This window comes from Myotis daubentonii, chromosome 1 (genome assembly GCF_963259705.1).
Source record: "Myotis daubentonii chromosome 1, mMyoDau2.1, whole genome shotgun sequence".
In the NCBI taxonomy this organism is placed as follows: domain Eukaryota; kingdom Metazoa; phylum Chordata; class Mammalia; order Chiroptera; family Vespertilionidae; genus Myotis; species Myotis daubentonii.
Window position 1 is genome coordinate 188,161,781 of NC_081840.1, and position 60,948 is coordinate 188,222,728.

The 60,948-nt window shown below is 39.0% G+C and overlaps 1 protein-coding gene, 1 long non-coding RNA gene and 1 pseudogene across 2 annotated transcripts; 2 read left to right on the forward strand and 1 right to left on the reverse strand.

The window, feature by feature from the left end:
* Positions 1-19,307: 19,307 nt before the first annotated feature.
* Positions 19,308-56,959, forward strand: GC (GC vitamin D binding protein). The gene is made up of 13 exons (XM_059669082.1): positions 19,308-19,448; positions 31,404-31,473; positions 32,006-32,138; positions 34,300-34,511; positions 35,678-35,810; positions 36,122-36,216; positions 40,447-40,576; positions 41,748-41,950; positions 42,742-42,871; positions 43,326-43,423; positions 45,801-45,933; positions 53,332-53,386; positions 56,815-56,959. The coding sequence occupies exons 1-12, from the start codon at positions 19,400-19,402 to the stop codon at positions 53,365-53,367; spliced, it is 1,422 nt and encodes a 473-aa protein (XP_059525065.1). The 5' UTR covers positions 19,308-19,399; the 3' UTR covers positions 53,368-53,386; positions 56,815-56,959.
* Positions 19,455-25,713, forward strand: LOC132218208 (uncharacterized). Its single transcript, XR_009449104.1, has 2 exons — positions 19,455-25,171; positions 25,391-25,713. It is a non-coding gene; the product is annotated as an uncharacterized LOC132218208 (long non-coding RNA).
* A 542-nt stretch (positions 56,960-57,501) lies between the features above and the next one.
* On the reverse strand, positions 57,502-59,225 carry LOC132227300 (D-3-phosphoglycerate dehydrogenase-like; annotated as a pseudogene).
* Positions 59,226-60,948: the final 1,723 nt, after the last annotated feature.

The window sequence follows — 60,948 nt, forward strand, 5'->3', positions numbered from 1 at the left end:
ATAAAATATTTTTAAAAAACAAATAAATCAATAATACATCACTCAGAATACTGAGTGATGAAGAAGACAGGGAGTGGATGCAAGTGAGCTGCACACATTACATCTGAGAAAGACCCACGACTGAAGAAGAGATCTACTGTGTGCAATTGCCATGGCAAAAGAAGGCAGCCTGATTGGAGTCCACCAAACTTTAAAAAGAATTGAATTGAAGGTCTCAGCTTTCCCACTGACAACGCTATGGTTCTGCTCAGTTCACTTAACTTCCGAGACTTAGATTCCTCACTCATAACATATATGAAAGATAAAAGTACTTGAGAACCTACTAGTGCCAGAAACTTTATATTTTATATATTTTTTCTCATTCAATTTAATTTTCCCAGCAGAACTGTGAAGTAGTCATTATTTCTTCTACTATGAAACTGTGCAAAAGGGAAGATCAAGGTAAAATTATTTAACCCAGATTTCTGCATTTGTAATTTGCAGAAATAAGATTCAAACCTTCACATTATCACCTTCCAAGCCAACAGTCAGCAATCCACAATCCAGAGGCCAAATCTGGCCAGCTGCCTGTTTTTCTACAGCCCACAAATGAGGGATAGTTGAAAAAAATCTTAAGAATAATATATCATGACTCAGGGAAGATATGAAATTCAAATTTTAGTGTCCTTGAACACTATTTAATTGAAATGCACTCATGTTTATTCATTTACTTATTTTCCTATGGCTGTGTCCTTGCTATAAATCAGAATTGAGTAGTTATCACAGAGACCTTATGGCACAATAAAGCCCAAAACATTTAATATCATCTGTTCCTTTACAGGAAAAGTTTACAGATGGTGTTGATGTAGTTATCAAATGTGATAATATAAAAAAAAGCATTGCAATATGTAGAGCACAATACAAATTTGAAAGATTCATATTCTGAGGAATAATCAGAGAATCATAACCAACAAAACCAACCAATAATAACAAAAGGAAGTAACATTTAAAAAGCAAAGAATAGGAAAGGAACCAAGATGGGGGCATAGGTAAACACCTGAACTTACTGCCTCGCACAACCTCATTAAAACTACAACTATAAGACAAAATGGATATCATCCAGAATGATGGGAAGGCTGATTGAGTGGAAGTTCTACAAGTAGAGGGAAAGAGAAAAGCGCGTCTAGACTGGTAGGAGGTGCAGAGGTGCGGAAGAGCGGAGGTACGGTGGCACGTGAAACGGGCTGGCAACTGGGTACGCTGTGGTCTTTTTCAATCAGAGGGAGATACAAACTCCCGACTGCTCTGAACTCCAGTTCCGGGTGAGACTCTGGGGACCCAGACTCATACGGGGAGAAACTGGACTGTCTGCCACCGGGCCGGAACACGAGGGCAGCTTTCTCGCAGAGGTGCTCACAGTGTTCATTGTTCCTGCATGGGACCACGGGACACAGAGACCCAGGGACCTTCCCAGGGCAGACCCTACGGGCAACCGTTGCTGTTTGCACTGCCCCATGATTCCCTGAGTCTCTGCCCCACCCAATTTACAACCCCATCCAAACTGTGAAGCAGAGGCTTTTGCATAGGTATGGCCTGGCCTTTTGCAATCTAAGACCTAACAAACTGCAGCTAGGTCAAAGAACCCCAGAGCTTCCAAAAGAAGGCCTAAGGCTCATCAGCAGCCTGCTATGCCTCACAGCTGCACCTCATCTGGGAACCTCCAAACCCCACACAAAGAGGAGGAATCTGCAGACCTCTCTGTAGCTCCTGCTGGGTGGCCTCAGGCAGTGGCTGACTTTGAACCTCCTTGAAGATCCAAGAGTCAGTGTACCCAGGGGTCAAAGTGAGACCACACCAGATTACAACTCTTCAGATCCAAAAGAGACACACTCAGGGGGCAGACTCAGTGAGCACCAAAGCCCCACTGAAGCAAGTCCTGCCCCATAATGGTGTTTCTAATACAGCAGTTCTCCCATTGTAGACACAACTGGTCCTCACAGCCAATTGGTCTCGAGGTCAGTTCCTCCCAGTGATACCAACAGCAATCAAGGCTTAACTACAACATGACTGTGCACATAGCCCACAAAGGGGTGCACCAAGGGCGTCCACCTCAGGTGACAGGGGGGGCTGAGCCACTGGGCCCTATAGGACACCTAGCACACAAAGCCACTCATCAACACAGGAAAGCAGCCAAACTGTAGAGCCAAAAATCATGTCACAAATGACAGAAATGGAGGAAAGCAAACTACTGGATATAGAGTTCAAAACCACACTTATGAGGTTAGTCAAGAATCTTCTAGAAACCCCCATTCTGACAATGGACTCTGTACCAAACCCTGACCCTTTGAAGTGTATATCTCTGCCTTGCTTCAGGACAAATTGTGTTAGTAAAAAGCAGGGGGTCCTGGGGACGAGGAGAACCTAAGGCCTTAGACTTAAGACCTTAGAACTTAGCTCCGTTAGCTAAGCTCCTCTGACCCCCAAATGCCTTTCAATATTATATTTCGTCTCTGGACTACTCTTATTTAACATCTATGCACAGCCTTCTCCAGATTCCTGAACCCTTCTTGATGCTGGGACAAGAAGCCCGGCATGGTATTCCTCTTTAGTATTTTAATAACTGAATGTTCAATGAAATGACTGTTGGCCACCTTCCTTCTATTACCTTATCTTAATAGTCACTTAAAGACACTTGAAAAAAATTGTAAACTGCTATTTATTATTAGACATTTGCAACATTTCCTATTAGTCTGAAAACAACAATGTACTGTAGCAATTAACAGGATAGAAAATGAATTAGTTTTATGCTAATTTAATCAGATAACTTTTCATAATATTGACAACTCAATATCACCTTTCTACTTAACTATCCTTGTCTCAAGTTTTTAATTTTCTTTTTGAGAACTTCCCTTCTGCCATTCTGACATTTCTCATCTAGGTAAAAAGTTAATCTTCAGAAGAGGTAGGGATATCTTAAAATCTAACTCTTTGAACTCAAACTATTATGTCCTAAATGACCCTGTTTCAATTTTTTCAAAGATTTTAACTTTTTTTTCACATGCCTTAGCTTCCTGACTCACCTTCCAGGTTATATAAGGTTATTCTGAGGACAAATAATATGTTTTTTTAAAATTATTTGGATATGTTAAGTACCCTATACCTCCCATCTTCACAATAAAAATATGTTTTCAGAATCAAATGACCCATTTTTGAGATCTGAATAATATCTTATCCCAATAGTTTTCTCTCATTTTAATTTTATTAAAATCTCCATACTTATAAACTTATAACCTGTCATCTTGAAAATCTGAGGAGAAGTGCCTTTTTGGTTGAAATCAAATAATTTTTAAGAAACACCTCGTTTTGGTTATCTCTACATGAATAAAAATAAACTCATGATAAAAGGCAGCTGGGTTGCTGGCTTGTTGGTGAATTAACTCATGTTTCACATCAAATTGCAAGCTATATTTGCAACTACACTTCCTGAAAATGGATTTCTTTTACATAACATATAATGCATACTTAATAACCATGATAATCCTCTTTTCAGCAGTCTATAAGGAAAGCCCATTTGCTTAATTTCATCCTAATTGCAAGCACTGGAGAGGCACATCTCCAGCATATGTAAATTAAGTACTTGGTAGATTCACAAATCTCAACATTTAAAAATACATACTTTATTGGATTATTATACTCAGTTTCACTATGAAAAGCATAGTGATCATTCTACGATGATGCTTCTCTATTAAATAATGTTGTAGAACTAAAACTAATACAATATTATATGTCAATTATATATTAATAAGACTGGGGGGAAAAGAGAGAAAGAGAAAAGGTAACAAACAATTAATGAACAATGAGATGTTGACTTAAGTTGTGTTTTAATTTTTAATGGGAGACACAAAGCCATTGGGATAAACACCGCTGAAGTGAGACTGAATCTATAAGAAAGGACAAATGTAAATTCTGTGAAAATTCTGCATAGAGAGAGATAGAATCCAAGTAAGGAGATTAGCCTTTACAAAGTCAATTAAATGACAGCAAGTGATATTCTGCACGATGTCGAGCTTGCTGAGTGGTAGCTATTATACAGTAAAGATGGTAGCTGTTTGATCAGAGAGGATTTTAATTTTGGTTGCAATTATCCAAAATCTGAACTCAAACTGGTTTAAATAAGAGTAATGTATTAGCACATATAGCTAAAAAGAGTTATTAGCAGGCTTATGCATGTTTTGTTTTTATCTGAGGATTCCAATTCAATTTTCTTCACTCTGTTCATCACCAAATATAAGCGTCATGGTAACAAAGGCTGAAATACTTCCTTATCTGTCACCCACAAACCCTCCCAGGGAGAGCTCATTAAGGTCGTACATACCTTTTCCTGAAACAATCCCTAAGGCAGATTATGTTAAACTGTGGCAAAGGCGGGTTAATTATGCTCATAGGCCGTTTCCAGATAAGGTTTATCAGACATGAGACCAATCCTAAGCCTAATAGTTGTTGTGCAATAAATGAGGGGTGAAACAGAAGCCTTAAGAAAATGAAAACTGTCTGCTATACAAGGTGTTTTGAACTATCAAGATGGAATCAACTAATGATTTCTCAAAATAGTGGTGTATCATTGAACTTCTGGCTTTTCCTTCCCATTTTTCCCTTTTGGACAATTTGGGAGGAAAAAATAAATCTGTTGTCAATTTATTGGGACAACTAGAAGCTGATAAGGCGGGAAAACAGCAATTTTGTCTAGCAGGAGTTATCACAGCGAAATAGGTTGATGGCTGGAGGAAGCATCATCAATAGTATTATTAAGAACCAGAGTTAATATTTCCTACTTGAAATTTTCCCAGAAGAGCTCACAGAAAAGTAACATAGTGCAGATAGTAAGTAAATTCTTGGTGTATGTGTGTTTCCTTCATAAACTTAATAATTGGATTCCCTGGGTCCTTAATTCAGTTATTGTTTTAAGCAGAGTGTATTAACTTACTGTAACAGTTACTATTTCAAGAGTCTATAAGAAACAGAACATAAATGATTAAGATAGAAGTTGAAGAGGTCACAATCTCTACACTGCACACAGAGTAAACATTCTAATTAAGCTGGTATTGTTCAGTGGTTATGTTATTGGCCCATGCACCAAAGGTCACAGGTTCAAATTGCCAGTCAAGAGCACATACCTGGGATGAAGATCCCCATCCCCAGTGGGGACATGTGTGGGAGGCAGCCAATTGATCTCTCTCTCTCTCTCTCTCTCTCTCTCTCTCTTCTCTCTCTCTCTCTCTCTCTCTCTCTCTCTCTCTCTCTCTCTCTCTCTCTCCCTTCCCCCCTCCTTCCTTTTCACTCTCTAAAAATCAATAAAAAAAAAAAAACAACCCTTGGGTGAGGATTAACCAAAAAAAATAGTCTCATTTAACTCTTCACATAGTACTTATGGTATGTTCTGCTACTGTTTTGTTCTACCCAATTTTAATGAGTCCTCTCAAAAGTCCCTGAGGCTTTAGTTTAATATTGAAAGAGGTTTTTCATTAACTGTTCCCTGATATAGCCAATCATCTTATTATTCTATCTTTTATAAATTTTTCAAATTATGAGGTCTCCTGAATACTTTCAAACAGTAACATTTCCACTTATGTCTATTATCAGACACTATTTATTCTTCTTCCTTCATATTTACTCTACATAAATACAAATTTCCTGTTTCCATCATAGCTGAGTGTTTATCAACTCAGCTCAACGTATTAGACTCACCTGGGTAATTTTAATGGGAAGTGAGTGGAGGTGGAAAGGGGAAGTCTTGGAAGAGACCCAAACCCAGTGAATTTAGAATGAAGTACCTGTGACAAATGGTGCTTGAGAGCTAATTCTTTAGCTTGAAAACATCTACATGGTGGGTTTATTTGGTTGGCTACATAAGAGTGTGTGATTTCTTTCTATGTTTGCCAACTCTTCAGCAGATGGCCTATGATGGCATCACATTCTGGTTTAATGCTTATTTAATAATAAAATGGTTTTCCTTCTCTTCTACTTCCGTGGAGAGATTTTCTGGGCTTTTTATACCCTCTTCTCTGGCATCTTCTTTCCTCTTGATACCAAGAATACAGATGATGCCAACTTGGATTATGAAGGAAGGCCACACACAGCAGAGTAACAAGATAGAAGGAACTTGGACCCTGACACTGTGGAGCCACAGGCCATCTACAGAAATTTCATGTGAGACGAGTAAAAATCCTATATAGTTTAAGCTACTGCTAGTTGGAATTTTCTGTCAATTGTTGCTGAACCTAATATTAACCAGATGGGAAGATAAAATGAAGCCATAGTGTGTGCAAAGGTTCTGAGGCAGTGTTTCCAGAAACAAAAGACTAGTTTGGCAAAAACTTAGTAACAAGGTAAGAAATACAAGAGGATGACTATGCACAGATGATATACACTGGGGATATATACTGAGTCCAGACTACCATGGTAACAGAAAAGTAATGAGAAGTTCATGAAAAATAAGGAAATGAACAGAATCCAATGTACTTTCTAGAAATTGGCTCTGGTTGTCTTGTGGGAAATGAAGAGAAGGCAGACAGTAGAGTACAGGAAGCCAGTAGGAGGCTGCAGCAGTAATCAAAGAAAGAAATGACTTGGCCCAGATGTAGGTGGTAGCAAAGAATATAAAGGGGGAATGAATGAATGAGAGTTTCTCTCAGAGCCCTTTCTCATCTAGAAGGTTGGGATATTAATACACTCTTCCTCATAACACTTCTGTTAGGATTAAATGGGATAATAATGCACGTAAAGTGATTAGATGCATCCCTGGCACAGAGAAAGACCTCAATGAAGTTTATCTATTACCATCACTATATAATCATCACTTGGAAGTAGAAATGTCAGGACTCAGTGATAAATTTTTAAAAAATATCTGATCTACTATGTGCTGGTCACTGTGATCAGAGGCTGTGCCAATCTGATTAATTAGCCAGAGTCTAGTGGAATAATGCCCATTAGTTTCAGAGTATATATCCAACTTTTTAATGACATTTTTATTACATTTATCCTTTTCAACTATAACAGCTATGAAATTTATTGCAGCTCTCAGAGATAAAGGGATGTTTTGTTTATTTCTCTAAATCTAATTAAATCTATTCTGAACCTCCACACTCTTGACCAGTGAGAATGTCTCTCTCGTAGCTTGGAGGGACCTTCTGTAAAGCTATATAATTACTTCAAGGTCTTATTTGTTCCAAAACATTCAGCAAGGACCTTTCATCATCCCACATCATCCCTCTAGTCACTAAACAGCAGGGAACACTGCTTTTTCACTGGAGAGTTGGGCCTCTCGGGCACCATGGTCCTTGTCAGTGAGGGGACTCCGGCCCCTGGTAAGCAGCTTTTGACTCCATCTGAGGTTCTGCTACCTCCCTGGGGTGCTGCCTGGAAACAGATCTCTGAATCCCACACATCAGGTGTCCCTTATAATCTGAGAGCCTTTCTCAGTTTTTGAGGGGAAAATATCTACTGACAATCCTTTCTAGTTCCTCTGTTATAAGCACTACAATCTATTTCCTCCCCCTTATCTTCCTACTGTTCAAAAGTGTTACTATTCTGTTTTACTTATATTTAGTTTGGATGTAAAAGGAGCAACCAATTCCTAAGTGTCCAAGGACTCGGAGCAATACTGTGGGGGCAGGAAGTGGGCGTTTATGACCATTCAGTGTGTGACAAATAGCTTCATCTATAAACTTATAGGCTGGGTAAACAGAGTTATGGTTCTAGCAAGTGTTGGGCTCTTTCACTCCCAGGAGGTCATTTATGTGTGGTTTTCAGGAAGAAAGGGGGAAACATGTACCATAGTTTTCAGGCTTATATCTTGCACTCTATCATGGGAATATTTCCATGCTTGCTCCATTTTCCAATATATCATCAAACAAATGAGATTCATCTATCAATGTCCCAGGTAAGAAAAAGAGAAGTTGTAACAGAAGTCATTCCTAACAACGTGCATATAAAACATGAAGAATGGTCACTTCTCATGGAGAAGCACTGACCTGGCTGTCTCCACAAAGCTTGATAATACAATCTTCTTATTTGTAGTCTTTCATCCTAAAGTGAGGGGAGGGGCATAGGAGTGTCCACTCATGTTCAAGTCATTGAAACAATTCAAACCATGAGCTCTTACAACAGAGCCCTGAGAACCCAATGGGAGTGGTATTAGTTGATTATTTAATGCTATGTTGAATGGGAAATTTTAAAAAAACACAACCTTCTTACAAATGCCTCTAACAGATAGCTCTTAGAGTTCTGAACCTTTTAAGAAAGACAGTCTGTGCTTTATGAAAACAGTAAGTAGAAGGGAGGATCTCTGATGTTTGGCCAAGCATTCTTCTAAAACATACATCCATTTTCAAACCCACAAACCAGTCAACTCAGAGCCTTACTGGTTCTATCAGGCCCTTCTCTGCCTCACCTCCTGCTCACTCAGACTCCAACAGGGTTTGGCCTCAGCCCCGGAAGTTCACAGATGCAGCTATCACAAACATAAATGGTGTAATCCTCCTAAATGGGCATAAAACACAGAGCTCTTTACTTTCCCGGGGAGCAGGAGAGCAGCTCAGGCCTTCAGCTCAATTCTGTAAACATAAATGTCTACTGACAGGAAAATGGGTAAATAGAATATGGCATGTCTATGTAATTGTTTCATAGTTATGAAAATGAATGGAGAGGGGTTACTAGTCTTGACCTAAGTAAATCTCAGAATCCTTGTATTTTTTTTGTTTTGGGTTAATCCTCTCCTGAGGTTATTTTTTCCATTGCTTTTCAGAGACAGTAGAGGGGAGGGAAGGAAGGAGTCAGAGAGGGAGGGGGTGGCAGAGAGAGAATGAATGTGAGAGACACACATGGACTGGTTGCCTCTCCACAAGCCCCACCGGAGGTGGGGAACAAACCTGCAATCCAGGTACAGGCCCTTGACCAGGAATCAAACCCCAGAACCTTTGGTCCACGGGCCAACTCTGTAACCATCTAGCCACACTGGCCAGGGCAGAATCCTTGTTTTTGAGGGAAGAAAAGGCATGTCACAAAAAGCAACCTAAGGTATTGACGGCATTTAAGAATACAAGCATTCACAACAGTAATTCTTGTTTAATGAATCATTCATTTAGGATAAAGTATGAAAATATTCTTTGGATGAACAAAAGTGATGCTAGTTGCCTCAGAGGTGGGAGAATGTGATCAGAGAAAAGTGCTTCACATATTTTATGTGACAACTACATGGATTTTAATTAGGTGATTTTCTGTATCTCTCAACGTGTTTGAAATAACTCATAATAAAGGAAAATTAATCACAATTTAGACTTCTTTTTCCTGGAGATGAGAATAAGGGTTGGGAGGGGAGATATTAGCGCTATGTTCCTTCTTCATACTGTACCGTGTCGCTCCTTGTTATTAAATCCACTTCACTAACAAACCCCAAATGTTCAGGGCATAACTGAAGTTCAATTTTACACGTGCAGAGCAGCTGGCTTCCTTGTGGTGGCTCCACTTTCCATTTGGCTCCATATGAACCCAAGTTTATACAACCACCATGATGAGCAAACAGAGCAGGAATAAGTAATCGCACAAGGGATCTCCCGTGCTTCCCAGCCTGGCCACAGGCGTCACCCTGCCATCCCTCACTTCAAGTCTTAGCCTGCATTACCCTCCCTCAAAGCAGCAGAGCCTGAGTCAAGTGCACGGCTATGTCATTATTTTGTAAAGTAATCCTAGAAACAGGAGGAGGGAGGGAGGAAGGGAGGGAAAGACAATTCTGGGGGTTGTTAGCAGGCGGACGGTCTCTGTGAGGCTCAGTCATGCTGGGTAGCAGCTCAGAGGCTAGATAAAATGTATTGCAGACTTGCCCATCTGAGTGTTCAAAAAAAGAAGTGTATGTCCACCTACCTCCATCCTCATCAGCCAAGAACTTCCCCGTAGTAACTCTCACCCTTCCTGCTGGGTGTACGCGTCAGAATGGCTAAGCTGGTCCTTGCCGATGTTCTACACTGGTGCACAAAAAAGCACCAGGGCAACAAGCAAGAGATAAGCAGGGGTAAGGTGCTGTCTAGTTACACCTCTCAGTAGCGGGTCGCCACTGTGGTAGCTGGAATAGAAAGCTGGGCTGAGACTGGGGAGCAGAGCACAGGAGTCATTCAATGCAGTTGCCTGCACTGCTCAGATCCACCTGAGCTCAGCATCACATCCAGCATGTCCAGGAGACACGTTCTAGTCGCTGCCACAGCTCCTCCCGAGGCTATCACTGGTATTTGTCATTTCTCTCCACCACACATTTAGACTTCCCTAATCCTTGGGCAACGGTTCAGTAGCACCAGAGTTCTTGCCTAGGGAGATCATTAGACCTTCATGAGAAATCAAAGCCCTCCGTTACTCCATTGTGGTTTAACCTGTCTACAGATGACCAGGCACAGAAGCACCTAGATATTCTCCTGGACACCAGATATACCGCTCTTGTCCCTATCGTGTAACATCTCTATCTTAGGTGATCAGGATCAATCATTCCCACCCAGACAGGAACTTCATATAGTATCTGGTGATTCAGCAGCATTAAGAGTTAAAAGAATAAGGTAGTAGAGGGTGTTTGGCCATCCGAATCCTTACCTCTGGTAGAAGTACTTCCCTGATAGGGCCCAAGACCTCTATTGCAGCAGAGCCAAGAACTGGGAAGCACAGATTCTAAGAGGTTACTTGGGATACTGGTGAGCGGAGCGAATCCTCCCTTTGGTTCTCATTCCCGTGTGATCTAGTTATTGAGGACAGAACACCATATTTCACCCTCTACAAACCACTGTTTCAGTGTATGTACTGCACCCTGGAGGACAACCCCAAACCAGTTGCTGCTGGTATGCTGGCTTCTTGTCAAAGACATCACTTGCTTTTGATCCCATGCAGACCCAGCCAACTATCAAATCACTAATAAATGGGTCAGAGATCTGTTCCCAAGAGCATTATATACCACCTCCAAGATCCAAAGAGGAATCCCCAGTGCAGATTCTCTCTTTTATAGGCTTCTAAGCGTTTTACACATATATGACAGGACCCTGAATCTTCCTAGAGTTTCCCTCATGCGCTGCTTCTCCTGTATCCTACTGACACATCAGAGAACATCCTAATGCCCATTCAACATGTCCAACTAGCCTGATGTTGGTAACTGAGTGAAGCATGATAGTATACAATGTCGAGAAGCTCAGAGTCTTCAGACCACAATGCTACAAAGAACAGGATAGTTAACAACCCTGGGACAAGACAGCGACTGTGCAATGACTACAGGAGATAAGGCTCTCTAAACGGCATGGGCTGAAAAACTGAACCACTCATTTTCAAGGTTTCTAAAGCTGTTCAAAACTAGCCAACTCCACAATTATCATTGCCACAATATCACTCAGTGCTGCTGTTAGTGTATACACCAGCAATTTTCCACCTTTTTCACCTCATGGCACACATAAACGAGTTACTAAAATTCTGCAGCACACCAAAAAATATATTCGTTTGCCAGTTTGACAAAAAACACGCACACATTGGTATAATTTTGATTCATTAATGCTGGATGGCTATTGTTGTGTTGGCTGTTGGGATTTTTTTATTGACAATCTAAAGGAAAAGAGGTCAGTGCCCCTGACTTCGTAGTCAGGTATTGCATGTTTTAAAAATTCTTAAGCACACCAGTGTGCAGCAGCACACCGATTGAAAATTGATGGTATAAGCCAATGGCTTATTATCTCCTGTACCTCTTCTCAGCCCATCATCAAATTCTTAATTACTCTGCGGCTACTGCATGCCAAAAATTATACCAGCCTACCTCCAGCAGTGGTGTCTGATCACTGTGTGGCCAGTGAGTCACCACTTCCAAAATCCCAGCATGAGTTCTGCCATAGCAACTGTTCCAGCCTGGGTTTCCCTACAAGCAGAGACCAACAGAGCTTGCATGCATGTGTTTTATTGTGGGATGTGCTCACCCACTAAAGTGATTCCCTCAGAGGAACCACTTAGAACCTCAAAATTCTCTGTCTGGGGATGGAAAAGAGTAGTATTTACCTACCAACTCTCACCCCATTGTCCAGGCTTATCTCAGGGGGCTATAACTCTCTCGCCCCTCCAGCTTCATCCAGAAGGACAGGTGTCCCAAGCAGGTGTGGCAGAGAAGTGCTGAAGTAGAAAGGGAGAGACCCACAATGCAGCCTAAATGGGGTGCTGTGAGGTTACCCCTATTCACACCAAGTTTCTACAGCAGAGGGTTTGGGGAGGGAGGGGCACTGAAAGGATGACGTAGGGCACCAGCAGTGTCCAGTGCAGGTCACGTTCCTGAAAGGAAAGGAAGTCTGAAGAGCCCGGTAAACACTAGCTGGAGGTACCACCCACCCCGTTAAATACATAACAGGATCAATCTGTACACTCCAGGAGGCCAAGGACAGGGCGTGTTTAATCATAGCAAGTGCTGAGCAAATATCTGAGTAAAAAACAAATTGAAACATGAGTAAAAGAAGAGATTAATAAGTGAGCAATGCTGCTCACAGTTGAATTCTGAATGGAATAAAATTAAAAAGTATGTATCTTACCTACTAAGTAGGTAGGTATAGGACCCCTCACTATCAAGTAACAGTGAACTGAAACATTTCATCCTGCTTTATGAAGCACACATTTTCCAGGCTGTCAATCTCCATGAAGTCTCAATAGCAGACGGACATTAGGGACCAAGAAAGGCTCAAATATAGGTTCAACCAGCCTATATTTACAGAAGACATAGAAAATTTAAATAATGACTCCGGGATTGTTCTTTAGCGCAGGTTAACCTGGAATGTATTTGAAATAAAATAAAGGAGTTGGCAATAGTGCTCTAATTTTTTCATCCCTCTTAAGACAAAAAGCTTGCATATCCAACATGGCCAGTTATGCTGAAACTATAGCCATAAAGTGTGTTTTTTTATGAGAAAAGTGCTAAATTGGCTTAACTCTAAGCCAATGACCCCAAGATCAATATTGCCAACTTCTAATTTTATGTCTTTTTCAAGTATGCAACCCTTTTTTACTATCAAAAAATGTATCAAAATCTCCCATTCTTGATAGCTATTCTTAATTCAGTTCTTTTTAATGAACTTGCATTTTAATAGCCAGAAGAGTGCTAAATATAATTGCAAATAGTCATATGGAAAATATGTCTCATTTACAGTCATTGCTTACTTGGTGATAGCAGAGCACTTGTCTTAAAATTCTTGATTTTAAAATTTACTAGTAGACTATTAGAAAAAGCCAAAACTCAGTTTTCTCACCTACAAGAAAGGGAATATCACATTCTTAACATGCGCTTATAAAGATTAAATGAGGAATTTTATGTAAAGCATCCAGCTTAGTACATAGCAAATATTGCCTCTCACACCTAGTTAATGTTTTTTAGCCTCATTGCATGGATCCATTGCCTACTTGTATGACATTGAACCCCCCCCCCCTCAAAAAATAGTTGTATTAATTAATCTACACAGTCCAAGTTGCTAAGCAAAGAACGTTTAGATCACAACAGCCATAGTGTAGGAACAGAGCCATTACTAATGTGACTATGCAGTATTGGACATTTTTTTGGCTAGTTCATTGAGAATTATTGTTAAATGCCAACTGTTTGCATTGGAATTTGACAACCTTGGAGTAAATTTAAGAATGACCCAAATCATGGAGTCTATAGTTAAAGAAAAATTATATTTGAAAGTAATCTTCACCACTTCTCTGATTATACAATAAATCAGGAATCTTCTTAGTAGGAATTCTAAATTCCTTATTTGTAAACTTTATAATGCATATGTGAGAACAACAATAACCCATCTTTTGGGTAATCTGAGAAAAATTAATGTACATTCTTCAGCATTGTACACATCTTAGGTAATATATCATGGAGGTAATATGTGTTGAAAGAGAAAAAAAGGTGATAACAAGGAAAAATGGCAATTCTTTTCTTTTCCTTATTGTTAGCCAACCCCTCCTCCACTACTACCACCAAAAAAAGAGCTACACCATCTAATGTTTATACACTTTTCATGTGGAGATTCCTGTTCTACCTGCTGCTAAATCCATGTGTGTATTTATTTACCTTTTTTTTCTGCCCATTACTGTTCTACTTTTTACTTTTGTGATTTAGAACTATTTTTATGGACTAGAAAAGAAAAAATAATACAGCAGAATCACAAATCTAATTCTCTTTGGTAGTCAGTGACTTTTTTAATAAAAGAAGTGCAAAACTTAAAAAAAAACAAATTGCATTGGGGTGGACTGCTCATTATGAAACAATTTTCCTTGGGTAAATAGTGGCTCAATTATCCTTAAAATTAAAAATTATATAATTGTATCTGAATAAATATGCCCTACACAATTTAGAAGTACATGGGCTTAGCAGGTTTCTACCAGTGAACCTGGCATAAATCATCCGCACAAAGACCCACTAAAAACGTTCACATCAGAAAGCAATTATAACTACTTAACGTATAACTACTTAAGATATAACTACTTAACATCTATTAAAACATTATTATTATTATATCTCATTAGAATTATACTCTATGAGGGCAAATGTTTTTGTCTGCGTTTTCATTACTTTGTCCCAAAACTTAGAACAGTGTCTAAATCAATAAAAATATTTGAATGAATAAATACTGTTATCAATGCTAGTCTAATTACTGTAATTGGCACTATAACAGAAAATAAGATATGAACAATGTGTTACTATACTTATGCCACATGGCTACAGATTTGATAAAGTTATAAAATAAAATGCCTACCTTTTAAAAGCCATTTTATTTCTTCTTCTGACTTGTTATATCAGTCAAATTTGTAGAATCAAAAATTTAACACATTACACATGAATTTGCCATGATTGAGAAAAAAAAACCACCACAGTTTATTCTAAAAAAAAAAAAAAAAAAAAGTAGTTACATTATGTATGTGTATTTTGAATTGAATGTTTGTGTTTGACTAGATGCTTTAAATAAATTTTCCATTTGAACTGTTATTAAACTCATTGTCATTGTATTCATCGGAGTTAATTAGTAAAGCTTGCATACACATATTTACCTATAACCAAAGTCGATGCTTTTTATTGTCATAAAAACTTCTTTTCGCCCTACCTGGTTTGGCTCAGTGGATAGAGCATTGGCCTGCAGACTGAACAGTCCCAGGTTCGATTCCAGTCAAGGGCACATGCCTGGGTTGCTGGCTCAGTCCCCAGAAGGGGGCATGCAGGAGGTAGCCAGTCAATTATTCTCTCTCATCATCAATGTTTCTATATCTTTCTCTCCCTCTCCCTTTCTCTCTGAAATTCATAAAATATATATATTTTAAAAAACTTTTTTTCTAAGAGCTATAAATTTACACCAAATTTTCTTTGTGGAAATGCAATAGAGTCCCAGATATTCAAATATTCAAAGTAAAACAAATTATATATATATATACACACACACACACACACACACACACACACACACATACATTGCCAGTATTTGTATTGCACTGTATTCTCTTATATTTAACTGGACTCCTTTTTCAGAGTGCAACTTTGTATAGCATTCACATGGAAGTAACTTGAATACAACAAAAAAGGAATATGTAAAGTTATCTATTACCATTAATTATGCATTAACCTCCTGTTTAAAATCTCCACATTTGAAGTGAAAATCATAAGTGAACTTTCTAATAAGCATAGATTCCATTTTTTTAAAGAAAGTAGGGCAGAAAAAGAATGAGAATAAAAGTTTCTTTATTACCAGAAAACAACTTTTCTAGTTATTTTTTCCCCCAATCAAATTTGAGTTTAGGTATAACATAAAACTGCATCCATCAGATCCCTTTCTTAGTCACATATTTGTGACTGAACTGGGTAACAATTTGACTGTTCTCCAATCAATTCAGTCAAAAGGATGTCTGAATAATACTAATTAAACTGGAATATCAAGAATGAGAATAACAATGTGAAAACCACTTGTTATGTTATAGGGAATTAAAAAAATTAAAACATATAAAACTGTCAAGTTTTCACATTGCTTGTCCAGTGTATTACTAAATATGAAAAAAAACAAAAATTACCAAAGATGAAAAGAAATAAAAATGTCGCCCATAATTCAGATAAAAATAAGTCAATAAAAATCAACTCTGAGATAACCCAAACATAGTATACAGTTGACAAAGACTACAAAGAAGCTTTTATGTAAAGAGATCTAAAGAATATGTTTGAAAATTTCAAAGCAATCATAGTCTTAATGAATAAACCAAATCTCAGCTGCAATATAGAACTATGAAAAATATCAAGTAGAAATTCTAAATCTGAAAAATACCGAATTCATTGAATGATATTAGAAGAAGAATCAACTCAGATTAATGAATAGGAATTATCCAAACTGAATAACAGAGAGGACAAGGGCTAAAGAAACTGAATAGAATCTCAGAGACATGTGGGGTAATATCAAATAGTCTAATAAACTACTGGGAGCATGTGTGATTAAAGTCCCAAAGAGAAGCATGAGAATGACACGGAAAAGTCCTTCAAAAATAACAGCTGAACATTTTACAACATTGGAGAAAAACACAGACATAATAGATACAAGTTTAATGAATACTTATCGAGACAGATATAAAATGAACTCTATATACAGAGAATAACTATTGAAAACCAAAGGTAAAGTGATGATCTTGGATAAAATCAGAGAAAAAAGACTCACCACATACAGGGCAGCAATACTATAATGCAAGAATTTCTAAGCAGCTTTGGTAGGAAGAGAAAAATGTGATAGGAAAAGAACCAAAGATGGGCTTTGTTTCATGATTTTGCCTAGAACTTGCCTTGTTTCGGAGGGAAACACCCTAAATTTCTTCTGCAGCCAGTGGCAAGAAAGATAAAGAAGAGGAAGACCACTTCAAATCAGTTCTTCATGTGCTAAACAATGCCTACAAAATCCCACAGCTTAAATATTTAATAGTTCTTTAAAAATCTATTTCTGTAAGAAATTTCTGAGTTGCTGCAAGTACGGCTTGTAACATAGTGTCAGAATATTGGACTTGGTCTTTTTAATTTGTTTTTCCCCTTTCATTAATTTACTAGAGTAGTCATTGCAACATGAGACTTTTCACTTAGGTCAATTATAATGTTGATTTCTTGTATTGATACTAAAACTTTCCCCCAGTTTTAGTATCAATACAAGAAATCAACATTTGAAAAACTAAGGAGAATTACATAAATAGGACTGAGAAAAGGTTCATCCATTTAGCTACTAGCATGTGAGTGCCAATTTTCAGTTAGAAAAAGATAAATTCAGCCAAAAGAATGCACTTGTCAGCTAGTGTAGAGATTTCTCAAGAGTACACCTAAATGAGATGTTGCAATTCTTGCTACATGCAACTTATCATTAAACCAAAGTGGTAGATGTTGTTGCAAAAGCAGAGATAAAGTCATAATTTTTTAAAAGTAAAAAAACAGGCTGGACTTAAACTTTTTAGCAAAATCATAGGGAACAGATAGCTGTATATCTGAATGAATTAATCATCAGAAGATGACTGACATTTTAACTGCTAAATAAAAACCTACGAAGTACATATATTGTATTATCTTAAATAAAAATAAAAACTATAAGGTATTAACAGTTATTCTCTGAGTTCTGGATTTCTTAATTATTTTTAAACTCTGACACTTGTTCAGAGTTTGTTTCCAAATACTTTATAGTAAAACTAAAACATTTTTAAATTAATTTGCACAATAAACCAGGAGTTTAGCAAAGGAAAAAGTTTATATTTGTAGGCAGGAAGACGATCCTAACAACAAAACTATTTGCCCATTATTTCCTCTCGCAAGATCTCCTTTACGTTACAGGCTGCCATTGACCTTACAGGATACCTTTGCTTTGCTTAGCTACCAACTAAATGAGCTCTATTTTCTGAACCTAACACCCAAGTATCTTCAATGTAGATGGAGGATCTCACTAAAACTGTAACTGCTTTGTGCAGTGTATTGAGATTTGGATGGCCTCTGCCTACATAGTTAATCCTTGGCCACTAAATTGTTCATGGATTTCTAAGTCACTTATCTGTGATATTTCTAAGTTTCATTAGTTCCAATGATCTTCTCAGATATCAATTTGGAAGGTCAGTGAAGACAGTGATAATAACTAGAATAAAGACTACTGATGACATCAATGCATGTTATCATGTGTTCGATGTTATGGTAAATCTGCACATGGATTGTCTAAAACTCACAATAATCTTGTGACCAAAAAATACTGAGTTATCACCACTGGGTCTGTGAGAAAAATGAGGCTTAGAAAGAGAAAATAATTTCCCAAGGTTACACAGCCAATAAGGGCTGGGTGAGGATTTGACTCTAGAGCCTGTCTATTCCAACCCTACCTGACCCTGTTTCCAGAAAAGAGGGCCCCTGCAAGGAGCAGGAGCTGACCTGATTCTGGTGAAGGATGGTGAATGATTGGAATACACCTGCGCTCTCTGGGCAAGTCACAGAATCTATCTGGGGCTTTGTTCCCTCGTCTGTAAAATGAAGATATTGAGTCCCATGTTTACACGGCCACTGTGAGATCTCTGGTTACAGTACCCTACAATATATCAGTTGTATAGTGTTAGTAGAAAGAACTTTAACTTAGCCGTACAAGTCCAAAATTCACCATTAACTTTTGTGAGTTGGGGCAAGTCATTTAACCTCTCCAGTTATTTGCCTCACTTCAGGGGTTTTTTGTTGTTGTTTTTTTAAGATGTTGGTAGCTTCAAAAAAGTGTGATATTGCACATAAAGTACTATCCCAACATCTTAAGTAAATTTTATAGAATTGAAATTATGGATTTGAGTAATTATGATAAATTGGCTTCTCACTCTTTTTTCTTATTATCTAAAACACCTAATGTGAAATATTTTGAGGTAATACTTATTTGTAGTAGGTTTAAACGGGGGGGGGGGGGGGACGGGCAGGAGGGAGGAATGGAGAGACGGAGAGATAGAGAGAAATAACCTCCAAGGTTCCATTCACACAGGAAAAGGGTAGAGATGTCCAAGAGAGGCACGCAACTCTATAAAGAAGGGGAAATGTACCCACTAACGCACTAGAAATTTTTAGTAAAAAGCAGCAGTGGAAAGTAAGCTACGTATACACTGACTCTTCTGCAGTTTGACCAAGTGAATGATTAAAAACGCTGTCATGTGTCACATTTTCCCCAGGGTGTCTATTTACCTTGATATTGATATTACTTTATCTCTGCGGGCCAAGGATGCCCTGGCTTCTGTAGAGAGATTAATGATTGATTAGATTAGCTCATAGTCGGGAAGCTTACTAAAAGGGAACTGGTTACTCTTAGCTGCCATTTTTTTCTGGGTTACCTGCAGGAAACAGGGTGCCGCAGGACTTGCCAGCCGGGAAATGAAGAGGATCCTGTTTCTCCTGCTCACCGTGCATGCTCTGGAAAGAGGTGAGACTTCCCGTGCTGGGACCATTTACAAGAACTCTTACCAGTCTAACTGTCTGTCGCCACTTTAAAAAAGTATACAAAGGTGAAAAACAGAGTAATTGGCGAGGATGTTAGGAAGAGAAGAATCAAAGCATGGTTAATCTGAACTGAAATGGGGCCTAGAGCTTTCAACTGGAATAGCCAAGACATCAAGATAATCTCATGAAAGGAAGAAAAAGTATATAATTTGTCAATTATCCTTCCCTGCTCTTCTGATAACCAAGACCTGCGGAGAATGTTTTGAAGTTGGAATATTTTTTTAAAATGTATTTGAGAGAGAGAGACATCAGTGTGTTGTTCCACTTATTTATGTATTCATTGGTTGATTCTTGTATGTGCCCTGACCTGAGACTGAACATGAAACCTTGGTGTATCAGGACGATGCTCTAACCAACTGAGCTACCCTGCCAGGGCAAAATTAGAATTGTTTTAGTTAATAGGAGAAATGCAAATGGAGGCTTTTATCCATTCATGAGCACTTTTTTCAGATTTTAAATATTTATTGCCACTGAGAGCATAATATACCATATCAATGAGGTCAACTGAGATTTGAGTCTCTTAAAGGAACCCCATAGATATATTTGAAAATACATTGTAGTTTCTAAAATATCCCACATAAAACAATTTAATGGCCATGAAACATGATTATCAAAAGATAATTGAGCTATATTTTATTAAGATTATTCTTCAAATAGTATCTTCATCTTTTAGCAATGTTTAAAAATCTTTTTAAATGATACAGGTTGAAATTATCTGAAGTATACAACTTCATAAAATTTTCAGCTTGGGAAATTTCCATAATCAGTTTCAATTTACTTTTCTGGATGATGCTTAAATACCTGTAAGGGATCTGCATTCATCCAGCCTTGAGGAATTAGTTTTCACTTAGTACTGTCAGTCTCACCGAAGTGATACATTAATATTCATATTAGTAATGTATTTAACCTGTGGAATAAAATGTGTATAGTCTAGGAATTATTGGTATTAAATGTGACATGAATAATCTTACTCCTGACTTATTCTATTTACATTAACTTTTCCTTGATCTTACTTTTGTTGTACAAATTTTGTCTCATTCACCAACAGATTTTTAAGTAAGCTGTGGGTCTTTATGTAAGACTACAAAGTCTGAGATGTACTGGGGTATAAATAAGTAACATAAATTGTGTCCCCTAAGAGACCTCTGAATAGGCCAACACCCAAGAAACCCTGAAAGTTTATTCCTTTGCCCCAGGGTTTCCCTGGAGTAGATCTGAACCTGAAAATGCCTACTGCAGCAGTGTTGATCAGGAGGTTCAAAACACCAGAAGGTTCAGTAATGGCTAGGACTTGGCCTGGAATTATATGTGGATGTTATAAGGTGGGACATGAGTCTCCGTGTCGGACTGCTGACTCAGTAAGTGTACATTGCCTTCGCCTAAAAGAGTTATAGTGTCCTTTGAAGAATAACAGAAAATTCTGCAGCCTCTATTTCGACATCCTTCAACATCCTCTGACTCTGATGAAATAGATGCTAAAGTCAGCTTGCTTGAAGGTCTAAACTTCACGTCAGGCAGGTGCCATAGGTTTGACGATATTCCCTGAGACATACATAATACATTTGCAAGTAACCAATGTTTAATATTTGGCTATAGGGGTCCTGACCCTTCAGTCCTCTATTCCAGGGGTGGGGAACGGCTAGCCCGCCGGCCATATAAGGCCCATGAAATCATTTGGTCTGGCCCTGCCAAGGCATTAGGGGTGAATTAATTAAATGTTTGTCCAAATACAGCAGGCTAATTTTTACGTTGATAATTTTGTATGGCCCCCAAATAACCTTTTAAATATACAAATGGCCATTGGCTGAAAAAAGGTTCCCCAACCCCAAATACTAAGTCAGCAATGTACCTGGAAGCTAGAAGTGTGCCCTTGGGGAAAAATTGCAAAGTATATGAATTAAAAGAGTTGAGAGAACTTTGGATGGTGGAGAATTGTTAGAGCTGCAGTTTTCTCTGCCTGTTACAGTTCTAGATAGCTAACCGACCACCCACAGCATTTGTCTAGACCACCTTTTCTAAAAGTATTTCACTCAAGACTCGTCTTGGAAAAAAGTCTCTATGGTCAAACACATTTCAGAAACAAGCTATACATTAGTCCCTCTTGGTTGGTTCACAATCACTGTGTTTGTTTTCCTAAAGGTTCTGAGAAGTCCTGTAAGAAAGAAACCTTACTTAACCCAGAGTTTCCCAAACGTATTGGCTTTTCCCTAAATTGCCTATATCCTATGGGAGCATTTTTGGATATTTCAGGTCTGTAATGGATACTGCTGTGGCTCAGCATGAACATCAGCTCCAGTTAGGCCAGTCGTCTCCTACCCAACAGCACTGGGGATACAGTCCACAAACCCTTCTGTGCTTCCGGGGAGACGCACAGAATCTGGATGGAGTCATAAGAAAACACCCAATATACCTACCCCTTTAAAAACAAAACAACAGTGTTTGCCAGTTGCCTCCACCTGGGTTCTTTCCCTGGGACTGAGATGAATGTAGTGCTAATCTACAATGTACCTTCCCCTCTTCCCAAAATACAAGCAAAGGCTGCTGACTCAGCTATATAATTAAAAGGAGATAATGCTAACTGGAAGTAAGTTACTGCAGTTCCTAAGAGCTGTAGGCAAGAACAGGATATTTACTATGAATATTTTCATTTTTGCGTCAAGCACTTCATTCTTAGCATATGTATTTTTACTAACCATGATACCAAATAGCAAGAAAGTCGTGGGTAAGCTGTATTGCCCCTTCTTCCGTTTGCCTCTTAAAGCAGCCCTAGGCAGTGTGGGCTTTCCCAATCCCCCAAGCCACCACTGAATCACCTCGTTTCTCTTTTCTACAAGTTGCCTGCCCCTTTAACAGTAACCACTTGAAAATTAAAGTTGCCCTTAGTTTGGTTCAGGAACACAGCTGTACAGAATGCCGGACAGAAATAATTTAGGATAAGTAGATATCCTCTCTGTTTTCCCAAATACCTTTATAAATTTTCTGCCAAACCTACATAATGGTTATTAAGGAGTTGATGTAGAATGCGAGAACTATGTGACAAAAAGGACACAGCTGTTTAAAGAGCTAAAAGTGAGTTTCAAGCAGAAGGAACGCAGGTGCAAAAATCCTGAGCTAGGAACCAGCATGTCCAGAGTAAAAGCATAAAAGAGGCTTTAGCCAAGAGCGAACAGGAAAACAGCTGAAGCCAGAGAAATAGGTAACTTCACCATCAAAGGCAACGTTAACCTCCCCAGAAATCAATAGCAATGTCACACTTCACTGTTGTGAGGTGCAATGCGAGGTTTCCACTCACCATCATGTGTGTGGATTAGGGACAGGTGAGCATACTCTTTAAAAGGCCATAAGGTTAATCTATAGGGGAAGGAGATTTTAAAACTCCTTAAAAAGAATTGATTACCCTCTCCCCCAGAATCTACGGTCACCTAACTTCGTTATTCTGCCCACTGCTGTCCAATTCTCTCGCCAATTTCCCCCCAGTTCACTCTGCTCTAGCCACACTGGCCCCCACACTCTCCCCCTCTCTATGTACTTCAGGGCTTTGCACTAGCTCCTCCCTCCCCTTAGAGCACTGATCCCCAGTATCCACATGGCTATCCTCACTCCCTTCAGGTGTCTGCTCCAAGTTCATGTATAAAGATGGCTTCCTTGAGTAACCTATCTCACATAGCACCTACCACTCCGTTTTCTTCTGTCCTTGTACCATGCTTTATTTATTTTTTAGCACTCATCATCTGACCCTATCACCAGCTGTTCATGTGTTTATTGTAACAAATTAAAATGTAGAATATAAAATGTAGAATTTGGGCAGAACCAGAATTTTATCAGTTGGGTTCACAAGGCAATGTTATCACTGCTGCCCTTATTTGAGATACCTCAAAATCTTTCACTAAAAACCAAGAGAAATAACCAGTCACTAACACCAACGTAGAGGGAATTTAGTGAAATTCATGCTGCCTACTAGGAATCATCCAGCTGGTCCAAAAACCCGTTCATCGCTATCCCATAAAACTGGCTCTGTCTCCTAACTTCCCTTTCTTCCTGACACCACATTATCAGAATCATTTATGGTCAGTCCTGTACAGCCTTCTTGGATTTTTAAATTCATTTTTATTAGCCCTATTCAACCTTTCCACACTGTGTAAATTTCAGCCTTGAAGTGGCTCAGACTTGTACAAAGCATTCGACCATAGAAACCTCCTCAGCATCCTTTTTGTCTCCTCCTTTACCTCCGGCATATGCCTGGCTCTCCAGGCCTGTGAGCACACCACTCAAACCTGTGTTTCCACTGACGTTTCCATACGCTGTCCTTATCCAGGCCCTCGTTCCCCTTTTCTGGGCGATCGTAATGGCTTCCTACTCTAACCCTTACCTCCCATCCCTTGCCCAACCAATTCATATTATTAAAATACAATAAAAACTTGGCATAATGTGATAAATGGAGTCCATAAATGAACTGATTATATTTTTACAAGTCAGGATACTATTTTGGTGAGATTACCGGGATCAGGCTGTCTAATACAAATCCATCCCAAGTCTAGACCCTTTTTTACTAGAACCATGGAAACAGCACTGGGCATTTTCCTTTCTTCTCTTGGATCCTCGATCCTAAGGGCCTTTAAGTTTGCCATTCTTGCATGGATAGTGCCTGATAATGAGTCTTCAATTTCTCACTGGATTTTGGAAAATTGTATTTAATTAAGGAAAAAAAGTTTATTGGTACTTCAGCATAATAATTACATACTATAGAATTGTTTGGGCCTTGTAAAACGTTTATAGAAATAATTTTATTAATAATAGAAAAGGATGATTACTAACATTTTAAAAGGAAGTTTCTCTTTATAAAATAATGCCATTTATGGTAACCCGTTGGACTTAAAAATGCATTTAAATGGTTCAAGGTATCTTCTTGATAAAAAATATGTATGATAATGGAGACAGACAGTGATAAATATATATAATATAGCCTTGACACTGGGTTAACTGAATAAATAGAAATTATACAGTTTTAATAGCCATTGTAATGTATGGATGGATAGGAAAAGAAAAACCATCTGTGTCCAACATTTTCTAAATTATTTTAGTCAAGGGATAGAGTGCAGGCCCTGGCTGAGTAGCTCAACTGGTTAGAGCATTGTCCTGATACACTAAGATTGCAGGTTCTATCCCCAGTCAGGGCACACACAAGAATTAACCAATGAATACATAAATATGTGGAACAACAAATCAACATTTCTCTCTGTATCTCTTGTTGTTTCACTTTCTATGTCTGTCTCTCCCCTCCTTCCTCTTTCTCTCCCCTTTCTGCCCTCTCTCTAAAATAAATCAATACTTTTAAAATTTTTTTTTAAAAAAAGAGTCCATAACTAGCCAATGAAGCAGAATTATCAGTACTTCCTGTTTATATCAACTCAAATGTATATAATATGGAAATATGACTTTGCCATTCCTTATTGAATAATACTTTCTTCAGATTTCATAATGCTTAGTGAATTGGCTTTTTGAAAATTCATGTGTGTCCAGAATAATGCCAAGCACACAAGATTTAAAAATATGATTGTTGCACTAAGTGAATTTCTGTAGAAAATAAGATAATTTTGCTTAAAGGAAATTTTAGTATTGGCCTGTTTTTTAAGGTCTATTTCAGCCGTGGGCAAACTACGGCCCAAGGGCCGGATCCGGCCCGTTTGAAATGAATAAAACTAAAAAAAATAAAAAAAAAGACCATACCCTTTTATGTAATGATGTTTACTTTGAATTTATATTAGTTCACACAAACACTCCATCCATGCTTTTGTTCCGGCCCTCCGGTCCAGTTTAAGAACCCACTGTGGCCCTCGAGTCAAAAAGTTTGCCCACCCCTGGAAGTGCCTAGTGAGTATTACTATATGTCCCTGTCTACACAAAAACCAAAGCACTAGACAGGCTTTCAGCCATCCTGCTCACCTTTCTATTTGTAAGGTTTAACAATCCTTACAACCTTGTCTTTAAAAGGGGAATATTCCCCTGGCCAGTGTGGCTCAGTTGGCTGGGCATCATTCTGTGCACTGAAGGTTCCTGGCTCAATTCCCAGTCAGGGCACATGCTTGGGTTGTGGGCGAGATCCCTCATAGGGGACATGCAGGAGGCAGCAGATTGAGATTTCACTCTCGCATCAATGTTTCTCTCTCTCTCTCTCTCTCTCTCTCTCTCTCTCTCTCTCTCTCTCCCCCCCCATCCTCTCTCTCTGCAAAAATCAATAACAAATCTTTAAAAACATAAATAAATAAAGGGAATATGAAGAGGAAGAATGACTTTTCCAGGACTTGTAATTACAAATTAAGACCTCAGAAGGGCAGGAATAATAAAGAATCTTTCAATACCATAAACAGAATACTGAATTCTAATAGTAATTCTCAAACCCACAGACAAAATACACTCCAAAAAGTTAATGTTGCTTATTTGTATGTTAACACAATTTTCCATATAAACAATTTATACACAGAGCTGAAGTTCTTAAATTGACACAAAAAAATGTGTAGTAAATATTGGAAGTGAACTGTGATTAACTACGAATCTCATAGGATTTTCGTGATTGAGATAATATGTAAAATATTTGGAACATTGCCTGACTAATTGTTGGTACTCAAATGTGAACCATTATCCTGATATTATTTATTCTTCTATTGCTTTAAAAACTAAGCCCTGCACCCCTGCAATGCATTCTAAGTTTCCCAGGTCAGGATGCAGGGGACATCAGCCTCACCCATCCCAAATCTACTCCCTTATTGTCATCCACAAATGCGTTTGCAGGGGTGAAAAAGTGCCCAACTTATGAAGGGAATGGGGGGTGGAATGAGATGCATGGAAAAACAATGCCTCCTTAGGAGTTTGGCGAATATATCATCTACACAGGCTACCACCCATGATGAACCCAAAGACATTGGTTTGAGTGGCTATCAAGCCACTATTGCAGCTGGGCAACTAACCCATTTATTCTATAGATTCTACTGTCTTAAAATTTTCAAGATCTGTAAAAAAAGGCCCCATTTGTTCCACTGATGGAATACTGAGAGATACATTTAATTTCCTCTAGAGTAGTTAATCGGCAGATGTCATATAGACCTCTAGATTTAGTATTAAAAGAATTGAATTCCTTCCCATGGATTAAAACTCAGAAAAGTGCACACCTGCCTGCAAACATCAATATCAATATGAAAAACCAGAGTAATGTTACACATAAAGATAAAACCAACAGAAGAAAAGCCCGACATGGAAATAAATGTTAACTTGATTGCTAGTTCTTCATTGAAGAAAACGTTTCTAGTGATACATTCATAATTTTCTCTAGCTCCAATATTCAGGTCAGCTTCCTAAACCAGGCCAGCAATGTTGAAGTTCTCAAATAAAATCATCACTCTGAAATCACCAATATCTAGTCCAACTGCTTAATAAGCACTGCAAACCGGAACCTTATTGATAAAATTTAAAAAGCAAAAGCAAATACACTGCCCTTTGCTGACATAGCCGAGCCTGTCAGCGTAGAACAGAAATAAAAATGCCACAGAAATGAAATTGCAAAAATATAAAATGCCCAGCAGGGCTCTGAAACCCCATGATTCTTCTGAACAAAATTGGAAAACAGCAACACAAGACAATTCCCAGCTTTCTGTATCAGCATGTATTCAATTCAGTGTTATTTAGGGTCCACCGATCGCTCCTGGTATACAAACAGCTTTTCTAGGGGATCAAGTTGCTTTCAGAGAAAGATTATAACAGCAATAGTTAAAGCATCCAAAATACCTTTTTAAAGTGGAGTTTGTACCAAGACAGTATCTTATTGTCTTTCCCCAATAGATTAGCAGTTCCGTGAGGGCAGAGATGTGTCTATTTTGCTCTTCATTTGTACATTTAATACTGTACCCTATGTCTGGCACAGAGTACATCTTTTAGGCATGTCTGTTGCATGCATTCATGAATATTGTCAGCTGTGTTGGAAGAGGTGAGTTGCATGGAGCACGACAGATTTTCTGAAAGTAAGTCTAACTTCTTTTCAAAATTCCAGAATGAGACATGGCTTACCAGAATGTTGCACAATGCAGGTAGAAATGAGACACGTTATTGCAAAAACCAAAAATTCTTTTAATGAAATGTGTAAACATTTAATGCCGAAAGGTCACTGTGTGAAAAAGATTTCACCAGTGTCACTGAGATTATGCCAATATTTACTGGAGCCACGTCAAAGTCCAGATTGCCCGCTTTAAAACCACGTGGCACATTAAAGAATACAGGATGCCATTTACAATTCGTTCAAGATAGAATTTAATTATATGAATCAACGTCTGCTCAACTGGAATGAAAAACAATTTTATTAAGCAGTACTCCATGGAATAGAAATCAATTTGTAATAATCACACTGCAAATTAACTTCAGTATTTGTTGTTTTTTGGAAGATGAGAAAATGATTAGCATATTTGCCTGCTAATCTTATAAACAGTATATGTTCTCTTCGAATAAATAAAATTTTTAAATCAGAGATATATTTCCAGTCTTCCACCTGGAAGACACATGGTGCAACAGCTCCTTCTGCAGGTAGGTTTTGTAAGAGCAGTGTTACCTTTTTACATATTTCATTCTGCATTTTCTCAATGCCTCCTTTTTGCGCTTCCTCCTTGCTTCTGTCATGCCCAAAGCTGAATGTTCCCATAAAAATGGCTTCAAAACCATTTTAAATCTTATATAGTCAATCTAGTTTTCCGTTTCCCTCTTAATAATTTTGTATTCTAGCGAAAGCACTACATAAAACCTGTGGATTCCATGTACTTTGGTGCAAACACAAGTAGTTGATTTCATTAAAGCTATTTAACAAGGGATAGATAATCTATAGTGGTCATTTACACTACATTCACATATACTCACACATTCCTGTAACACACTGAATAAAAACTAATTTTTTGCTGAAGTGAGAAATCCAACTCTGACAGGTTAGAAACAAATTCTTTTTGAAAAGGTTTATCAGAGGCTCCATTTGCATACAGGCTCCCACTGTGAATGTTATTGAGTAGCCATGATGAAAAGTATTAAAAATAATCTCTGCAATTTTACAGGGAGATTTTATTAACAAAGTTAGCGCCTCTGCATTAAACAGAGAAAGAGCTATTTTTTGTAAGCATAGCTTTGGGGTAAAAAGGTTCCATATAATTTCTTACTACTTCTAAAAGGGATTATTTTGTAATAATCCCTTGATTTTAGTCATCAAGAGAATACGATCTTGTACTAAAATCAGGAATCTGTCATATAGATGGTTATTTAAGCTCCATTTGAATATTTCCAGTAACAAACCACACTCACTTCTCCAAGAGGCTGTTCGCCATTTCAGCTAGCATTTAGCCGTGGCTACAGTCAAGGTCTGCCACTGAACCAAAGTCTCCTGCCAGCCCCTTCTCCCAGCTCTACCTTCAGAGCAGCCTAAAACCACTCTGCAGGCATCAGGAGGTGACAGCTCTTCGTTCCAGGAGGACAGCTGTGCCTTCAATTCTCCCCTGTATAGCCTGCTCTCCAGTCCCACAGAATACCATCAATGATTAATGGACATTTTCTGCCTTATTTTGACCTTTTGAAACTGTGACAATATCCAACTTTGTAAACCAGTCAATAAATTCCGGGAAGTGTGCTAGATTTAAAGGTTCTCAGATACAAGTGGCTTTCTGTAGTCCACTGACTATTAGTTGTTAACAATCCTACTGTGTTTGTCCTAGTTTCCAAAATAAGAGGTTTTGAACATGTGGGTTCTTCTGTGTTATTTTTATGGAATTTTAGTTGGTCCCTTATCACAAAGTGCTGCTTAAGGATGTCTTTGTCCTTAGTTCTGACTCTTCTCATCTCATTACTATACTTTGAGTCATTCACCTGAAAGATACAAGGTGCAACAGATTCCTCTATGGGTAGTTTGCATCAGTAAATCTAACAAATCCTACAGAGAATCATTTTTAGGAGGAGAAGGAGAGACCTTCTCTAGCCTGTATCGAATCACCTTCATTCTAAACCATAAAACAAAAAATTCTACCCTCACAGACTATAACTGTTAGAGAGGTGAGGACATCTGGGTGATAAAGGCATGACAGCAATTGCCATCACCTGAGATGGATTTCCTATTATTTAAAGTCAGGAAGATAAGTCACTACAAGTTAAAACCACTTATCTCAGAACAGAATCTGAGTCATTTAAATCTGAGTCACTTTTAATTTTTTTTTTAAAGAAAAAGCACCATAGAGTGTTGGAAAATGTCCTACACTTATTTGCATAATGACATAGGGAAGAACACTGACTACCTCCCATGCCCCCCCCCACACACACACACACTGCATATGGAATAGGTGTGTTGAACAAGTGAGTCTCACAAATAGTAGAAAACTCATCTCCTCGTAACCTGAGCAATCTAGCTCTTCCCAGTCTCTTGAGTGGGCTAAAGAGTAAGTTCCATGATTTTTCTGTTCACTCTCAAATAAAATGTCTTCTGGTCCCTTTGAACCTAGAAATAACTACCTCATAACAGTTGTGGGCATATCTGTTTGTGTTTAATAGCCAAAAATGTGCAAATTTACTTAAAGGTGAAGCTATTCCACAAGATCAGGGCCCGGTCAGTCCCATTGCCTGTGGTGCCAAAGAGGGACAGGTACACTTTCCTCCCACTCTCTAGGCTGCTTTTGGTTCCTCAAACACAGGGAAGGAAGAAGCCAGCAGAAGAGGTAAGAGCAGGTAACACTAGCTCACTGGGCAGCTTAGTGAGCTAGTGTTGTTTCCTCTGGTTATGGGAGACGTTCAATGTCAACATTTTCTTTGTGGCTTCTTTGGAGATCTTTCTCATCATCCTTGGAGATCTCTCACATCCAGCTAACACCTCAAAACTTACCTTCGGACCTCTGATTTCAAACTGCCTGCCTCTGCACAGAGGAATCCCACAGTTGGTGGCCCACTGTCCTCTAGTCAGTCCTTTGGGGGAGGGAGGGGAAGAGAGGGGCAACACAACTCCAGGCAAACTCGCTGTCCTGTTGGATCCATATCGGGTCCACAAGCCTAAGCAAAGCTTCCCACTCACAACCCTCTCCTTGGTTGCTCCAGGCCACTGAATCAGCCCCAACCCTTTAGCTTTCTCTAGTCTGAATCAGACACCTGTCCATTGTACCCCATGCTCCAAGGGTCACCTATCAAGGTCTCTGATTATTTTTCTCGAAGCCCCTTTTACTACACTTGAAATGAAGAGAAGCACACCCCTCCACTCCACCAACCCCACCACACTGACAAGTTTATCCAAAAAAACATTTTACCTAATTTTCATCTTTTGCCCCAGCAGAATTCCTAGGTTTCTGTTATAGAGTCTGGAGATGGGTAATAGAGCAGTTCTCACACACTCCTTTTTAAGGTCCTGCATCAGAGGGGTAGCTCTTCACTTAGGAATGTAGACACTCTCTGCATTTATTTATTTATTTATTTTTTGTCCTCTTTCCCCCTCCCCCCTTTTGAGAGCTTAGGTGAAACAAAGATAAAGAAGAGAGGAACAAAATGTCCCATTTTAGCATTATTATAAAGATGGGACCTAAGAGAATGATTGACACCACAATAGGCTCTGATAATCATTTGACTTATTTACTTTCAGTATTAGATCACTTTTCTCTGCTGTCCATTAATATTTATAGCATGCCATAAAATTCTGATCTATTTTTATAAAACAGCTAGAAAGGCACCAAAAAATGGAATTGCATATAGAAAAATGCTAGTTTCACCACAGATAAGTCACATAAAGGATCCCATTATACATACGCATTTAATGAAACATTAATTAAAAGGGAATAGAAACAAAACATTTTTTGTTTTTGTTTTGTTTGTTTTTTTTGATTCCTAGGCCGAGAATATGAGAAGGATAAAGTCTGCAAGGAATTAACCAATTTTGGAAAAGATGACTTCACATCTTTGTAAGTATGAAGCACTCACTCACCCTCTAGGTTACTTGACCTTGAATGAAACTGCATGTAAGGTTAATTTCAACTCAGCATGAAGGGCTGAACTGATTTCTGATAGACAGGATAGAGCCCAGGGTCAAAGGAGGCAGAGAAGGCAGGCAAATGGAGGACATCCAAAGACTCCGGTTGAACTACCATTGCTGTGGTCTAAAAATTTATTAAGCAATAGTTTTCTGAGGTAAATTAAAACGCAAACAGTACGTGCTAGGCCTGGCAAACAAAGGCAACAGGGTACGGAGCAGCTTCATTGAGAGAAGAGCGAACATGAGACTGTTTTGATAGAACTCTCAAGTTCAACTCCCGCCACTTTACAAGATCAGTTTACCTAGAACAAAACTGAAAGGCAACCTTGTACTCTTTCCATTCATCAAGAAAATACATGCACCATTCCTTTAAAAAAAAAAAAACTGAAAGGAATATTTTAATATGTGCAAATGTGGGAAACATTAATTCGAATTAAGTATGGGTTTACTTTTCCCCTCAGGTCAATGGTCCTCTACAGCAGAAAATTTCCCAGTGGAACTTTTGAACAGATCAGTCATCTGGTGAAGGAAGTTGTCGCCCTGACAGAAGCCTGCTGTGCTGACGGGGCTGACCCTGACTGCTATGACAACAGGGTAGGTTGGCGCGGCCTGGCGGGGTCTGTGCGGCCCACAGAGGGAAGCCAAGGCAGGTCTTTATGCCATATCTTAGGGAAATCCTAGACAGCGACTCCACCTACTCCAGTTTTGGAGGCAATACGAAGCCTGTTCCTCTAGAGCTCAGATTCATTCTAGCAAAACAAATCAACTCTGCCCATTAGTCCTACAGGTTCAAATGAGAAAACTGGGGCATATACTGATTCAGGAAATAGTTCTAATAGATTTTGTGTGTTCTAATAGATTTTGTGTATCCTAAAATCTACACATACCTTTACCATGCCAAGCCTGGTACTGACTGACCCCGAGCAATTTAGTGTTGGCCTCAAATTAATTTGGTGTTCAAAAGTTGCCCTGTATACATAAACCACCAGGTTTGGGAATTTCTCCCCTGAAGTATACATGCAGAAATTATAATGCTGAAATGACAGGGTTCAAAATACAGACTGAACAAAAGTGAACCTATATGTGTTTCTAGCAATTTACTAATGTAGTCATCAGGCCCAACGCAGACAGCATTTAAATGTATCTTGATAAAGGCCTCTACAGGCAAATGTCTCCCTGTGTAAGCCTGCAGCAATTACCGGGCGGAAACAATGTTCCAAAGATAATTGGACTAGAGTCTACACAATGATTATTCTTATCATTAATTGCCTTATCTGGCCCTTATCTACTTTCTAAGAATTTCATAATCATTTTCTCCGATCACTAAGTCTATAAACAACCGAAATTTCAACCTGACCTTCTGAACCACCTGAAAACAGGCAAGCATCAAACTACTGACCATGATTAGAACAAAAAAACATTTTTATTTGTTAATTTGAGAGAAGCTGCTGAATTATAAAGACATCATAAGAGAGCAGAGATGGCACTGACATTTTTGCACACCACCTTCCTCTTTCTCCTGCTTATTCAAAGTATTTTTTAAAAAACGTGTTGATGCTTTTTCTTTTTAAAAGTCTTATTTGAAAGGAGGTAATAAAAAGAAACGATGGGAAAGTTGACAAGCAAAGAAATGGAATGGAAGAAGATATTCACTAGAGAGAGAGAGAGAGAGAGAGAGAGAGAGAGAGAGAGAGAGAGAGAGAGAGAGAGAAGAATTATAAAAAAGAGTTCTTAAGTTCTGAGAGTCTGATGGAAGTTAGATGTGGGAGAGGATGAGAGATGTTCACTTCTACATAAGTGATTCATCATGTTGCTTGCCTTCATTGATAGGAAACATCTTTAGGTATTTTCCCTTGAAAAGATGACTAACATGTAAAATAAGTATAGGGATTTGAAAGTACTTTTCCCCAAGTAAATCCAAAAATAATTTTTTTCATGATAACTATATCTGCTCTACATTTTCATTTCAAATTCTTTCCAAAAAGATCATTTTTGTGGCTATAATTGCTTCGGTGGTCCTCTCATCATGGGCTTAGTCTGCACACCTGTTATCAGTGTATATGTGTTGAAGCAGTGGATTAAGTTGTACCAGTGATTTTTCAACCCATGATACACATGAGAATAAGCTTTGGGAGAAAACAGATCCTAAGGTCTCATCTTTGACCTACTGTTTCAGAATTTATGTGATAGGAAGCTCAGGAATTTAATTTTTATATATTTTATGAGAGATTTTGATGCAAAAATAGGCTCAAGAACCACTGGCTAAGAGAATGCAAACCAATGTAGAAGACTAAAGCACTTAACAAGAGTCTGCTCAGGTAATAAAGCAGGGAGAGTAGGGCAGGAGGGTCCTGATTCTTGACGGGGTATTTGCAGCAGAAATCAGGTGGGACGTCATGTGAGATCTTTTGGAAATGACCTCCCTTATCCTCAGTGATGCTAATTTCCTTGTGGAGAAACACTGGCCTAGAGGATAAAGCTTTTAATGACTGCAATCAAACACAGCCCATTTATTAATGATGGTTCTGTTTTCTCCTGCTTTGAGGAAAGTCATTTATTAACATAAATAAGACCCTGTACTTGCCCGTAACTATGATTATGCAAATTGCCACATTGCCAAATCATCTCATGGAGCCTTTGGCATGGGCAGTTTGTTATTAATAAGAATTTTAAACTAAAGATGTTATACTGAATGTAGGACTATAAGTTTGGAAACATGTATTTATGAGTTTTCTGGTTTCTCCTCTCTTTCTAGACGTCAGCATTGTCTGCTAAGTCCTGTGATAGTGACTCCCCATTCCCAGTGCACCCAGGAACTGCTGAGTGCTGTACCCAAGAGGGCCTGGAAAGGAAACTCTGTATGGCTGCCCTGAAGCACCAGCCACAGGAATTTCCTACCTACATAGAGCCAAGTAATGATGAAATCTGTGAGGCGTTCAGGAAAGATCCCAAGGAATTTGCTAACCAGTAAGTTGCTTTCATCAGAAGTAAAACTTTAAGGCATAAAATGTCAGAACTATAGTTAACCTAACCCCCTACCATATACAAACACCTCTTCTACAGCAACCTGGATAAATTCCAATAACAAGAACTTGACTTTCATCCAAGACAGCTCATTGCTGTCACTGTTGACTACTGTCAATGTCTTTCGTAGACAGAGAGAAAAACCACCATTCCCCAGCTCCCACCCAATTCGTCCTATCTAGTACTTGAAGCAGAATTACTTGGGTCCCCTGTCTTCATGACGGATTTTCAAATATTTGCCAGTAGCTATAGTGTTTCCCCTTAAACTAATGATCGCTATATACTCCTTCTGATAAAATTTTATTGCTATGCAAATTTTTAATACTTAATTTCCACTAAAGCATAAGAAATAAACAACTTTATTCCTTACATTCCAAGAAGCAGTTGTGAATAGGATGCACGTTGCACTACATAACGGAACATATTACTCAGACCCTCTCATTGCTTAACATCACTAAGGAGCCAGATTCTATGGAGATTCTTTAAAATTGTCTTGGAAGATCATAAAAATGAACACAAATGGTGAAAATTAATTATAATGAAAAAAATATATTTACTAAAAAATAATCAAAAGCAATGGCATTCAAATGGGATTTAAAGGCATGAAATTCAGGTCACAGTTTTATAAAAATTGGCTGGCTTGCCCATTCCTGTAAATTTTCAAAGTCTCTTTCAGGACCATAGGGTCTTATGCTCCTAAAAGTTAAAGAGATTTCAATAAATAAGTAAGCCTACACATAGCAATTTTCTGGGAGAGTAAACAGAGATAGATCATGAAAGGTAAAATTGCATTTAATTAATTCAACTAACAATAAACATCTACCATTGGCCATGCACCTGTAGATACTAAGTGAATAAAGGGACAAATGGACCCTCCTCTCAAGCAATCTACATGGAAATCTAGACAATAATATTTTGATTTAATGAAAATATTGATTGAAAGTGATTGGTATTATAACCCTTTCTGTACATCCTTAATGCTTTTTAGATATTAAAACTATAACTTAACATGTATTTTCTCTCCATGAAAATACGTATGACAAAGTAGATTTTGTTTCCCACAAATGGTTTGACCAATGCTCTTTCCCCTTCTCCCCCCCTCCCCACAGATTTATGTATGAATATTCCATTAATTATGGACAAGCTCCTCTGCCACTATTAGTCAGTTATACCAAGAGTTATCTCTCTATGGTAGGGTCCTGCTGTACCTCATCAAGCCCCACCATATGCTTTTTGAAAGAGGTAGGTACCATTTATTACATAGTTATGCTCTTTCTCATTTCTTCTATTAATGATATTCCTTTTTAAGATGGTAGAAATTCAGATTCTGGGATCACAAAAGTCCCTTAAGAGGCCTCTTTTGCATTTTGTTCATTAGAAAATAAGACATACCATCACTTCTGGAAAAGAAATATCAATAAGTTTCTTTGGTCAGAATTCAGTTTTGTGGTCATCAAAAAAAGTCATGATATTCAGAGTCTCTTTTTTCATTCCTGCACATTACTGTGAATGGATCTTAACTGCCTAAAGGGATTCTCTCATTTCTTTTCTAGAGACTCCAGATTAAACATTTATCGCTTCTCACCATTATGTCAAATAGAATCTGTTCACAATATGCTGCTTATGAGAAGGAGAAATCAAGGCTCAGGTAAGGATTAAGCATCAGTATGTGTAGCTGTTTGATTCTGCACTATCTATCCACAATATTAGGGTTCCCTAAGAAAGTGTTTGTGTTAGAAGATATTGATTATAGTCTTATGCTCCAATAGTTCTCAAATGTATACCCAGTTCTTTTTTGTCTACACAGAATATGAACAATAAGAAACAAGGCTATGTTGTAAAACATGAGATTTGCTCTTAATCAACATTTTCCATATACTCATTAGGGAAAACCAGGTGACCATTAGAAATTATTTCCTCCATGTTCATATTAGCATTACAAATCTACATATATAAAACTCTAAGCAACCGAACAACGGGTCGACCGGTCGACTGGTCACTATGGTGTGCACTGACCACCAGGGGGCAGATGCTTAATGCAGGAGCTGCCTCCTGGTGGTCAATGCACTCCCAGAGTCAACCTCCTGGGGCTGGCCAACCTCCAGCGGTCCCTCCCCTCTGCCAGCCAGCCCTGATCGGCCCCAATCAGGACCTAGTGAGATAGCCTCAATCAGCCCTGATTGCAGGCCTGGCTGAGGGACCCCACCTGTGCACCAATTTGTGCACTAGGCATCTAGAAGAAATATAAATTACAAATATAAAGGCAAAAATAAAATCACCTGTTATTTGCTTTGTCCATTTTTGTCTTGGGAGGAAACTTCTTGGATTCTTATTTGTTATATGAAGCTTTGTGCTGTATAATATGTATCTCTTAAGTTTTGTGAATGTATGCCTATTTCTTAGCTACTCTATTTGTAACTCTCCTTTGATTTTTGTATGGCTGCTATTAACTCCATATTTTAATTTTGTCACTTTCTATATTTTGTCACTTTCTACATCTTTCATATCTCCTCAGACATCTAGATTTGCCAGCTTTATCTCATCTTTATAGCATTTACAGTCTCTTTAATTCCTTCTACTCTGATCCACAAACTTTTTTCCTTTAATGGCAATAAAATAATTTATTTTGTGTTGGCACCAGATCCTAAGCTTCCTTAGTGGGAATAGAAACTACTTTCATTAGTCCTTTAAAAATAATTTTCCATTAGAACTACTCAAATACTAAATGTCATTTTCTCTAGACCTTCAATTTGGTTTTCTTTTTACATTAAGATAGTATAGTTGGCAAGTAGAACATAGGAATTTACAATATAACTAGGGGCCCAGTGTACAAATTCGTGCACCTTGAAAGGAACTGTGGGCTGTGCGCAAGGCTGCAGTGGGCATAGGGGCGGGTCTCCACCCATCCTCTGCGACCCCACCTGGCCCCTCCTGCCATGGCCCCTGGTCCCCTGTCTGCTTGCAGCCCTGCTGGGTCCTGGGTGCTGAAGGGAAGCTTGGGTCCCAGGTGCCAGAGGGAAGCCAGTGTTGGAAGCCAGGGGAAGGAAGGCCTACTCTTGCATGAATTTCATGCATCAGGTCTCTAGGATTATGATAGAATATTAATAACAATTATAAAACATTACTAAAAGAAATTGATGAAACAAAATAAAGAGGAAGACATTCCATACCCGCAGATTAGAAGAATTAATGTTGTTAAAAATGTCCATACTATTCCAAAGCAATCTACAGAGTCAAGGCAATTCCTACCAATATCCCAATAGCATTTTTTGGCAAAAATAGGGGGGGAAAAGGCATCCTAAATTCAAATGGAATCTCAAGGGGCTCCATATAGCCAAAACAATCTTGAAAATGTAGAACAAAGTTGAAGGCCTCGTACTTTCTGATTTCAAAACATACTACAAAGCAACAATAATCAAGATGCAGTAGCACTTAGTATAAAAAGATATATATACCAATGAAGCAAAATAGAGAGCTCAGGAACAAACCCTTATGTATTTAGACAAATGATTTTTGACAAGGGAGCCAAGACTACACAGGGAAAAAGGAGTCTCTTCAAATAGTATTGGGTAAATTGCGAAAGAATGAAGTTGAACCCTTACCTTAGACCATATATTAAAATTAACTTAAAATGAATTAAAAACCTAAATATAAGACCTAAAACTGTAAAACTCCTAGGAGAAAGCATAGGGGAAAACTTCAGGACATCAGGTTTGGCAGTGATTTCTTGGAATTAACTCAAAGCATAGGCAACAAAAGCAAAAATAGACAAAGGAGATTATATCAACCTAAAACTTCTGAGCAGTAATGAAAACAGTCAACAGAGTGAAAAGGCAACCTACAGAATGGGAAAAAGTATTTGCAAATCATATACCTAACAAGGGTTTAATATCCAGTGTTCATTAAAAAACTGCTACAACTCAACAACAAAATACCAAATAACCTGATTAAAAGGAATTAGAGATTTCTCCAAAGGAGATATAAAAATGGCCAACTAGCATATGAAAAGATGCTCAACATCACTACTAATCACAAATCAAAACCACCCTGCCATTTCACACCCATTAGGATTGCCACTGCCAAAAGCATCCGTGAGAATGTGAAGAAATTGGAATCCTTGTGCACTGTTAGCAGAAATGCAAAATGGTGCAGTCATGATGGAAAACAATGCAGTTTCCTCAAAAAAATTAATAGAATTACCATATGACCCAGCAATCCCACTTCTGTAAACAGACTAAGCCAAAAGTAGGTTTGCAGTTTTTATTATGGAAAATACAATAATTAATAATTAATACAAGAATAAACTCTGTTTCATGTGCTCATAACTGTAAACCTACTTTTACCCCAACCTGTATATATTCCTAGGTATTCAAAGCAGAATCTTAAGAGATATTTACACATCCATGTTCATGGCAGCATTATTCACAATTGCCAAGAGGCGAAAGCAACCCAATATCCATTGACAGGTGAATAGATAAAGAATGTGATATATACATACAATGGAATATTATGCTGCCTTAAAAAGTCTAGTCACATGCTATTACATGAATAAACCTTGAGGACATTATACAAAGCAAAATAAGCAGTCACATACAAATACTGTATGATTCCAGTCATATGGAGTACCTAAAGTAGTCAAAATCATAAAAACAGAAAGTAAAAACATGGCTGCTAAGGACGGAGTGCCAGAATCAGCATTTAATGGATCTAGAGTTTCAGTTTTATAAGATAAGAAAATTCTAGAAATCTGTTACAACAATGTGAATTTACTTAACATTACTGAATTATACACTTAAAAATGAGTGAGATGGTAGTCCAGCTGGTGTGGCTCAGTGGTTGAGCATTGAGCTATGAACCAGGAGGTCAAGGTTAGATTCCTGGTCAGGGCACATGCCCAGGTTTTGGGCTCAGTCCCCAGTAGGGTGTGTGTGGGAGGCAATTGATCAATGATTCTCCCTCATCATTGATGTTTCTCTCTCTGAAATCAATTTTAATACATATATATTATTATTATATATGTATAAATGGTTAATATAATAAATTTGCTATTATGTTTTTATCACAATAAAGAATATTTAATTATATAGAACATATTCCTGATACATTAAGTGAAAAGATAAATTTATCAGCAGTATAGCATAATCCCTTATAAAATACGTAATTCCCTGTAAACCTTATAAAATATGTAAGGGTTTCATGCCCTGACATCAACTGTATTAACACTGTGGTTTAGGCCTATAGGTCTTTACTACTTTATTTCTACTGTAGTTTGTAAGTTGATTTATAAAAACATTTAAGATTATGAGAGGCCCCCAAAACACCATATTGGTCTTAAATAGAGAGATATTAGTGCCTTCTTTATTGCCATTTTTTTTTAATCCTCACCCAAGGATATGACATGTTTTTATTGATTTTAGAGAGAGAGGAACGGAGAGACAGAGAGAGCAAGAGAAACATCTATGTGAGAGAGAGAGCCATCAATCAGTTACCTCCCCTATGTGCCCTGACTAACTGGAGATCAAACCCACAACCTAGGTATGTGCCCTGCCCAGGAATTGCACCCACAACCTTTTGGTTTATGGGATAATGCTCCAACCAACTGAGCAACCTGGTCAGGGTTTAAAGGCACCCTTCAACTATGTAGATCTGGCCAAAAGAGAATGTGAGTACTGAAAATTTGAAAAAATCATTTGGGACGACTGAATTTTGAGTAGTAGCTTCAGCACATAGGCTCCATTGCAGAGCAGATGTGCCCCATGCAGCTCTTAAGGATGAATTGCTGAAATTATGATATTATTTGTCTAGCGTGTTTGCTCATAATGAAACCAAGGAAACTGAGATTTGGAGAAAGCTAACCGATTTTTTTTTAACTGTCTAGCCATCTCATAAAATTAGCCCAAAAAGCACCTACTGCTAATCTAGAGGATGTTTTGCCACTCGCTGAAGATGTTACCACAATCCTCTCCAAGTGCTGTGGGTCTACCTCTGAGGACTGCATGGCCAAGGAGGTAAGAGAACACCCATCGTCATTGTTGTTGTCGTCGTCGTCGTCATCATCATCATCATCATCATCATCATCATGTGCCACACACTAAGTGGCAAGCACTCCTCTAAGCTGCTTTTTATACGTATCATCTCAATGATACCTACATATATCCTATGAAACTTAAATACATTAAATCCACTTTACAGATGAGAAAACAGAATAGTAGTAAGGGTCAATAATTAAAGTCACACAGCTGGTAAGTAGCGAAGTTCACACACAAGGACAAGGTTATCTGATTCCCAAGAACTTAGTGCACCTGCAGAGCCTTGTACCACATCACTAGCCACATATAGTTATTTAAGTTAATTATTATTAAACTAATGACATTTAAACTTCAGTTCTGCAGTCACACTAGCCCCCATTTCAAATGCTCACTAGTATTAGTACAGATACAGATAATTTTCATCATTATATAGTAAAGTTCCATTAGACAATACTGCAACCATTTCACTATTAGAAATTATTGTTCTTATTATAACTGTCAGAATTTGATGGTCATTTCAGTTTTTTCCACCGTTTTTCATTTGCACAATACTTTCAAGTAGATATGAGTTTGAACAGTTATTTTAAATAAAATCACTCTCATTTATCTAAAGTCTATGGATCTCTTCAGGAACAGCAATATTGTGCTGCCTGCTCTTTTCCCATGAAGAATATGTGTCTGTGTTAATGGGTCTTTTCTATAACTTGACTTATATGGCTAAGTCATTAATAGGTCTCCCTCTCTCTCTCCCCTTTCCTCCTTCTCAATATATCTGTATAAAATATACTACTACATCGATCTTCTAGGTATACTTTACTTTTATCTAACTAGTCCTCTATTATTGGGTTTAGGTGTTTGGGTTTTTTTGTATTTTAAGTGACTCTGTCCTTAAGAGTCTTATAACTAAATCTTCTCTTCACCATAATTATTTTCTGAGGATAAATTCTTGGAAGTTAAATTGTACATTTTAAGGCTTTTAGTACATAGTGACAAATTTCCCTCCAAAAATATTATACCGATTTACTTTCTAAGAGCATTCCCACTGACTTTTTTATACCCACTGCCAATGCTGGTGAAGCTGTGGTAACCTTCCTTACTTTGGATCTACCAGAAAACTAACAATGCATAAAAATCACAATTGCTTTTGTAGCTGCCTGAACACACAGTAAAAATCTGTGACAACTTATCCACAAAGAATGATAAGTTTAGGGACTGTTGTCAAGAAAGAACACCCATGGACATATTTATGTGTGTCTACTTCACGCCAGCTACTCAGCCGCCAGAGCTGCCAGAAGTTGCGTTGCCCACAAGTAAAGATGTGTGTGGCAAGGGAAACACCAAAGCCATGGACAGGTAAGTAGAGATGATCTAATTATCTCCTTGACAGTATGGATATTCACTGGTATTAAATGACAAAGAAACTAGATGGGGAAGAAATGGTAAACCTTTACCTGGCATCACTAAGGAAAGAATTAAAATAAATACACCATGAGTTGCATATACTATGAATAGTATATGCACATTCATGGCATAAATTTCACAAGTAGGTCAAATTGCCAGAAAAACATTTATCAATATCAGAGAGCAGAATTTAGACTGCACTGAAAATCTATACTTATCAAAATACTCATTGTTTTTATAAATGCATAGACAGCAATGGGATAAGATAATCAAAGAAATTTATAGAAGTCTATTTTCACAGAATAGCCACATAAAGTACCTACTTGATACTTTATATAGAATTAATTGTGATATAGTTACACAAAGGACAGTTCCATATGTATTTGATGCTTTAGATAGAATTGTGTTATAGTTACACATGGACAATTCCATATGCATTTGAAGTAGATATATATAATGTAGTATGTGACTATAGATATAGTACAGAAAGAGCTTTAGTTCAGTATTAACTAGTCACAATAACTTTAAAGCAACTATTAATAACTTGTATTTCAATGAGAATATTGTTTTGAATCCTAAACTTGCTGATTTGGATTCAGTTTTAGCTAAACCTTTTATTTTTAATTAAAGATGCAGAAACCAGGTGCTCTGCCTTTGTCATAGATGCAAATTTCAAAACATGATACATATTCACAAGTATACCCATGCATGTTAAAGTGCATCTTCTTTCTCTCTCATGCCAGGTATACATTTGAACTATCTAGGAGAACTGACGTCCCAGAAGTCTTTCTCAGTAAAATACTTGAGCCAACCTTCAAAAGCCTGGGAGAATGCTGCGACTCTAAAGATCCTGCAGGCTGTTTTGATGCTAAGGTGCAGTTTGCTAAATTTCTCCAACAACCCGGTCTAATTCAAGCTGTTGGCAAACTGGAGCTTATGGGCCACAGTTAGACGGTTGCCTGTTTTTGTACGGCCTGTGAGCTAAAATGGCCTTACATTTTTAATGGCTTTAAAAAAAGATTAGCATTTCATGACATTAAAATTATATGGAATTCAAATTTCAATGTTCACACATGAACATGCTCACTGTTTATGCATGGTTTATGACTGTTTTGTGCCATAACAGCAGAGTTGAATAGTTACAACAGAAACTATATATGGCCTACAAAGCCTAAAATGTTTACGACTGGGCCTCATACAGAAAATGTTTGCCAATGTCTGGTATAGATTAAACACTCCTACTGACAGGTTACATAGAATTCTGATTTTGCGCCCCCTGGAACAGGGCTAAGATAAACATTTTTGTGCAATTATTATTTTCTTACAGGTTCCACAACTGAAGGAGGAGCTATCTTCTTTCATTGACAAGGGACACGAACTATGTGCCGATTATTCAGAAAACACATTTACTGAGTACAAGAAAAAGTAAGGGACTAGTTCTACTTGTGTGCCCCAAATTGATCAATATGGCCTGGTATTGTAGTTTGAAAGCATATTGAAGACTTAAGATGTGCTAAGTGAGCAATAAAAAGAGGAGGTTCAATTAAAATAGTTTGTTTTAAAAAGTAGTTAGAATCTATTATCTGTGTAAGAAACAGCTATTTGGGGGGGGGGGCGGGGGGGAGGAAGTTACATATATCAGCTTAGAACACAGCCAAAAATGAATAAATTACAAGATCTGTAATGACTTGATTAAAAAAACAAAATTGCCCTGACCGGTTTGGCTCAGTGGATAGAGCATCGGCCTGTGGACCGAGGGATCCTGGGTTTGATTCCAGTCAAGGGCATGTACCTTGGTTGCGGGCACATCCCCAGTGGGAGGTGTGCGGGAGGCAGCTGATCGATGTTTCTCTCTCATCGATGTTTCTAACTCTCTATTCCTCTCCCTTCCTCTCTGTGAAAAACCAATAAAACATATTTAAAAAAAAAAAAAAAGAAAACAAAATTAAGTTCGTTAACATTGTTGCCCTAAAACAATCTGTAAATTTTCCTATATATAAGAAACTATAAAACTGCTGGAAATGTTATCTAACTTAAAACTATTTTGTCTGACAAGAGGACCCAAATTTTCAATTAAGTATAGTATTACCCATCACCAGTATGTAGTCTCTATAAATTGTAAATATACCTGTTAATCAATCATTCATAATGTACAGTAGTCATTTTTCTCCATTAAGAGGAGACGGCATTTCTTCACAAGTAGGTTTTTTACGTTAAAATAAGGAGCCATAATAACGAAAGCAGTTTTACTGGGTTCCTGGAAAATGTCTCTGTTGAGAAGACACTGTCATTCTGCTTCATTAAGTCAGCGGTTCTCAACCTGTGGGTCGCGACCCCATTGGCAGTTGAACGACCCTTTCACAGGGGTCGCCTAAGACCATCCTGCATATCAGATTTTACATTATGATTCATAACAGTAGCAACATTACAGTTATGAAGTAGCAATGAAAATAACTTTATGGTTGGGTCACAACATGAGGAACTGTATTTAAAGGGCTAGAAGGTTGAGAACCACTGCATTAAGTAGATGCCTTAGATCTGTTTCACAGTATCTTGAACAACACAGGCCTCAAGTCAGCACAAATAAACTCCACAAAAAGGCCTTCCGAAAGAATCCCCAGAGCTGGACACCTCCTTCAATGACCCCCATAAAATCAACCTTAGCAAAGCTGTAATAGAAAACATAAAAACAGGGAAAGCCTTAGGTGCAAAATTGTTTAACATTTTATCAGAAAATTATATAATGAAATAATATGAAGATAGCATAGAATAATGTTAAGCAGATAGTGCAAGATTAAGTTTTTCCCGACAGTTTTGAGCACCAGGTTTGCCTGGGGCAATTGAGTGATAATTTATATAATCTTAATTCCATATTAACATGTCCTAGAATTGAATTTAAGGTTGTGAAATTAGAGAAGATTGGGGCTATTCCATCTAAGTATTTGAAATCCTTACTTTTTTCTCCCACCCTCTGAGTTCCTTCTGGTCTCGCTTGCCTTTCCCTACAACTGGAACCGACTCGTTTCAATAATGCTTTCAGGAGCAAACTAGTCCCCTGACCCTCATATCCCTTCCCAGCATTCATCTTGCCAAGCCCAACCCCAACTCCAACTGGAGATAAATTTGGGTCTCTTCCACCTCCCATTGCCTACTACTGGGCTGGCAAATATTCCTGGAGAAAGTCATAAAACCAGGCTGAGTGTCCACCATGAGGGTAGAGTTACCAAGATCGTAGACAGTTCAAACTGGGAAAGAATCAAATGAATTCAAGTCCTATACCACCTTGGCAGTGAGATGGAGAGCTGGCCAATAGCAGAACTAAAAACAAGAGCCAAAGATTCCTGACCTTGTTTTCCAGTATAGTTGGTGAGGCAAACTGAGGGGGAATTTGTTCAAAATAGGAGAGAAGAAAAAACGCATTACAGTGGCATGAATTTCCATAAGGGAAATGTCCTTGCAGGAGCTTGAAACTTAGAAGTGGAGAGAAGATGAAAGGTTAAGGAAAGCAATGAAGTTATCCACGATGATGTAATTGAGGGAACAAAAGGGGGAAAGCTGGAATTCAAGGCAGCAGCAATTTGTGCGTTTACTTTCTCGATCTTAAAAGAGGCACAGATTTTACTTTCTAATCTCAAATTGAGTCATTAAAGATAGTTCCCCAAATAGAAACATAATTTTCTTGAGAGGAGCAAGTACTTCTATTCTCATTTTTTATTGTACCAGATCTTAAGTGGCTAGCTTTTGCATTAGAAACCTTTATGGAATACATCTAGTAAAAGCTTACCAAAAAATGGTCTTTCAGACTGACAGAACGATTGAGAGCAAAACTGCCAGATGCCCCAGACACGGAAATGGAAGAACTGATTGAGAAGCACTCAGATTTTGCCTCCAAGTGCTGTTCCATCAACTCCCCTCCCCTCTACTGTGATGCTAAGGTAAGAAGATTTGATAATCCATTATTCCTGCACAGTTTTTAAAGACTCGTGCACTCAGATTTACTCATTTATTTTTGTGATTGAAATGTCATTGTGTCTTTTCCTGGTGCTGTGATAACTTCGTTGTATTTACAATGAAAGAAAAATGACTGTTCTCATGCTATGCTAATTCAAAACAAATTGAGGGAGTTGCAAATCTTAGGAAATTTTATACTTTTAAAGGAAAAAAGTGAGAATACAGACAGCCAAGTGCAGTGTTTTTCAAATTGTAGATTATAACCTATTAACAGCATTTTTAAATGAAAGAAGAAAAAAAGACAGTAGGAATATTAATCCATCTAACAGAGTGTGGTTAAATATTTGTGAAAATTTTATTTCATATATATATGTGTGTGTGTGTGTGTGTGTGTGTGTGTGTGTGTGTGTTCATATGTATGTATATAGATAGCAATTGGTAGATTGATTTTTTTAAAAAGACACAGAACTGCCACTTGACCCAATGATCCCACTTCTAGGAATATATTCTAAGAATCCCAAAACATCAATCAGAAAAAATATACAGACCCCTATGTTCATCACAGCACTATTTACAATAGCTAAGATCTGGAAACAGCCCAAGAGCCTAGCAGATGAGTGGATAAAAAAGATGTGGTACATTTACACAGTGCAATACTATGCGGCAGTAAAAAAGAGGGACCTCTTACCCTCTGAGACAGCATGGAGGGACCTGGAGAGTATTATGCTAAGCAAAATAAACCAGAGAGAGACAAGTAATACATGATCCCACTGATATGTGAAATATAATGATCAAAATAAACTGATGAACAAAATAGATCCAGAGACACAGAAGCATGGAGCAGACTGATGAATCTCAGAGGGAAAGGGGCAGAGGGACCAGGAAGAGATTAACGAAAGAATTTATATGCATATATGCATAGCCCATGGACACAGACAATAGTGTGGTGAAGGCCTGAGGGGAAAGTGTGGGGTGGAGAAGGTCAATGGGGTGAAAAAGGAGACCTCTGTAAAACTTTCAACAACAAAGATAAAAAAATTTTAAATGCAATAAATGAGGAATTTTAAAAGAAAAATAGATGCTTTCAGGAAAAATGGATCATACCATACCTTATATCTTAATTATTAATTATTTAATTTTCAATTAAATGTATTGGGGTGACATTGGTTAATAAGATCATATAGGTTTCACATGTATATTACTATGATACATGTTCTGTACATTTCATTGTGTCCCCACCATCCAAAGTCACATCATCTTCTCGCACTATGTATTTGTCACCCTTTACCCTTTAATTTAATTTGCTTCAATGTAACACAAGGAAAAGAAATGCAATTTAATTGCTAAAGGTTACACAAATATTTCTTTACCATAAGAGTTATTTTCTAAAAATTAAAAAATATATATACTAATATTAAAATGCTGGAGTCATTTTTTATTACAAGTTTTTCTTTTAGACACTACCAATTGGTTTCCAACTCTGAAAAATAAAGAAATTTGAACTCATATTTTCTAGTTTCCCTCCCCACTCCTCCTAATTTGTTAGTTCTTGAGTTCATCTTTCTTTAAACATAATTTCCCTACCTCTAGCTCCCAGATCCCTCCCATTCCTGTCTCCCACCTTCCCTCGCCCCCTCTCTGAATTCTCTTTCTCCCTTACATGTAGCTGCATAATTGCCAGATCATTTATTTTTTATCTTGCGAGGCATTTTCTCTTGGAGGTGAATTATTGAATTCCTTTCACCGAACCTGAGCTTATTAGTTTCCTCCTATAAAACTAACGTGAGGTTGGTACTTGGTGTTCTAGCTTTGTGTAGACTGACGGAGTGGAGGACAGAGGAGAGCCCAGTCAGGCTGTGTGATCCATTGCTGGTAGACCTGATCTCTGATTACTCTAACGTTTTGTTACATATTTTACACTAGGATTTCCTCCACCAACTCAGTTTCTATCCTATTTCATGGGGAGATGTCTGTTAGCCTTTCTCATATGCATTAAGCCCATTTATTCACATCATCCATTTGATCTGTAACTCTCCAGCAGTCAATTTAATTACTAGAAGAACTGAAAGATAAGAACAGCGCTTTCATTCACTATACTGCTAACTTGGAGACATAGTGACAATTCCAAGAATTCTGTTGTCTCACCCATTCCATTTCTGGCATATAGATGCAAGGCTAAGATCAACTCGATGCCAGATGTCATATCAAAATATTTTCCTCTTTTGCCTACTTCTTTTTTTAATATATTTTTAGTAATTTCCGAGAGGAAAGGAAAGGAAAAGAGAGATAGAAACATCAATGATGAGACAGAATCATTGATTGTCTGCCTCCTGCAAGCCCCCCACTGGGGATTGAACCTGCAACCCAGGAATGTGCCCTTAACCAGATTCAAACCTGGGACCCTTCAGTCCACAGGCTAACACTCTACCCATTAAGCCAAACCGGCCAGGGCATGCCTACTTCTTTCTGAAGTTCATGATATTAAGTTTCATCCCTCCCCCACTCTGGTGGTGGCTGAGATTTTTTTGAGTGGGTTTTATTATTGCTTGTCATGTGTTAGTTAAGTATCATTTATGATGCATTTTTTACTCATTTTTTGCACATAAAATAATTTACCTACAATTTAAAAGCAAATACCACTTAGTCTAATTAATTAATGCCAATTAGAAGCTTTAACTGTAAGTTAAAGAATGTTTTCCCCCCAAGAAGCCATATGAATTTTTATTCATTTATTAAAACATAAAAGCAATGAAGCCTGGTTTCATTTTATTGTTCTATTATTTTTAATTCTGTTTCTCTTATTTATTGTTGTATTAGAGCACACTTAAAATACCCAAGAACCTAATTTTAAAAGTCATATAAATCTGGGAAGAAGACTATAAGAGCACCTATAATTTTTCACTCAGTAATTCCTTCTGGAGATCGTTCAACTTCCATTTAAATATCTACACTCAATTTTCTCCTTGAGATAGCCAATTTCATTGCCAGATAGCTTCTCTTATGAGAATACTATTCTGCTAATTAAGCCATGATATTCCCCTCACAATTTCTGCTGAGTCCAATCTGGCTTTCTCTATCAACCAGAAAAAGTCTATTCTGTTTTTAATAGCAGCTTTTTTTAAATATTTGAAGTGACTTTTAAAAAATTGGGCTGTATAAAGTCTGGAAGGTGAAGGTGGGTGTGGGAAGAAATCAGCCAAACTACTTGTATGCATATGGACACAGACGATAGTGTGGTGAAGGCCTGGGGCGGGGCAGACTAGAAGGTGACAATGGCGGGGGGGGGGGGGGGTGAGGGGGACATATGTAATACTTTCAACAATAAAGGTTAAAAAATAATAATAAAATAAAAACTTGAACTATGCATACCAATTCTCTTAATAATTTAGTGATGTTTTGTTTTTCACTGATAGTGTCTAATAAAGTCTTAAAATGTCTAACAAAGTCTTAATCTATTTGATAAATTGAGTTATATCATCTTGTTCATTTTTTATACTCTTAGAGACTCTGATTTCTCTTCCAATTTCTACATTTACTCTCTAGTCCCAAATCTAATTGCTAATCTTATTTGTAAATATTTATAAAGTCAGAATTCCAGATGAAATGAGTACAGTAGGATACATGCCCATTCTTTAAATCTGGCTGATAAATATATATTTATCTTTTATTAAAATTCACACCAACTAAAATTCTAAACAAACAAAATAAAACAAACCCGAAAGATCTAGAGTGTTGGGATATTTTTGTCATTATTGACATGAAAACATTTAGCATTAAACAAATTGAGCAGTTCCTTCCTTTCCTACCAGTTTGCTTTTGGTAATATAACAGGTAAATTTAGGTTGCCTTATCCCCAAAAAATAAAATCATCTTACCAGCAGAATTTGCTCTGAGGATCTAATTCAGTTATTAAAATGGGGGAAAGTCTGAATATTTTTTTACATTCTGTCAAATATATCACTTTTGCAACTCTTCCCCAGTCCCTGTGATCCCTAATAAATACAGTTTCCTTTTATGACATCATACAAGACAAACAGCTTTATGCACAAAATGCGTGCTTTCTTCCCTCAAGCATCTTGTTTTTCATTTCTTTGAGCTGCTTTTCAGTGTATTTTTCATTGTAACATATTGTCATTTAAAAACCATTTTCAACTACAATGATGAGAAGGCAAGTGTTTAACTTTCTATTTTCTTGCTTGAGGAACCAGTACATTTATAGCAGTGGTACTGCTGAGTAGCCAATCTTTCAGTAACTGCTAAAGAAGGGTGAGGTGAATGGAGCAATGGAGATACTTGTGCACCTATGATTACTTAGAGCGCTCAGAGGTTGGCCCTCTGCTGTTTCCATTAACCTTTTTGATAGTCTTTCTCCATTGATCTCATAGCTAGATAAGCAAGACCACCTCTGGTTTCTGACTTCATGTTCTGGTGAAATCTGGTAGAACAGCATTCACTTTAAAATTCTCAATGCTTAGTATGTATATTTGTCCCACTTACCCTATTACATTTGAACTGTAATTTATTATTAAATGTCCTTATCCTATATTTGCTTGACTAAATTTTTTTTTTCCTTAAAAGTAACGCCCATTCACTCCAAGTCATATTCAGGGAAACATCTCTATCTGCCATTCTAACTTTACTTGGCACAGTTACTCAAAGCATGGCAAAAGGGGCATCTGAACCACACGTTTGCTTCTTATATGATAATCTAGCCTTACCCTCACCCTGATCTTGAAATGACCAGGAAATAGAAAAACCAGTGCAATTTTCATTTCCCTTCACCATGGAACTCTATGTTGCCATTGAGGTCCACTGACTGCAGAAAAATCTTCTGCTGCGAAATTAGACTTGAAATGATTTTTTCTCTCTCCACTATCATTCAGGCAGGGCATCCTTATGATGCTTCTGAGAACTCATTACTATGCTTCCACTAAAATGTTCCAAAGGAGTGCTAGCAGGCATCAACTATGATTTCCCAAAGCATACAGAAAGCCACGCTACATGCTGGAGGTGATCATTAAAATTTTGAAAACAGAGACAAATGCAAATAGCCAAGTGGGCACTGGGCAAAGAGGACACTATCTTTTCCCCTTTCATGCCCTCCCCTGCTCCCTCTTTCTTCCTCTCTCATATTTCAGGAAAAGCTGGCATATCCACTAGAATTTCTCTCTCTGTATATAACTAGATTTTGTGACACTCAATGTCATAGTTAGCATTTATTAAGTCAATACTATTTGATAAGCAGAATATTAATAGCCTTCCTAGGCAGAATATTAATAGCCTTATACATTTACTAGAGACCAAGTGCATGAAATTCCCCTCAGGCCAGCCTACACCCTCTCAAATCCGGGACCCCTCGGAGGATGTCTGACAGCCAGTTTAGGCATGATCCTGGGGATTGGGCCTAAACCAGCAGTTGGACATCCCTCTTACAATCCAGGACTGCTGGCTCCTAACTGCTCACCTGCCTGCCTACCTGATCACCCTTAACTGGCCCCCTTGCCAACCTGATCACCCCTAACTTCCCCCATCACCAACCTGGTTGCCCTCAACTGCTCCCCCCTGCCGGCCTGGTTGCCCCTAACTACCCTTCCCACTGGCTTGGTTGCCTTTCACTGCCCCCCTCTGCCAACCTGGTCACCCCTCACTGGCCCCCTCTGCCAGCCTGGTCACCCCTCACTGCTCCCTCTGCCGGCCTGGTCGCCCCACGCAGTCTGCTGTTCAATCATTTGGTCACCCCTCACTGCCCCCCTGCCGGCCTGGTGACCTCACACAGCCTGCTGCTCAGTCGTTTGGTTGTCCCTCACTAACCCCCCTGCCAGCCTGGTTGCCCCACACAACCTGTTTGGTCGTCCGTTCAGTTGTTTCAGATGTGATGGACCCTGGCTCTTTATATATATATAGATGATGTTTATAGAATAATCGAAAACAATTCTAAATATTAGGTACCATTTTAATTCCCCTTTTACAGATGGGTTGAATGATATATACAAGATTGCAATATGTTTGAAAAATCATAAGTGTGTTCCACATGAATCTGTTACTCTCCATGTCATTGTCAGATTTCAGCCCTAATTTAATAACAAAAGCATAATATTGATATCAAAAGCCTATTAACTATTGGTTAAAGTGCAAAATTATTTTTTATTGTCAAAAATATAAAAAATGACCCAGGTCGGTAGTATCACTGAATTCCATTATCATATTCTACATTTTATCCTATGATTCTTTGATTTTCATTCTGTGTCATATCATCCTCTTCTACCCACACCTTAAATTTATATGTTTTCCAGAGAATTTTTTTTTCATGGTCTTCTTCTCTATACATGACATTACATTTTCTCCACGTGTTCTCATCCATGAATATGCCTTTAATCTCCAAATCTCTACCTCCAGTCAGGATCTCTCCCCGCAGTACCAAGCTGTTTATTCAAGTGATTAAGGGTTCTATTATCCCACAAGAAATTCAAACTCAATATGCCCCAAATATTCCCCTTAAAAACCTCTTCTGGTATTGCCTAAATTTATTACTATCATTATCATTATTGTAATAAATTAAGATACAAATAGTGATCCTTAATTTCTCCTTTTTCCATATACTAGTAAACCCAAATATATTCCAAATCCTACCAATTTTAACTCTATCTCTCAGTCCCACCTCCCAACTTCTTCTACATTATTGATACTTTTACCTGGATTATCTCTTCCCAATTGGCCTCTTATCTCCAGTCCTCCACATGCCTCACACCAATCCCATCTCTATACCAAGGACAAAATAACCTTTGTAAAACACAAAACGGTTAGTATGTTCCTCTAATTGCTCTACCTCACTTCTAAATTGAAGTCCATTCTTTTTTAAAAATCAAGAGCGTTTGGTCCTGTGTTTTCCTCTCCAGCCTGATTTATCACTGCTCCTATTCTTTCTGCTTTGGTTTTCCTATACCACTTGCAGTTTTCCTAAGTACATCAAACTTGCTCTTACCTAAGGCTTTTGCACATGAAGACTCATCCTGTATTGCCCTATCTTCATTCTATAACCTGGCTGTCTTTCATCAAGATTCAGGATTCAACCTAGATCTTTCCTGTGGGAATCCTTGCCTGGCACTCAAATTCTTCTGTTGCCCCTTAACATTCTGTTCACACCTAATAATTAGCACTTATTTTTCTCTTGTCTATTTTTCACAGGACACTGTAAATTCTTCAAGGACAGAGACTGTAAAACTAAAAGTGAAGGATGGCCAATAAAAAGTTCAATATAAAACTGCATTTTAACAAGAATCCTTCTTTCTAATCAAGGTTCAAATTGTGTTTACCTTCATGATTTAGTAGTCTACAATAAAATGCTTCATGAATAATTAGATAGCATTTTTTTTTCATTCCAGATTGATGCTGAAATGAAAAATACCCTACAGGGCTGATGAATATATATTATCTTAGGTAAGTATTGCTTGTAAAGGCAGAAAAAAAACACACACAAAAAAAACAAAAAAACTATCCAGCTTTGTGAAATGTATTTTAAAAATCATAGAATAAATAATCCAATAGTGTTCTTCCCATTCTAACTATTATTCTCTATTCAAACTCATTTTACACTGAGAATATTAAGCATCTGGAAAAGTTAAGGAGCTTACACAAGTATACACAAACAACTTCTGGCAGATTTAGGACTAGAATCTGGGTCCCCAGTCTGGTACTAGATCCTATATAATAAAAACCTAATGTACTAGATCCTATATAATAAAAGCCTAATATACTAAGTGCCTGTCTGGTCATCTGGTCATCTGGTCGTCCATTCAACCAATCAAAGCATAATATGCTAATGATATGCTAAGGCCGCCCAACCGCTCACTATGATGTGCACTGACCAACAAGGGCAGACACTCTGACCAGTAGGTTAGCTTGCTGCTGGGGTCTGGCAGATCAGGACTGAGCAAGATGGGCCGGACATGCCCTGGAGCCTTCCCGTGGTCCCTCCCTGGATGGCCTACCTCCTGCGTCCCTTCCCCTGCCCCAGTCATGCACCGGTGGGGTCCCTTGGCCTGGCCTGCACCCTCTCACAATCCAGGACCCCTCAAGGAATGTCAGAGAGCCAGTTTCAGCCCAATTCCGCAGGCCAGGCTGAGGGAACCCCACTGGGCACGAATTCATGCACTGGGTCTCTAGTCCGTTATAACATCGCATCTAAGATAATGACAGCATGGAGATCATTTCAGGCGTTTTGATGCATTCAATAGAAAAATATATAAATTTAAAGACAGAGTCCACCAAGTGTTAAAGATAGCACAGTAGTTCTTAGGATGAAAGAAGATTCTGCAAATTAAAGCAATATTGTTAAAATATTATCACTTGCTTTTTTTCAGATATTACATTTCACCCATTTAAAAATACTGGGAGATATTAAGAGTATAAAGTAGCTTAGACAGAATCTCATACCTTAAACTGATGATTATCTCAACTCTGCACATTTCAACAAAAATGTTTTCTCTCCAAATTCCACTGTATTCATTTTAAATATATTACTTCTGAGATTTAAAAAATTATAAAATTAATGGTTTTGGTTTATCTCAGATCTTAAGTGAGCTGAGCCTTTTCAATGATGCATACTTTTATTTTGCTGATTTACTGACAACATTCTCCAAAATTATATAGAAGCAAAAGCTATTGACTAGTGAAATTAAATCATTCCATCATATTCAGGTTTTCAACTCTCAACTATTTGAATTACCTGAAAGAGTGAAAAAGCAAATTAACACTCAGAGAGGCAGTACAATGGAGGTGGTCAAGGAAACTCACTTCTGGAATTGCGCAATCTGGATCAGAATCCCCACTCCAACTATCTATCTTTGTGAACCTGAACAAGTTATTTAAACTCCCTGAAGCTTGTTATTTAAATTCCCTGAAGCTTGGAAATATCTACCTCTTAGAATTGTTTTAATGATTGAGTTGCTGCATATAAAATGCCTAGAAAACAGTAGCAGTAATACTAGTAAAACAGAATTTTTGGACTGGAACTCAGATTCTTTGTCCGCCAGAGTCGAAGAATGAATCCAGGGACAGAGGGTAGTATAGCAAAGGTGCAGCGTTATTGAAGAACAAGTACAGATTCCCACGTGGGGAGGGGAAAAGAGTCCCACTGACTTCCTGTTTACATGGTTTATAAAAGCTGCAGTTCCTGTGTCCTGATATCCTCTCTGATTGGTTAATATTCCATTTCGAATTGGTTACTGTAGTAATTCCTGAGGCCTTCCTCCCTCATTGTCCTCCCATTCCCCTCCTTCATTTTGTAAATAGAGACCTTGTTTGGCTACTTCCAGTTCCCTTGTCTTATGTAATGTAGCTGCACTTGGCTTCCTTGTGTTATGGAAATGTATCTTCTCCCAGTCTGTAGCCCTGTGTTTTTTCCATGGACCCCACTTCAAAACATTCCCTAAACCTGCCTATATTCCCCTAAAATTCCTATTTCACTAGCAAAGTTTTTCTCCCTGCGGCTGCTTCTATGATTTTACTCTGACTAGAACAAGTAAGATCCCCAATGCAAAAGTGGCACATGTTTAGTGTTAAGCAGTTTCTAAAACCATTTTTAGGCAGGCTAATGCTAGTTTTCCACTTGACAAAGATGCACAATAGATTCTTTTTTAAAAATTAAGTTATAGAAAAGTTTCTGGACACAAAACTCCTATCCAGACTGCTAGTCAGAAAGACCAGAGTTAAAAAAATACAACCCACATATAGAACGAGGCTTCTGCACTGCACTCGGCAACTATCAGCCCTCTGTCCCCTTCCTGCTCTCAGGAGAGAACTTTGGCTTGTGTGAGGTCGAATGCCGCACAGGATCCTAAGAGGAACGCTTCTCCTCAGTTCCTAAAACCAGTAAGCCGACCCTGGCTGGCTAAGTATTTCTTTTCAGTGAATGCCCAGCCCTCTGCAGAGCTTTGAACAGTTTGTAGAAGCAGAAGCCTTTGTCGCAGGTGTCCGCATTCTTAGGTTCACCTACAATTCGATGCTATTTCATTCTTAGCTAAACTATTATAAACTGGAGTTGTTGTCCTGACAGTTCTTGACCCTCTTATTTTTTCTTCAATTCCCTAAATTGATTGTGACCACATTTGCTGGCCCACTGGACAAGAGAATTACTGTCTCGCAATAAGTCCCACAAAGCCAGTTATCTTTTCTCTTCAGCTTTAGAGAGGATTAGTGTTCCCGGGGTTGCCAATGGAGGAAGAAGTCGGTTCTCACTGCACAATATGGTTGACTGAAAACATACTCCAAGTACCAGAATCACACTCAGCACAGCCAGGTGCTCACACTACGGCAGAAACCTCACTCCAAGGCATAAACTCCATGAGAACAAAGGAAGGTGGAATTTCTCGCACTGTGCAGATAGAATTGTGATACAACTCCACTGTACTGTCTTGGAGAAGGGGTAGAAGACACATTTGCCTTATTACAAAGGAGGCGATTTGATAACAACTCCCATTCTGGGTTTTACTGAAATACAACTACTGAATATTATCTCAATCCTGGGACTGGAAGTCGGGGTAGGGGAGGCTCATGTGCTATTCATTGGTCGCTGCCTTTTCTGCTCTGGCAGTTGAATATTCACTCTCATAAAGCAGTAAGTTACACACATCCTTAAAGAAAAAAAGTGCACAATGTCCCTTAGTGTACATGATGGTTTTATATGCAGGTCTTGGGAATTTCCTACATTTTTTATTCTGGACTCCTTAGGTGGGCAATGGGGGATACATGGGTCATGCTAGACAGGTTTATCTTGAAACAGAAAGATAACTTGACTGCTGAGCAGTGTATATAATTGCTTCCCATTAGCTCTGTGTTTCTAACATTCATTTCCATTATTCTCATAGATCTAGAGCTGGAACCTTCCTGGAAATGCCATCTGAAGCCTAACCTAGGCCAAACCAGGGCTCTCAGGGAGACAACTCAGTACTCACTAATTTTCATCAGCTCCAATATCTTTGTACAATAAATATGATTTGCCATCAAAATAAATTGGAATACAATGCAAACCATAAATGTTTCTGGGGGTGATGTTACAGTGCAGGCCTCCAGCAGTATTCCTGTGTGTGCCATGCCGGCACAACCATGGGTGAACCTGAGAGGGGGCGGTGAAGGATGGAGCAGACAGACAAGAGAATAAAGCTGGGGCTAGGTGGGACGCTGCCCTTTCTGATGGAGAGATAGTGCCACAATCTGCAAACTGAGTCTTTATTTTATAGCCAGAGTATTGGCCTGGTGCACGAAATTCATGCACGGAGGGGGTGGCTCCCTCAGCCCAGCCTGCACCCTCTCCAGTCAGGGACCCCTTGGGGGATGTCTGACTGCCAGTTTAGGCCCGATCCCACAGGCAGTTGGACATCCCTCTCACAATCTGGGACCGCTGGCTCCTAACCGCTCACCTGCCTGATTGCCCCCAACTGCCCTCCCCTGCCAGCCAATTTGGTTCTGATTGGTCGGTTTATACGCCAGTCAGCGTTAAAAGCTCCACCTCCTAGGCAGCCATTGGCTCCTCACAGTTGACCCAGATTTGGTTCTTTTTGGGGGGTGGGAGGGCGGCTGTTTATTAAGTGGTTATTACAGGGGTCAGACCACATAAGTGGTGTCAGCCCCGGGAATGCGACCTCTCAATGTTGATCACAAAGCCCCCAAGGCTGGTCCTGGTGAGCCCCAAGGTCAGAAATGAAACTGAAAGGCCTTGGTCACATGCTGCTTCCAGGCGCCCAGGCTGGGCAGCAGGGGGAGATGCCCATGACATGCCAGGTCTCCCCATCAGACACCACCGAGATCTGGTAGGACAGCAGCTGCATGCCTGCCTCTGCCAGGAGCCCAATCATGGTAGGCAGTATGGCAGGGTTGGAAGAGGCACTTCTGGTCTGAAGGCAGCCCCGTTGAGTGCCTGCAGCACAGGTGTGGTGCCCTGGACAAAGCCCACAGCCTGGTAGGGGGCACCTGCCAGGGCCACGCTCAGGGGGCCTTCCCTGCATCCTTGCTCTCCTAGCACAGTGGGGTTATGGGAGGTGGTTACATTGAAGCTGGCCTCCTTCACCAGCAGCTTGGCATTTACCAAGTTCACATCCGCATGATTAGAAGCGTCTTCGAGGAGGTCGACAATGACTTCAGGGCTCAGGCAGTTCCCGGCATGCTTCAGGGATAAGCCCTGCGTTCCCACCTGGATGGTCCCTTTGGGGGACCCTGCCCAGGCTCGCATCAGGGTCCCCAGAGCTTCTGACAGACCGATCCAAGGTTTGGTGTGTGGAGAGAAAGCGCTGGTAAGGGCCTGGGCATTCACGACCCCCGCAAGGGTTCTGCCCTTCACCATGTCCATGAACTGGACCGCAATCTCCTCCCGCTGCGGCTCTGGGCCTCCTTGGTGCTGGCGCCCAGGTGGGGGCAGCTGATGACGTTCTCCTGGTCCACCAAGGCAAGTCCCGAGGCAGCTCCTCCGTGAACACAGCCAGCTCTGCATCCCGCACTGCTCCAACTGCAGGGCCCAGAGGAGGGTGCCCTCGTCCATGATCCCTCCGCGGGCGCAGTTCACCAAGCGCACGGGGCAAAGGTGCTGTCGTTCAGCAGGCCTGTTGTGGAGGGCAAGAGAAGGGTGTGCACAGTGATGAAGTCACAGAGGGGCCAGATCTCCTCCAGGGGCAGCTGCTGAATGCTGAAGGAGGCCGAGACCTCTGGTGACATGAAGACCCTATAGTCTTCATCCCGAAGGATTGCATCTGGATGGCCACCTCTCTCCAATCCCCCACAGGCCAAGAATTCCCAGGGTCTTTCCATTCAACTCGGTTCCCATGAACTTCTTTCAGTCCCATTTGCCAGCCTTCATTGAAGCCATCGCCTGGGGAATCTGCCTGGCCAGACACATGATCACCCCATGGGTGAGCTCAGCAGCACTAAGACTGTTCCCATTGGGAGTGTGTGTTCATGACCAGGATGCCCTTCCTCGTGGCGGCCTCCAGATCCATGTTGTCCACGCCGGTGCCGGCCCTGCCCACCACCTGGAGCTTCTCTGATGCATTGATGACTTCCCCAGTCACCTTGGTGGCGGAGCAGACAATAAGGCCTTTGCAGTCCTGCAGCTCGGCTATCAGCTCCTCTTTGCTCAGGTTCTGCTTCTCCACCACCTGAAGCCCTCCATCTTGCAGGATCTTCCGGCAGCAAGGGTCCAGGCTGTCACTGATGAGCACTTTCTGTAGATTTGCAAAGGCCATTGCTGGAGCCAGCCTTGTTATCTACCACTCTCCCTGGACAGAAACACCTCTAAGCCCCCCAGATTTGGTTCTGATTGGTCAGTTTCTATGCCAGTCAGTGTCTCTGGGCCTATCAACTGGCCACATCAGGAAGGCAGGGCTGATCAGCAGCCCCTGTGGAGTCCTGGAGAAAAATGGAGGCACAGCTAGCTGCTGGCCAGACTCAGAGAGAAAGAGAGAGGCAAGTGCTGGTCAAAAGCTGCCAGAGGCAACGGATCAGTCTCTGCTTCTCTCTTCAGGCCTCTCTCTGGCCCTGATTTGCAGTCCCTTCAGCAGTCAGTGCTGGGGCACCTCACCTAAAGCAGAAGTAGTCAGCGGCAGGTTGCCATGGCAACTCAGCACTGACTTCTGATCTGGTCAAGCTTTGGTCCTAAAAGTGTTACACCCTGACTCATTATTGAGATTCCAGGAGGCAAAGTAAGGGTGTGGTCAAGATTTTTACAATGTTCTCTCAGGTTTTGAATCTACTCAATTACATGCACCTGATCAAGCTTTGTCTCCTTGCTGTACCTCCTGTAGCCCATATCACTCAGCCATGTGGGACCACAGGTTCCGACCATAAGGTCAAGCTTACAACTACAGCCTTTGGCTTTGCCCTCCAAGCTAGGACTTGCATGTGGTTTTGCCATGCCCTCTCATTAGCCCGAGGCTTGAACTTGTCCAAACACTGTAGCCGCTCTCCACACCTGTGATTTTCACAAAGATACTATAGCAAACAGCCTCAACCTCACAGCCCCTTTTTTCTAGATCTCTGCTGGGTCTCTCTAAAATACTGACCACTTTAAGCATTCACTTTACAGTTCCCAACACACTCAGCTCCATTCCTTGATTGCTTCTTAGGCTTAGGTGGTATTAAGAAAAAGTTAGCCAGCTTCCACCAAAATTGCCTAAGATAGCACACTTCTTAAAGGAGGAGGAGGAGGAGGAGGAGGAGGAGGAGGAGGAGGAGGAGAAAACTCTTGAGAATACCTTCTTGCTCCCAGCTGCAAATTGTATGGCATTAGTTAGGTAGTACCTGCCTTGCAAAAAAATAAAAAAATCTTTGTGGGCTGAAAATGTTTAATTTTACTAAAGATTACTCCTAAGAGCAATTTACTGAGTCAAAGTTCTAAAAACATATTAATTTCAGCTTGATTTAATTATATAGATAGGTAGATTATAGATTATATTCTATGTGCTTTCTTTGCCCAGAGAAAATGAAGGTGTTCTAACTTAACATATTTTGCTTTGAAAGAAAGATTCTTTTTTTTTCCAAAATATATACCCCTCTGAAACCAATACAAATCAAGGAAAACCTATATTTATAATTAATTGCCTCAAGGAATTCGAGTTCATCTAATGGGAGATACAGAGTTACATGTAGAGATGAAACATATTCATCTTGTTCATCAAAGTCTCTTGTTCTTGAGAAATTACATTTATCAATTGCTAAAAACTAGTCCATTTTGGTCAAGTATTTTTATGGCTGAGTAGGTAGAACCGGAAGATTTTGGCACAAAGTATTCACTAAATATTGTATGACTGGTTGAAGCAATGTTCTCATGATGCCCTAGCTATCTTTCCCAATGAGCTCTGAACACCTTTCACAATTTTTTAAAAGTAAGAATCACTGACCTAAATACTTCATCAGCTTAGTACAGAAGTTTTAATTTTAAACCTTACATGCATTATTATGCCTGCATCCATTCCATTTTGTAGGCAGTTGAGACCTTTGAGAAATTGCAAAAT

Bases quoted from the DNA above. Each gene is read 5' to 3' on its own strand.
- GC (XM_059669082.1), top strand. From the start codon at position 19,400: ATGAAGAGGATCCTGTTTCTCCTGCTCACCGTGCATGCTCTGGAAAGA. The intron at 40,577-41,747 runs GTAAGAGAACAC...TTGCTTTTGTAG, and splicing joins AGGACTGCATGGCCAAGGAG to CTGCCTGAACACACAGTAAA. The intron at 42,872-43,325 runs GTGCAGTTTGCT...ATTTTCTTACAG, and splicing joins CAGGCTGTTTTGATGCTAAG to GTTCCACAACTGAAGGAGGA.